At 37.0% G+C, this 60,948-nt stretch overlaps 1 protein-coding gene and 1 long non-coding RNA gene across 2 annotated transcripts; both read left to right on the top strand.

Moving 5' to 3' along the window:
* The first annotated feature begins 1,011 nt into the window (after positions 1–1,011).
* Positions 1,012–15,061, top strand: top3b (DNA topoisomerase III beta). Its single transcript, XM_055020550.1, has 17 exons — positions 1,012–1,295; positions 2,937–3,068; positions 3,606–3,787; positions 3,960–4,156; positions 4,464–4,620; positions 4,930–5,043; positions 5,277–5,367; positions 6,297–6,451; positions 6,608–6,713; positions 7,520–7,666; positions 9,167–9,340; positions 9,736–9,864; positions 10,386–10,535; positions 10,879–10,979; positions 12,689–12,890; positions 13,060–13,247; positions 14,699–15,061. The coding sequence occupies exons 1-17, from the start codon at positions 1,226–1,228 to the stop codon at positions 14,978–14,980; spliced, it is 2,577 nt and encodes an 858-aa protein (XP_054876525.1). The 5' UTR covers positions 1,012–1,225; the 3' UTR covers positions 14,981–15,061.
* Positions 15,062–19,171: 4,110 nt separating this feature from the next.
* Positions 19,172–21,591, top strand: LOC129351562 (uncharacterized). Its single transcript, XR_008604749.1, has 3 exons — positions 19,172–19,491; positions 19,779–19,869; positions 20,033–21,591. It is a non-coding gene; the product is annotated as an uncharacterized LOC129351562 (long non-coding RNA).
* The last annotated feature ends 39,357 nt before the right edge of the window (positions 21,592–60,948 follow it).

The following is a 60,948-nucleotide window of genomic DNA, read 5'->3' as shown; positions in this document are numbered from 1 at the left end:
CAACCTAGTACATGTGTACACACACACACACCCACACACACACACACACACACACACACACACACACACACACACACACACACACACATATGGATATATATATATATATATATATATATATATATAATATATATATATATATATATATATATATATATATATATATAAATATATATATATATATATAAATATATATATATATATATATATATATATACTACCTATTAGCCTGGACTATATATATATATATATATATATATATATATATATATATATATATATATATATATATATATATATATATATATATATATCTCCATATTGTGTGTGTGTGTGTGTGTGTGTGGGGGGGGGGGGGGGGGGGGTGTGTGTACACATATACTCTGACTCTGGCTCTATGAAGAGGCAGAGTCAGATGTGACCATTTTAGTCTGTGATTTCACTCCCGTTCAAACCTGTTCTTTTTTTCAGATTTTCAAACAATAACACAGACACAGACAATCTCAGTGGTCCTCAACTTTATTGGTGAACTAAATCGACTGCTCTATATAGTTTTTTATTTTGATTGTTTTATATATACTGCTCAAAAAAATGAAGGGAACACTCAAACAACACAATATAACCCCAAGTAAATCAAACTTCTGTGAAATCAAACTGAAATCAAATTTGCTTGTGCAAATGGAATAGACAACAGGTGGAAATTATTTTCATATTTATTTCATTCATTCAGATCTACAATGTGTTATTTGAGTGTTCCCTTTATTTTTTTGAGCAGTGTATATTTATACATATATATATGTGTGTGTGTGTGTGCGTGTGCGCCTCTGTGTGTGTGGGTGTGTGTGTGTGGGGGGGGGGGGGTGTATAAATTTGCACAATACACACCATTAAGGTGCGTATTATTAATTTCGCAGTGTATCATTGATGAGCACACTCCAGTCCTGTAGGTGGCGGTAAATATACCTTAAGTTGATTGCCATCCGCCAATAAAACACAAAGAAGGAAGTAAACGCAAATAAACAAGCTTTTCCTTTAGCAAGTGACTGCTGTGCTGTATGACTATATTTTATGAAAGGTTTAAACGATTTCTAGTCTGCGCGGTGTCCTTTCTTTACTACCTCTGGCTAAGTAGTTTTGCCGAATGCCTATTTCTTCCAAAGTGTTAGTCATTTAACGGCCTTAGCGGAATTTTGTTAGAGGACTGGCTCTTTTCTCACTATTCAGAATGAGAACCGTTCTGATGGTGGCAGAGAAACCTTCTTTGGCCCAGTCGATAGCCAAAATTCTCTCCAAAGGTACGTCAGAATTATTTCCTTATGTTTACACATTCATGTTTATTATTTTACAATATTAATAAAAAGTTCATATAGTGAAAAAATAATTACTCAGGCTGATTGTTTTCAATCCTTTATTTTTGTTATTTATGATGATTTTCTGTTTACAGTTGACGAAAATATAACATTAAGATGAAAATATTACATTGTTAAACATATTTTTTTAAAACAAAAATGTGCATTTAATGAAAAAGATGTTTAATACCTGCTTGATGGTTTTCATTTTCATCCGAACCTGTGTTTTAACCCGAGAAGCCTAATCGGAATGCATAACCAGCGTCATGCAGAACAGTGTTTAACAAAAAATTACTTTTAACATGATTTGCTATATGCTTACATGCTAAACTGAACTGAAGAAAGTATTAATTGTAACTAAACTAACTTCAAACTTGTGTGGCCTGGAGGTTCATTTCTGCAAGTTTAGAATATAGTTCTACTCAATAATTTCTAAAAATATAAATATTTTAATGGAAATATTTAGAATTAGCTTGGGTGCCATTTTCAGAAATATATAAATAAAAACTTAGCGGCAGTAATTTAGCTTATTTAGCCGTCCACGAGAAGACAAATTTGGATTTACATTTTCACCATACTATTTCATTTGTAAATATCACAATTTCAACTTTAATAGTTAGCGAGTTAAATTATTAGTTTACCATCTAAGTATTTAGTTTGCAAGCTAAAGAGCTAGCTCCAGGCTAAGCTACCTAAAAATTTATAATTGTTTAACTTGAAATTGTGACGTTTATCAATGAATGAAAACATGGCGAAAATATCTGAAAAATGAACCATAAGGTTTTTCTCTTATGACAGGCTAAATAGCTCAAACTATTCATGTTAATTTTTGATTGTATAGCTGTTACAAACGGCACCCTATAGTGTTATTCAATAAGTTCACAATTTCTAAATAGACTGTCATCAAATAGCTTGGCTTGTGATTGTGACAAAGCCCATTTAAAAAAAAAAGTCAGAGGGAAATCAGGTCCATCCCTCCCTTTCTTGTACATTGTACTAAGAGACAAAGATGTGTGTGTGTGTGTGTGTGTGTGTGTGTGTGTGTGTGCGTGCGTGCGTGTGTGTGTGTGTGTGCGCGTGTGCGCGCGTGGGTGTGGGTGCGTGTGCGTGCGTGCGTGCGTGTGGTCAGTGTAATTTCCCTGCAATGGTAGCGTTCTATGCCTGTTATAAAGAACATTTACACACTTCTTTTATTTAGTTTCAACATTCAGTCAGTCAGCATCCCATATCTTGGCATGGTACACAGTCCATTTCAGGAGACCCCTCAGGTTTTCTGTTGGATTTAGTTTGGGACTCTCTGTGATGCTGAAAAATGAAATCTCTGCTCAGTTTTTCTGCAGTCAGGTTGGGTACAAATCAACCAGTATCGAGAACCTTTTATAATTCCTTCTGTCTAAAGTGTTGCAATACATTGTTTTGGAGTTTACTTCATGAGAAGCTGACCAGTCAGAACAGCACGGAGCTACTCAGCAGTTGTGCCAACCCTGTGTGGCAGATGGCAATTATTAAAAAACAAATGTCAACTGGATGAATCTACTGCCTGAATAATTAGTCTACTTCTGCTGTTGTGTTGTTCTTCCCTTTAAGGAAGTTGTACCAGTCGGAAAGGGCTCAATGGAGCATGCTCAGTGCATGAATACAATGGCAGTTTTCAAAGCCAGACTGTCCGCTTTAAGATGACCTCTGTGTGTGGCCATGTGATGAGTCTGGACTTCATTGGTGAGTGTTCTCATATTTGATCCTGCTCTTTCTTCATCTTAGTCTTGATACTATTTTGTTGCTTTAAACAATTTCTAGTCTGCGCGGTGTCCTTTCTTTACTGCCTCTGGCTAAATAGTTTCGCCGAGTGCCGAGTAACATAAATGTCATCTTCTTTAAAAAAAAAAAAAAAAAAAAAAGAAGATGCCATTGATACTACTGTTAAAATATTATTGCAATTATGTATCTCAATGTTATGCCACTTGAGTTTAATTCTCCTTGTGAATTTCTTTGTGAATTTTCTAATTCTTCTTTCTTCTCCTTTTCATTCATTTGTTATATTTGTTATGTGAAATATTTATATTCATAGGGAAATAAAATAAAACAAAATATAATGTTTGCAAGATTTTAAGTTCTTTATTTTTTAGGTTAAACCCCAACTTCTTATGGTCCCTAAAATGGTTGTACAATTTCTTTTTAAAATAAGTATTTTCTTTTTTTGCAGGAAAAAAGAAATTAGTGGAATCAGTATCTCAGTGCAATTTTTTCTCTTTCTAGGAAAATACAACAACTGGGACAAAGTAGATCCTGCAGAGCTGTTCAGCAAAGCCCCAACAGAAAAGAAGGAGGCCAATCCTAAACTCAGCATGGTGAAGTTTCTCCAGGTTGAAGCCAAAAGCTGTGACTATGTGGTTTTATGGCTGGACTGTGATAAAGAAGGCGAAAACATCTGTTTTGAGGTAGCTCTGACCTCATGTATTCCAAGTCTCCACAGGAAATACATGTTTTAATTGAGGTTGAAAACAAATTCACTAATATATTTGACATAGAATGAGCTGACAAGTATGTACAAGAATGTTAATCAGGGTGTTGAACCTGTTGTCATTGTTAAAGGAAACCTTTCACCTGCAGGTTCTAGATGCCATCCAACCAGTGATGAATAAAGGCATTGTCAGAGATCAGAGTGTGTTCCGGGCCAAATTCAGTTCCATAACTGATACAGACATCTGGAATGCCATGAACCGCCTCGGAGAACCCAACAGGAACGAAGCACTGTCGGTGGATGCTCGTCAGGAGTTGGACCTGCGAATCGGCTGCGCCTTCACACGGTATGCTTCCACCTCCAGCCTCACACAGCTGTCAGTTTGGCTGCTTTCAATTAACTTTTAAAGTTCTGATCATATTTAGAAATGATACAATTATTTTCTAATTATATGTGTACAACCAAACAGACATTTTGACATTTCAGATAGTATTTCAGTATCATGAATTTTCCAGGCATATAGTGCCTTAATGAGTTGTTCTAAGCAATTGTATCTTTTAATTATAAAATTATTTTCTAATCAGTACAGGTCCTGTCTGATCTCCATACTGAATTACAACCTGTTATTTGTATTTATTTATTTTTTTCTCCAGATTCCAGACAAAATACTTCCAGGGAAAATATGGGAATTTAGACTCTTCCCTGATCTCTTTTGGACCTTGTCAAACCCCAACACTTGGTTTCTGTGTGGAGCGCCATGATAAGATTCAGTCCTTCAAACCTGAAACATACTGGGTTCTCCAGGCAAAGGTACAGAGAATCCCTATTTGAGTTTAAGTTCTTGTCACGTAGATCAATCATTACTTCTTAATGTGGGTTCTACATATATAATGGTTTATGTTTGCCAGCAGCTGTCTTGTGTTTTTTTGTGAGTAAGGAACGGATCTGGTTAAAATATACCTGTAGACTGTGACACTTTTGTTTTCCAATACTTTTTTGCCTTCAGATCTCTTATTGCACACTGTTTGCAGTGGTGTAACTCTTTACATGGTGTAGCTCTGTGCCGAACTATTGCCTTATTCTGAGCCAAGAATACTGAACCTGCTGTTTGTCGGTCAGGTGTTCAAAGGGAAGGGCACGCCTCTGACTCTGGACTGGAACAGGGTCAGGGTCTTTGACAGAGAGGTGGGGCAGATGTTTGTCAATATGGCCAAGATTTCAAAAGAGGCCAAGGTAAGCATGACCTAAACATAACCATACTGAGGACATTGGTGTTTGGATCATTTCTGACAGTTATCAGGAGGTATCATTATATTTCAGCTTTGTGTGGAGTAACAATACATGTGATAGACAAAACTTTTTGAAGCTGATTAGCTGAAAATCATCTGATGTGACTATGAGGACTGAAGCGCCTGTTTGATGTTGACTGGTAGTACCATTAATATTTTTGTTGTTTCTGGATGCAGGTGGAGTCAGTGAGTAAAAAAGAAAAGGTCAAACAGAGGCCTCAGGCCTTGAATACTGTGGAGATGCTGAGAGTGGCCAGCTCTTCTTTAGGTAAGTGATGTTTTCCTTGATTCTTTGCCTTTTATTTTGCCAGCAAGCAGAATGATGCAATTGTCTGGCTCATATATTGATGTAAATGACTGGGAGCAGTAATCATACTCTCAGTCTTACTGGTGTTTAGAAACAGAAAGTTTCTGCAGAGCCACTAACTTTAAAACAGGATAAACATTGGAGGAGGATAGCAAACTGTCCTGTTGATGCGGTAACTTGATTGAATAAAAAATACAATTGAATGTCATTGGCATAAATGTGATGAGATGTCTGAAAAGGACTGAAAAGTGTGCTGGGGGAAATCCTGAATACTTAAGCACAACTATAGAGTTCAGAAGCCACTAATATTTTAGCACAGACCTTATAACATTTGTTTACAGAGAATGACAACGCATCGGTTTCAGCAGAGACAGATTAAAATATTTTAAATTAACATTTAAATGAAACATCTAAAGGAGCTGGATAGTTTACTATGTAAAAGTGCAAAGAACAATCTTCATAGTTTGATTGTTTGATTGTTACCATAATTACAATCTATGAATTTAATCTTTGTGTTTGGGCTTTGTTTGGTCACAAATACATCTCAACAAATAACTATAATCACTGATTGCTTTTAAGGTTGGCCAATTAAACTTATCGCCTCCTCCCAGAGTTCACAAAATCTATACTGAAACGCTGTTAGTCCCTGCATGGAGTTAGGAACATCATTCAGTACTTAGCAACAGCATTGCCATCTCAGCTGGATGTGAGATATAAGAGGCACAAGTAGGAACCAGGCTTTTTCATTTTGTAACTGAGTTTATAATAAGCACCACAGAACTGTGAAATTTGTTTCTCACTATGACATTAAAGTAACTTTAAAGGGGAGTTCTCAGTTTTGTGGACAAGCGGGTTTAGTTGGGAACAGATGTACTGATGGGATGTTGCAGGTATGGGTCCCCAGCATACCATGCAGATTGCAGAGCGCCTCTATACGCAGGGCTACATCAGCTACCCACGTACTGAGACCACCCTCTACCATGAGAACTTTGACCTGAAGGGAACCTTGAAGCAGCAGATCAACAACACCGTCTGGGCAGAAGAGGTAGGACCAAATGGGTGCTGAGAATACATAATTAGTTAGCCTAGTATATTCAAGGATGAGTGCACACATAATTACATTCATTGTGTTGTGTTTGGACATGGCCATCGGAATATATTTAGATGATTTTATTCAGAATTTAAAAATTATTTTCACCAGGTAAAAGCGCTTCTTTCAACCGGCATAAACCGGCCCAGGAAGGGAAATGATGCAGGAGACCATCCACCCATAACCCCCATGCGTTCTGCATCAGAGGGGGAACTGGGTGAGTCACTCACACCTCAGTTTAAAACACAAATGTAAAAGGTCTATTGACAGGAAATGAAAGACTCTGTAGGATGGCTGAAAGAAAAAGAAAGCCAAATAATAAAAAAATGAAAACAATTAATAAAAAATATTAATAAATGAAAAGGGGCATGGCCTGACATAGGAGTACTGAATAAGATTTGGGCCACTAAAAAAAAAAAAAGAGGAACGCAGACTTTTTTTCTCTAAACTCTGATTCTATTTAAATGTATGTCAAAATCCAAATTAATAACCAAAAGATTCCCAGGTCTCTTTCAGTTATGTTGTTCATGTATGAAAATAATCACATAACAGCTTCATCCGTGTTATAAGATTTGTAAATCTGCACTTTATTCACAAGAAAAGTCCATCCTACAGTTGTTTGGAAGAATTGAGTCTTGTTGTCTGTGCAAAAAAAATTCAAACATTTCTGATTTAGAGAAGAAAGTTTGCCCTAATCCTCTTCTCTAGACATGAAGCAGGAAAATGGAGAAATAAAATCAGATATTAAAAAGAAATATTCTAGATTAAACAATAAACCTTTCTTTTAATGTCAACTATTTATAAATTGGGTCTATAGTAATTTAATGACTATAAAAAACAAACTATTCATTTGATTGAAATATGGTTGAGTATTTAAAATAAAATGATAAAATTATGTTTTGCGTTTTCAATAAAATTGCATTATTTTAAGGAAAATGATACAAATACCAAAGTTTGGATATCACTAGCGTCTGTTCTCCGTCCTTTGAGTCTCAGAACTTCTTCCTCTCCTTTGTCCTGCAGGGAGTGATGGCTGGCGCCTGTATGAGTACATCACACGGCATTTCATTGCTACTGTCAGTCAGGACTGCCAGTACCTACAAACAACTATAGACTTTAAAATTGGCACCGAGGCCTTCTCATGTAGCGGGAAAACTCTCATCTCACCAGGTAAAACCAGACGTCTGCATTGCTCCAATATGGAGTTCAAAGCAATCATCTTTAAACACTTGGATTTTTATTCCCTTAAACAAACTCGTATCGTCTTTGTGGGAAGAAATCTGGTTCGAGCTAAAGTCTGATGTTTTTGCCTGTTATACATCGTAGCATAGCAAACCTCCGGTCTGCATGGAATTACTTGTCATCTTGTATTTTAATTTCCCCTTTCTTCTTCTTCATCAAAGATGAGAGAAAAACAGTGATGGTAAAATTTGTTGTCGAAAGTTTACCCGATGTTAGGCCTAAGTCAAAAATATTAAATCTGCTCCCTTGATTGTATTTGTACTGTGAATGTTGTATGCATTTTGTGTTTTAAATGCCAGAAAAAGCTTCTGACGGTGTCCGCCATGCAGCTGTAACTCACACACTCAGAAGCGACACTCTGTTTTTTAGCCTTCTGAGGACAGTGGCTCTTTTTCAACCGTATGGCTGTTAATCTACTCTATAATGCTGCTTCTACTTGTACTTCTACTACTGCTCTTCCAATAGAAGGGCAAAAGGACAGAACAGCATACTACTCAAAGAGAATTTTCAATACTCTTTCGGTAGTATGTTCTTGGTAGATAACATTCTAGTGCTAGCCTAGGTGTTACCATTAGTTTTAAAGTTAGTCTTAGTTTTTTAGCTAATTTTAGCTTTTATCTGTATTTTCACTCTGTATGGACGCTAGGACTGACTTATAATCCTAGCATTTTACTGTAAATCAAAATGCTAGGACTACCCTCTATGTTGTCATTAGGATTTTAGAAAGTTTTAGCCATTTAGCTAATTTTAGCTTATAAACTGCTGTGACCTTACAGTTTAGGTTTGTAAGCTACAATTTTTAGTACTTTGGGTGGGATTTTTGCATTGTTCAAAGGTTTTTACTCCCCTACAGCAGTTTTCTTATAGGCACTTTGCAGGATTATGCTTTGTTCTGCTCCTTCTGCCCATTTCTCATTTGACCAAGTCATCTGCAATTGACTTCAAATGCTTTTGCAATTTTCACCAAAAACATTCGGCATACAGCATTCACACTACATTTTCACAGGAAATGCATTTTTTCTTGTTTATTTAGGCTTGTTAAACTCTTTATGATGTCTGATCAAAGAACTGCACATTTTTCTGGATTGCTAAAGACAGTCTTTAGCAATGCTAATTGCTTTCTGTTTAGTAGTTAGAGAGTATGGTTAGTTATGAATTTCTAATCCATAAGTGACACTACCCTCATTTTGCAGTGCAGCGCCTAAACAATAGGAGTTGCATTGAAGAAAATGATTGCATTTGAGAAATAGGACCAGACGAATGTGATCATGAAGTTTCATTGCGTCAGAAACTCTGACGCAATTCACTTTTAGGAATACTGCTGTCTTTGTTTTCTGCAGTTACAAAATAACCTTGTTTCAATAACTTATCCAGTGAAGACATGCTGAAACAACTGATTTTCTTCCTCTGGTTGGAATGTGTCTATAGGATACACCACAGTGATGCCCTGGCAGGGCATTCCTCTGGAGGAAGTGATGCCCACCTGCGACTATGGAGACACTTTTACAGTGGAGGAAATCAAGCTGGTGGAGCGGCAGACAAGCCCTCCTCATTACCTGACCGAAGCAGAACTCATCACGCTCATGGAGAAACACGGCATTGGTAAAAGCTTTGCCTGCAAGACTCTCCCCTCTGACATAAAATCCTTTAAGTGTCGACAGTCAAACAACAGTTTGACTACAGTCAGTTTGACTACAGTATAATGTGAAGGACCCACTATGTGACAAACTACTTTTAGAGCCTTAAAAACTGAAGTGAAACAACATTATCATATTTAGTAACTTTTCAGACTTAATGATCAGCAATTGACCAGAAAAAGTTTGCCGCTAATTTTCAGGAAAATTTATTTGGTAGTATTTTTAGAATTCTCACAACTAGATTCCACAATATTTGCTCTATGTTAATTGTTACCCACTAAATAAATAAAAAAATATCCATAACGACATTTTTGAAACTGTAATGTAATAATAGTTTGATAAGTATCCTCAACCTTTCAGGTACTGATGCCAGCATCCCCGTCCACATTAACAACATCTGTCAAAGGAACTATGTGACAGTAGAGAATGGACGTAGACTAAAACCCACCAACCTGGGCATTGTCTTGGTACATGGCTACTACAAAATAGGTACATTTCTTTCATTCCTCTTACTCTCTCAGATGAAAAGGTTTGGTTTCGAAGTGATATGGCAACGGATGCAGATGTCCTGTCTTGGTCTGAAGGTTTATAAAATCAATTTTGTGATTTTAAGGCAGCCACTCTTTCTTTGAATATGCTTGATTTATTTAGCACAGTTTAATAAATTTATAAAAATAGATTTGGGTGAACCAAAATCTGTTTTTGAGTGACACGATTGACATAGTTTTTTTTTTTGTATTAAATATAAAAAGTAAAAAGTTTAGCTATTGAAAGACATAGAAAATATTTTTTATTGTACCTAAGATTTTATTTAGTTGTCATAATTTTTTTCTAATTAAAAATAAAGTGTCTATTTGCTTCAACAAACTGTGCTGGTGAAGCAAATTTGTATTATTTTTGAATCATGGTCAGGAGATACACAAAATCAGTGCTGGTGCCATTAACGATCTAGGCTACACTTTGACTGACACTGACATTAGAAAAAGCATATTTTGTCTGTGGTTGTGCAGATGCAGAGCTGGTTCTTCCTACCATCCGCAGTGCCGTGGAGAAGCAGCTGAACCTCATTGCTCAGGGGAAAGCTAACTACCAGCAGGTGCTGGAGCACACACTGGAGATCTTCAAGAGGAAGTTTCACTACTTTGTTGATTCCATCACCAGTAAGTTTACAGTGCTACCTGCAACTGTCTCCATATGCAGCAGTACCCGGACATTTGAGATCCAATGACAGCAATCACTGTGTTAGAGACACTGACATATTTTAAATCAGATTTAATGTGTCCTGTTTTAAGTCAGTTAAGAACACCCAAATAATTTCTATTTGCTAAATTACAGAATATTGAGTTTGAATTTATGTCCTCAATACAATTGAATTTTAGGTAGGGTTACGAATGTGATGGGCAGGGAGTATGGAAAGTGTTAGGCTGTAGAAAATGAATGGAAGTTGATGTAAAGTCTCCACAATATATAAAAACATAACTGTGTGTATGTGTGTGTCTGTAGGTATGGATGAACTGATGGAGGTCTCCTTCTCCCCCATCGCTGCCACTGGGAAGCCCCTCTCCCGCTGTGGCAAGTGCCATCGCTTCATGAAATACATCCAGGTGAGTGGATCAAGTCAAAGTGTCCATGTTCTATGTGTCTCTGTGTTGTCCTCCGATAGTCTGGGAACTGTCAAGTGTGTCCCCTCTCTTACCTAACTACTGCTGGAGATGGCTTGCCAGGAAAAACCGTTATGGCAGATGTATGAAAATGGTAAAGTATTGCAGACCTGGCAATAGTTTTCAGATGTAGGCAGGTTTAGTATGAAATGTGGCATTTTGGAAATGAGCATCAAGACGTTTGCTCCTCTTTGGCTAGTTTCTAGATTGATACTTTGATTCTCCAAACTGTAAATGTGATTCCATCCAGCACTCAGTTACGTATCATATCAATAAGTACTTAACATGAGGCCATTGTTTCACCCATCAGTGAAACAACACTTTGTGGAGTTGAGCGCCCCCTTCAGATTGAGAAAACATGAACACTTTAAACTTTTATCTGACCTCTTGTTTTTTGGTTATGTTGGTTGTTAAAGTAAGAGTAACAGTTGATCCTTTTTAGAAACCTCTGATATTCTCTAAATCTTTGTTGTTAGCACTTGTTGTTACTCATGTTTCTGATGTCATCAGGTGGTGTTTTTTTTCTGCTTTTACAAAAGCTATGTTTACATATTGAATTTTCTATGTAGTTTTATTTCTGTAACTAAAGTTGACAAATTATATTAGATTTATTTCAGCAAGTAACCTGTTTTAAATCATGAGATCTATTGTAAACCTGTTGCGCTCTGTTTCCCTCTTGAGGCCATTGTGCCTTCCACCTCTGTTTGTAGGATTGAATAGGGAATAATTTTAATTTTCTTTTAGCACTTTACAAATTTGGAATGTAAAAAAGTAGAACTGAGCCTGAAAGCCATTTGTGTCTCCACAAGATTCTCGGTGTGATGTAATTTTGAGATGTGCAATACATAAAGCGTTTATAGAAGCCATCAGCAATAAATCCAGACCTGCAGACCTTCACACAATAAGAAGACAGAACAAGGTTGTAATGCATGGTTGTAATGTATGGTACTGTGTTGGCACTGCACACTCTGTTAGCAGTATCTACATCTACAGGACATTTTGGAATGTTATTTTGTTGGTAGTTGTATTTCAAGTGGTGTGAGTTCTTCACATGCAAATACAACATTAAATCAATTGGATGGAATCTCAAGAAGCATGGGAAACATTAATATCCTCTTAATTTCACACAACAATGGAACAGTTCAAATGAGCTGCAGGTATTTTCTCCAGATGAGATCATAAAGCACAAATTGTGTTTTTGTTTATCTCCTGCCTGAAAGCCGTAGAGATATTCTATACAGCTGATGCTTTTTAATGCTCAGCATACTGATACTTAACCCCAAACTGAGAAACCACATGATGCTACTAGACATCAAAAGCTTCTGTAACAGTTCTGCAATAGAAACTTTGTATGAACACAGAATGTAAAATCAAAAATCAAGAGTTATTGATTTTCTGTACCTGGTCAGGGTTTAATTTGACATGAGATTTTAACATCAGTTGTAAATGACACCTGGTCAGGTGTAATTGGTATCAGTTACACCTGGCAACTGTTGACCAGGTTTTTTGTAACACTTCATAGTGTTATACTCCCTCAAGAGAACAGGACATTATGTCCATCATAGTATGGTGGCTGTGTGGAAGTGATGATACTAACCTGACTGTGTACTAAAGGTATGAGCAGAGTGACTGAGCTGTTCCTGTTCCTGCAGGCCAAGCCCAGCCGACTCCACTGCTCCCACTGTGACGAGACCTACAGCCTCCCACAGAATGGAGCCATCAAGCTATACAAGGAGCTCCGCTGCCCACTGGATGACTTTGAGCTGGTGCTGTGGACGTCTGGGGCTCGGGGCAAGAGCTACCCCCTCTGTCCCTACTGCTTCAGCCACCCCCCTTTCAGGGACATGAAGAAAGGTACTCCTGTTGACTCCCATTTTTCACTTTTCTGCTGTTTATTTCCAGAAATGCCATGATTTCTGGAAATCTATGGGACTTTCCATAGGCTACGCTGGGTGATAATAAGATCACTGGTTTTCTCCCCGCCAGTCCTGAGTGATGTGACCTTCATGTGTGTTTACACCAGGTATGGGCTGTAATGAATGTACCCATCCAACCTGTCAGCACTCCCTCAACTCTCTGGGCATCGGCCAATGTGTGGAGTGTGACAGTGGCATCTTGGTGCTAGATCCCACATCTGGACCAAAATGGAGAATGGCTTGCAACAAGTGCAATGTAGTGGTGCACTTCTTTGAGCATGCACATAAAATCCAGGTAAGAGAGCCTTGTCTTCTGACTCAGCCTCCATATTGAAATCATGTTTATAAATGCTAAATGTTCTGCTCATGTTGTTGACTACATTTATTGGCAGAGCAGCTGACGATGCATACAGATGGAAAATACATTCTGAAGTAGCATGACTTCATTCTGAACAATCCTGAAAAACATTCCAATTTTAATTTTCAGTTGAGAAACAAATCCCACTTTAAGACACATCCATTATTAACAAATACCTGTGGCCTAATTCTTTATATTTCTGTGGTACGCCTCATTTTGCCTACAGAAGAGCAGTCCTTGAAGACTTTTGCTAAGTTGAAGCACACAGAGTTCAGTTCATTAAAGGAAGACAGAATCTCTCTCTGATGTACCATTTCTGTGTAAATTTGGCTACGTCTTTGAGATCTTTACCTAGCAGTGACCTATTTCAAGTTATCTGTCACAATTCACAATATCTTTGATATAAAATGTCCTGGTAGGAGAAACAGGCCCACAGCATCACAAGTTGTCCACTATACTTAGTGAGTCTGGGATTCTCTGGCGTCAGATCTACTTGAAGTGTTTGCTGCTGAAACTCAAACTTCACATCCGATGAAAGCAGAGTCCAGGTTCAAATCTAGAAAACCCAACATGCTTCCTTCTGGAGCACAGAAAATTTTTTTCAGCATATTCCTTCCAAACATCTGCTTGGGTTTTAGATAGTGTCTGATGGCTATAATGGAGCTTAGGGTTGGGTGACCCCTAACTACTGTAATCTTTATGGATTTTATGTTTTTTAACCTCCTGCATAATTTGCCTCACTATATTATGGCAGCTATATAAACATGAGTCCTCTGTCAGGCTAGTCAGCCAGTCATTGATTATGTGATAATAAAAGTTCATAATTTTTTTTTTAATCTTTTTAAGAAAGATAAAATATAATTGATCTTTTTTGTCAATTAAAAAAATATACTATATAAATGAAGTACCAAGTTTTCAAAAAACTTTAGTTATATTTATTTGAATGAGACTATGAATAAGTTCTTAACGTGGAATTTTTTTCACAAAGTAAATATACTCGAATTACAGTTTTTCAAAATGATTCACTCAAAGATTATCCTGCTGGAACAAATTTTCCCCCAGTTTTAACATTTCTTCGTGAGACTTTTTTTTTAAGTATATTATTTGGTAGTAACATTGCAGCAGTTCAAAATTTATGGTTAACTTGTATTGTTGGAATTTGGCCTCAATTGCAACAAACATAATTGGATATCACTTTATGCAACATTGGGAAGAAGCAGATTTCTGATTTCTGCAGGTATAAACTGTTTAACGAGTAGTTATACCTGCAGATCAGACCTGTTTGGATAATGTTCTCAGCTACATGGTTGGATTAAACCAAACACTACTTCAGTCAGGCTGTGTGAGAGCTTTCCCTCAGGTTTCCTGGCCTCTCACTCTTCCCTCAGGTGGTGCAGGAGAGCTGTGATGCTTGTGACGCCTCACTTGTTGCTGTGGACTTCAACAAGACCCGCACTCCACTTCCTGACAACGAGACCCAACACACGGGCTGTGTTTTCTGTGATCCCATCTTCCAGGACGTGGTGGAGCTCAAACACGCCACTATGAGGCACTACATGCACCGAGGCGGGGGGGTGAGGCGAGGAGGCCGAGGACGGGGCAGGGGACGCCGTGGCAACCCTAAAAAACCCAAAGATAAAATGGCAGCTCTAGCAGCATACTTTGTGTAACAACCACAGAAAACCAAAGCACAAAGCCATATGAAGTCCTGCTTCTGGAGATAAAGATCCAATAAAATAAAGTTTACCATCCACGTTTGTTTGTCTTTGTGACGGTTGTTTGACTTCAACTAAATGTTGTCTAGAAAAATTTAAATTTTTTCAAGGTTTGCTCTTATTTAGCCGACAGGTGAAGTGATTTATTAAATTTTGAAGGTGTGTGGGTGGTCTCATCTTTGACTTGGCCCGGTGATGGACAGGTAAAGTGGAGACAAACTGCTTGAGAGAATGTGGATCTTATTTTCACACCAGTCTTCCTAAAGAACTGTTCACTAGCAGTGTGGACCTCTAGATGGACCCATCATGCCTCTCACATGGCTCAGGTGGTTAGTGGGTTTTTTTCTCCCATTTCTCCAATGCAAAGCTTATAGGACTTTCCCCCCCCCCCCACAAACCAGATTCATAGCACACCATACAGTTTGACGGGTTTAGGAAATAATAACAGAATCCAGCTGATACAACAATTTGTTTTTCATTCTTTATCGACTCAAAATTTATACATTTTGAACGTTTTGTATTCTATGAAAGGTTGCTGAGCATTTAAATCGTCTCTTTTCTGAAAATGGTCACTGCATGTAAGCGTTGTAGAATTTGACCAAACAAATCAAGACTTCAAGCACAGCCCCAGCTTTGATTCTATGGTCATGATATATTTCTGAATTTTCCTGAGATTTTTGAAGATGGGCTGAGATAAATTATTATCCAGAATATTTTCATTTCTTGTGCAGTTACGCTGTTAACAAAAATCCATTTTATTTTATTTTTATTAAAATTATCAACAGTAACACCGTTCGTACATACAATGTGTTCTTTGTTCAATAAATTTTTTCATGTAAAATAGCTATAGATCTTGGTTCTTGGCGTTCAGACACAGAGGGAAGAAAAAGTAGCCAATTTCCCAAAAATGTCCCTTCAATGGAAAAGATCTTTTAAGGTGAAGCTGCTGATGCACTACACCAATCTGACTTTGTGATAAAAGCAACTTGATTTTTTTCTCAAAATACATTTTACAAAGGGCCACAAATGCCTGTCACATAAACCCAAAACTCTCAAGCATGTTGGCGGAAGCATCATACTGAAGGGATGCCTTTTTGTGGTGGGGTCTTGGTGACTAGTTCCAGGGGAAAGGATAACCAAACTCCAGACTGCTAACGTGAACTATTCTGCTCATAGCAGGACACTGTCATAAACCTGTTGAAGACATTGACATAATGTCGTTTTGATTGTTACCCACACTTCTTTAATTGTTTTATTATTTCATAATTTTGTAGTGAAATAATATTTTTGTAATTTCTTAATACATTTCAGCCAATCAGAATTTATGCTGTGTTGAGTGTAATGAATAAGGACTGCATAAGACTAAACATTTGATCCAGTTATTGTAGCAGAAATGGGGAGAAGGAATTAAGTGATTCAGTGAGTGATCCAGGAATCGGCCATTACACAAAACTATTCGTTTCTTTAGAGCCAGTAAGTTCTCTACTAACTTTAGCATTCAGTTGTTGCTCCTATTTAGTTTTGAACCACAGTGATTCCACTTTCAGGCACCAAAGATGAATACTAAATAGAACTTATCCAAATTGTGTAACTGGAGTGGAGGCGAATTGTCAGAGGATTTTATTTTAAAAAAAATTTCAACTGAACAACTTGTGACTAAAGTACTTCCTGGATCCTGACTAGCAGAGTCTAGATATTTCTTGTCACCCAGAAATACTTGTCATGTTATCTCTGTCCTGCAGTGTCACATAATAAATAATAATAAAGCAATTTTTTTTATTTGTACCTCCTGGATGCTTCCTGACCTGCAGTTTGTTGGACATTGCAGGTCTTAATCTTGCTAACTTTAAACTGCAGATAGATAGATAGAAACTTCCCTTTGAGTTTTTCCCTCAGGGAAATTACAGATATTATTATATTCATGTTGTTCTGCATTTCCTCTCTCAGTGTGACCTTCGGTCCACAGGTCCATCATTAACAGAATGAATCAACTTCACATACAAACTTGATATGAGCCCATATCATGTTTGTGTGGTGCACTGCATGAATGTCTCAGATAAGCTCCACTATGTTGCTATGGTGACTCATTTTCCTCCCAGAGGCTGAATCCATTTGAATGATGCTTGGAGCTGCCTGAGGATCAGAGTATTTCATTCTATTGATCCTCTGCAGACAGCTGTATGGGTGTGTGTGCGTGGGTGCGTGTGCGGGTGAGTGTGTGTGTGAGAGGGGATTTCAGTGGTTTTATCGGGCTAGTGGTTGTGATGTATCTCATGGATGACAGTGGTTATAAGACTGAACTGCTTGTTACTCGTAATCTGTAAGTATGATAGAACCCATTGCAGCCTAAGTGAAAGTATATTTTAGTCCTCTACTCCTAAAATGCACCTCGTAAGCTCCATCCTTCCGCTGATAACAGGTTATGGAAGAATATTTATTTTGTTAAGGAGAAATTTGCACAGTTAACTGGACTGTGTATGAACCCAAAATAAGTTTCAGATTTTTCCTTCAAACACATGTAAAGGTGCCCATGGAGTTTTAAAAGATTTCCTTACATTCCCTGTGGAGGCCAGATCACTGGAGGAAGTTAGAGGTGTTCTTTTTTATACAACATGGGCAGTTGTCCTGGACGTTGTTAGAAATGCCACCAATTAATAAAAGAAAAGACAATTTTATCTCTTTTGACCAATCAGCTAATTTTTCTTCCTTTCAAATTTCCTAAGGCTTATAAGTCAGGCAAATGTTAGCAGCCATTATCATACACCCATATCCTCGGTGGGATGGCAGCAATCAACGGGTGATGAGCGGGGTACACCCTGGACAGGACGCCAGTCCATCTCAGGGCAACACAGATAGATCAAACAACCATGCACACACACACTCACACCTAAGGAAAATTTAGAGAAACCAATTAATCTAACAGTCATGTTTTTCTGAGAGAACCAACTGCAATCAAAATCAAGTGCAAATCTGTGAAATTCAAAGATTCAAAGGTTTCAAAGAAAATAAGAGCATTATGATTGTAATAAATATCAAATGGACTTTGAGCTTCAAAGTCTGAATGGCCTCTAAACACACTTTACTGTAAAAATCACATCCTTGGGCGTGATTTTTAGCGCAACCCACATTTGGAGGCCTTGAGTCCTCGACGTGGCCGTCGCAGGTTCGATTCCCAGACCAGACGATATTTGCCACATGTCTTCCCCCCTCTCCGTACCCCCTTCTTGTCAGCCTACTTTCATATAAGGGACACTAGAGCCTGCAAAAAACCCCTGGAGGGGACAAAAAAATCACATGCTTTCTCTCCACAACACTCATAGTGGCATACAGTATTTTTGACAGCTTTTGTCTGCAAATCAACTGCTGTTTTATTTACTATTTTTGTTTAACTGTTTTTTCTGATATATAATTTTTTTCTTGCTAATAAAATTAGTTCATTTTATAGTTCATATTGTTAAAACATTTATTAATTATAACAATAAGTCACACCCTACAAAAAAAATAATCTTGAGGATACAGTGAAGTAGCTTACTACGCTTGCTGAGAATTGTCAGAGGATTTTATTTCAAAAAGTTTCAGCTGAACAACTTGTGACTAAAGTATTTACTGGAACCTGAGTGTAGGTTGGGTCTAATTTTTTTAAAAGCACCTAACCAAGTAAAAGCACCTAACCAATAACTCAGGTATTAATATTGACAGTAGATATAAATGTTAATCAAAGAAGAAGAATGATTCTAACAAAATATGTCTGTCTTTCATCATTTGTTTGGTGATTTGTTATCAGTTTTACTTTCCAGATAATCATTTTTATTCATTAAACATCTGAAAAAAGTTGTTTTAAGCAAAGCTAGCTTTTCTATCAGTAAATTATTATTCATTGAATCTGCCCAGCAGACTGCAAATACTGACTATTTCAGTTTATTAACAATATGTTGCAAAGAATGTGGAATAAAAACAAAACATACACAGTTTTTAAAATCATTCAAACTGTGACAGAACTCCATCCTGATTAAAATCATTTGGATTTTTAAGTAGAATTCATCAGTTTGTAAACAAAACACATTTTGAGTAATTAATAATTTTATTTGAATTGTTATGTGGCTTAAAAGCTCTCTCCAACATCCTATCTTGAGATATTTCACACTGTAAAAAAGGAACCTCAGGGGTTATCACATTAACAAAAGAATATCATGTACTGTTAACTAAATAATTGCATGTTTGAGCCAAAAACATGATACAATCATGTTGCATAAACAAGATATTCCACAACTTCAACGTTTATAAAATTGAATCATGTTGAGCGAACATGATTCATTATAGTCAGACCGATCCTATGCTGAAGACCACGAGTGAGATCACGCGATATCACGCAAGTTCACGCAAGATTACGGGAAATCACGGGATATCACGCGAGAATACGCGAGACAATCGGTTTTTTCTCGCAAATGGAATAAAATGTATTCAAGGTGAGATAACGTGATTCAATTACGTCAGCTAGATCTTGGTGATATATTCATGTCTTTATTTAAACCTCTAACAGCTTCAGTTAGATGTTTAAATGAGATGTTAAACTCCATTTTAGTCATGGCATAATGAAGGGATACTAACAATTTTAAATATCTTTCAAATAGACTGCAAGCCACTGATCACTTTTGTTGTCACTTCCTTTGAATGTAGCTATGTTTTCAAGTGTGTGAACCTATACTGCTGGAGTTTTGAGATTGTTCTCATTGTTTTTGATCTGCATATTTAGGAAGACACTGCTGAGGTCAGACGAGAGTGCATCCTCAAATGTCTGTGTGTACCTAAATGAAGATCCAGAGAAGCTGGTGAGGGAGTACATGGTATGTTAAATTCTCTTTGTGTTTACAATAGAACTCCTAAGAGTTGTTAAAATACTTTCACCAACTAAGGTCCATGAGTGACTCAATCAATGTCAGTCTTAATTTATTTATTTAATTACATGTGAATTGTCTCTCCCCCAATACCCTTCCCTAACTCCCTTAGGACGTTGATGAATGCGCAGAAATGGCCAAAGCCGAGGCTGTCCTCGGAATCGTCATTTGAGCAGAGGGTGCAGAGGCTGCCGATGCACATCTGGATGTTGGGATTGTCCTGGAGGAGGTGGAAGTTATGAACAGCTTGGGCAGTGTATCTTCTGCAATAGTGATGCTGCTGGGACTAATCTATGCACTAAACTTGAGCTACCCTCAAGTTTAGTGCGTTCAGCACTCAACTTGCTCAGTAACTCAAGCATACCTTTGAAGTAATACAGAAAATAATAATGAAATTGGATGGAAAGAACTTATCAAAGAAAGCACAAGTTCTCAATATGAAACTCGCTGCTAAGTTGAGCAAAGTTTCACATGGAAAATGAGTGTTTAAAGTCTGCAGTAGAAAATATTTATATTGTTACAGTTCTCTAAGTTGAGCAACTATACTGACATGTTTTATGTTGTAAAGAATTGGCTGGGAAATGAAACTGTAACCTTTTTGTAGTTGTTTTTTATTTCAATGTCCAACTCAGCTGTGTTTTGTGCTGTGTAAAAAAAACGATGTATAACAATTCTGAAAATACAATTGTGTTGTACCTTTTCTAATTGTTGAGTGTTCTTCCTACACTTTCACCTAGTGCTATCTTAAAATGCTTGATTAACGCTTGAAAATATGTCTTTGAATTAACGTCATGAAATAATGGAAAGGATTTCCACACGATTAACTAGCTGTCTTTTAGCATGAAGCATATTTGTTGAGCTAACTTACTTTTAGTGAGTTGGACCTACTGAATCAGGTAGTGTGAAGGCACTACTGTAAAATAAGGTGGTTTCAACTAGATTTATATTCATCTTAATGAAGTTACATCAATGATTTGGTCCTAAACATTGCAGATTAGTTGGGCGGGCTGTATTGCATTACACTGGGTCACACTATAGTAACTGAGTTAAAGGAACCTTTAAAACATACGTTGAGCCAACACATTTCATTTGAATTTGAATAACCTTAATGAATGGAGTTGAGCCAACTCATTTGATTTACAATCATCCATTGCATTACCATAATTCTGGTTAAGCCAACTATTTGGTTTAAATTAGAACAACCTTAATGAATTATGTTTTGCTAACTCATTTAATTTATATAAGAATAACCACAATATAATACGTTGAGCCAACATGTTTGATTTAGAATCACCCATTGAATCACCATTGTGACAAGTTGAGCCAACACATTTGCTTTACATTGGAATAATCTTAATAAATTAGGTTGACCTAACACATTTGCTTTAAATAGGAGTAACACAAGTACATGGTGCTGAAATAAAGCAAAGTAATCAGGTGGAAATCCTTTCCATAATTTTTTTATGTTCATCCAATGACTTATTTTTTTCAGTGTAAGTTGAGCAACTATACTGACATGTTTTATGTTGTAAAGAATTGGCTGGGAAATGAAACTGTAACCTTTTTGTAGTTGTTTTTTTATTTCAATGTCCAACTCAGCTGTGTTTTGTGCTGTGTAAAAAAACGATGTATAACAATTCTGAAAATACAATTGTGTTGTACCTTTTCTAATTGTTGAGTGTTCTTCCTACACTTTCACCTAGTGCTATCTTAAAATGCTTGATTAACGCTTGAAAATATGTCTTTGAATTAACGTCATAAAATAATGGAAAGGATTTCCACACGATTAACTAGCTGTCTTTTAGCATGAAGCATATTTGTTGAGCTAACTTGCTTTTAGTGAGTTGGACCTACTGAATCAGGTAGTGTGAAGGTACCACTGTAAAATAAGGTGGTTTCAACTAGATTTACATTCATCTTAATGAAGTTACATCAATGATTTGGTCCTAAACATTGCAGATTAGTTGGGCGGGCTGTATTGCACTACACTGGGTCATGCTATAGTAACTGAGTTAAAGGAACCTTTAAAACATATGTTGAGCCAACACATTTCATTTGAATTTGAATAACCTTAATGAATGGAGTTGAGCCAACTCATTTGATTTACAATCATCCATTGCCTTACCATAATTCTGGTTAAGCCAACATATTTGGTTTAAATTAGAACAACCTTAATGAATTATGTTTTGCTAACTCATTTAATTTATATAAGAATAACCACAATATATTACGTTGAGCCAACATGTTTGATTTAGAATCACCCATTGAATCACCATTGTAACAAGTGGAGCCCAACACATTTGCTTTACATTGGAATAATCTTAATAAATTAGGTTGACCTAACACATTTGCTTTAAATAGGAGTAACACAAGTACATGGTGCTGAAATAAAGCAAAGTAATCAGGTGGAAATCCTTTCCATAATTTTTTTATGTTCATCCAATGACTTATTTTTTTCAGTGTTGATAAGGTGAACCTGTGAGTAGGAGACCAGGTCTATTGGCCGAGCTTAAAAACAATCAATAATTATTGGTTATTTGCTGTGATGTATTTGTGAACAAACTCAATTTAAACACAAAGATTACACCACATTGTAGCCATGGTAACACAACAATCAAACTAACAAGGTGATTCTTTAAACTTTTCAAAGTAAACTCCCTAATTAAATCCTAAATGTATTTTTTTTCTAAGCTGAATCCAGTAAATAAAATTTTATAACATTGTCATTCTCTATAAATGATGTCACAGGGGCCCCCTGGATGTCTGGAGGCCCCGGAATGGCCCCTACCAGCAACAGTCTTATAATTCTATGGCGCAGAGGTGCTAACATCAAACTATCATATGGCATTAACCCCTTTGAGCTTTTTGATCTATAAATCAGTCTGCAGCCAAGTTCTAGAGGTTAAATAGATATTATAGGGCTTAATTAGTAAAATGGCAGCAATTTTTTTTTTTCATAACTTCATGACCAGGGACCTGCTCTCTTCTGGTCTGTTTAACATCTATAGTCTCAGATCAACTCAGCCCTCCGGGACTGTTAGCAGACACAGCAACATCATTCCTGTTGGGGAAAATATACTACATTTGCTTTACATTGTCCCCGCATGATGCAAATGATACAGTATGATCCAATTGGATTCTTGATTAATATGGGTGGCTGTTGTGTTGTTGTACAGTGTTTTTGTCAATGTGCCCCTTTTTAAAATTTGAGCCCCTGCCCCTCCAAAGGCCACTGCACAGCCTTGCTGAAGGTAAACACCCACTGTCAGTCAGGAAGAGGATGAGACGTCCTCCAACTCAGAGGCTTCATGAAGAACCACAGTGATGGTACAGTGACAGACAGTTCACCAACATCTGACAACACATTGAAATATATTATGAATGTGTGGCGCCAACATGCGACAATTCTGACATTACAAGTTTTTGCAACACCTTGGCAAAAATGAGAGCATATTCGGCACTGTATTACAGTTATAGTAGTTAAAAAAATCATCGTTGGCTCACCCTGCAATGTCTGGGCCACCTGCTGTGATCCCGCACATTTGCAGCATTCCTCCCACTGCACATTTTCTTCAAATTTCGGAAAAATCACAGTCTATAAAAAAATTGCTCCGCTCGTTCTTCTCATTTTGTCCCGGAAAAACAACAACTCGCGTTAGGCGAATAGTAACGAAGCACAGCACATGGCACCCCCCTCTCCGCCAGAAGGCGGCACTCTGCTGCATTTTCCGGGTCTGTGGAAACGCTTTCACTCTGAAGTAGAGCGGAACCCACCCCGGCCTGAGGAGAAGGGCTGCTGAAGTAGACCACAGGTTTCCTCCCTCTTTTTGAGCAAACACATACTTCCTACCATGCAGTTTTCACAGAAATGCAACAGAAACATGTTTCAGAACAGTGATATTAAAAGTTTGGACTAGAAACCTGCTTGACAGGAGAAAAAATTAATAAGTTTACAATCTCAATAAAAAAGTTGTGGATGAACAAAATAAAATTATGTTTTTATGAAAATCAGTTTTCTATGACACAGTGTTGTATTATATTGGGTAATTATATATCTTATGTTATATTAGTTATAAGATATCTTTTGCAAAACATTTTGTTAGTTAATGATGTAATCAGTTTTAATCACAGATTAACTTAATCAGTTTAATAAAAACTTTCAAAATCTTCACATACCTCAAACAGAAGGAGTATCTTATAGCATTAAATTTACAAAAATGACAAAAATTTCTGCTTTAGTTTTCTATCACCCACCTGAGCCTTTTTAAGTGAGTGATGGTGTATTTCAGCAGTAGAGATTGAATTAACCACCTACAGTAAAACCGGCAGGTCTTTTTCAAAAGCCTTCATTTAACACCTATCCCTTCATATTCTTGATCCTGTGCTTACATTTTGGTGCAAACAATCTGGGTTACAACTAAGTGTTATTATAGATGTCAGAGTGGAACACAAACAAATAATTGTATTTTCTCATGACTCTGAGTTTAATCTAACAGGCTTCACCTCCCTTAAGAAAATGTTTCATTTTGGTAGATCTTTATTAAACAAGACTGGGACTGCTTCTAGAAGGTTTCTTTCTTCAGAATGAAGCAACAGTACAGAAGAGAAGAGCAACATTATTTCTACCCCATCATAAATTAAATATTTTTTGACACTGTTATAACTTTTGTGTTTGTAGCCGTAGACAATGATTCTCACCTTAAAAGAAGAAAATAGGAGGCTGATATTTTTGTCTAATTCAGAGAAAGATAGACAAATGTCGTCCTCGCCACTAGCATGTTGGATAAAAATGGTGTCCCACATATCTTACAAAGCTAGAGCAGTATGAATGAATACAAATGTTTAGAACAAGTGCCATTCTAGGATTCTTTTACAGTGCAGAAGCTAGACTGATACCAAGTCATAGCCACATAGCTGTATATTACTTTACAACACAATAGTAAAAAATTCAAATTGCCCATAAATAACATTGAAATAATCCATGAATGCGTAAGCTTTTTTCTGGGTACCCCTGCTTCCTACTACAATCCAAAAACATAACTGATGGTATATGCGCGTGTAGGTGAGTGTGTGTGTGTGTGTGGGTGGGGGTGTGTGTGTGTGGGGGTGTAAACCACTTTTGGGTCTGTTTGGCGAAAATGTCTGGCTGAACCACATATACCTGTATGGGTGTGTGTGGGGGGGGTGGGGCAGGGGGGGGGTGTGTGTGTGTGTGTGTGTGTGTGTGTGTGTGTGGGTGGGTGTGTGTGTGTGTGTGTGTGTGTGTGTGTGTGTGTGTGTGTCGGTGGTGGGTGTGTGGGTGTGTGTGTGCATGTCTGTTTGTCCTGTGTGTCTCTGTGTTGCCCAGTGATGGACTGCCAACCTGTCCAGGTGTCCCCTGTCTCATGTGCAATGATCGCAGGAGACAGATACCAACCCACCAGCTTAAACAAAGGACATTTTAGATAACTAAATCTATCCACCACTTTGGACAAAGGCAAAACTGGGCATGCACAATGAAATCACACAAACTTCAGTATATCCAGAAAAGCTCTGGCTTGGAGTTGAACTCAGGATCTCCTCGGAGTAGTACAAAAACTTTGCCAAAAGTAGTAAACAAACCACCCAGGTTAGGCAAACCTAAAACCTTAAACCTAGATATAGGTTCATGGACCCCAGCAAACTTTGAATCTTTGCAACATTTTTTTAAATTTTCTTTTAGATTAATTTATGCTCAGCTATTAACAGCAAAGTCAACCAACTCTTGAGGAATTTGCCGAACATGCAAGTTGGCTTCTCGTAGGTGGTTACAGACAGTCTGAGGTGTGATGCGTCTTTTGTACAGACCAATAGTCTCATCAGCAGTGTGTGTTGCTGGTCCACATGTGGCAATCTTGTGCTAGAGTAATCACGCGAGGCCAATAAGGATGAGGTCGATTTGCAGTTATGTCAATCTGTTGGAGACTAACTCTTCAACAGCCTGTCCATTATTGCACACCTCAATGTCCAATAATGGACATCCAAAAACATAACTGATGTTTACATGTTATGTTGTTTACATGTTATGTTGTTGATTGTTTAATGTTGGATGAAGAAATATGTTTAATTTTGTGGGGTTGAGCGTAGTTTAACCCCCTCCCATGAATGTCCAATAATGGACATTGAGCTGTGCAGCGACTGCTCTTGTGGACATCCCTGCATTCAACATGCTAATGGCACACTCCCACATAACTTGCAACATCTGAGGCATTGTGACTTGTGAAATGTGACATTTTGGGTAGCCTTTTATTGTCCCCAGTCCAAGGATTGTCCTGCTGTTGCTCATTTTGTCTGATTCCCCCACTGGACATGTCTCACCCATGCACTGAGTAAAAAAAAAGAAAAAAACTCGCTGAGTAATGTTCACTGACTCAAGTTGGAGTAAAAATTATACATAAATCAAGAGAAATATTACTTTTGTACAATAAAATGTCAGCAGTTGTTAACTCCACATGGCAACAATATTTTTTTCAGTATAGTTTGCTCAAGCAACAGATCCACCTGTGACTGAAGTCGGCGGTTCATTGGGATGAACCGCCGACTAATGTGTTTTAATCTGGCTTTCATCTGAAAAGAAAACAATTGAATGACATTGATAGAAGAGAGATTTCCATTACTTTCAGTAATTTCATTAACTTAGTTAAATTCATTATCTAGCTTAATTAACTTATGTTGATCTCTTTTACCAGCACCTTACCTTAGTTAGTAATACTATTGTCATCTTCAAACCTGTGATACTGTGATAACTTGAACGTATGAATGAACGTATGAATGAATGAACGAATGAATGAATGAATGAATGAATGAATGAATGAATGAATGAATGAAGCTTCCATAGCTTTGCTTGTCCCTGCATTGCATCAAAAGCGAGCAGCTAAAACATTGTATTGGTGCTTCCCTCTGCTGTATGTTGCAAAATGTGCACTCACAGGTCTCCTCTCAGAGCTAAATATATGCTGACCTATTAGTGTCAGCTTCTGATATGCTGACACTAGCAGACATCAACATATCAGACCATATATAGGATTCAATTTTAAAATATCACGGAACCAACTAATTGGAGAGAAAACCGTCAACACTTTAGACTTAGGCCTGAAGGGTCTGTTATTACTAAAACTTACATGCAAAGTTATACTAAAACAAAAACTAATCAAAATTATGTCTATAGGTAAATTCAAGAATATTGAGAAACTTGGAAAATGTTTAAATTTTTGAATGTATTTTCTTAAAATCTGTTAGTTTGAAGTATTAAGGTTACCATACATTTAAACAATAGGGGAAGTCCAGTCGATGCTGTCATTTTCTAAGTTACATATAGGCACATTTACAACACCTGGCCAAACAATTGTAATAACCATGGCTGTCTATATGATGGGGCAAGAAGGGGCAATGCCCCCTCAAACAAATGTCTTGCCTCCTCAAATAAAACCTCTAACAAATAACCAGAGGTTCCGCTGAACACCCCTCAAACTCTTCTACCGCTACTAGCTAGGTAATTTGCTAGAAGCTTTTTTTTAATTGTTTAATTGCAAAATAAACATCAAACCTAAAAACCTAAAACTATGACAGACTAAGTGTTCTGTTCTTTGTGTAGTAAATGTTTGCATGTTTAGTGTTGAATCCTGATACTTGAATGTTATCTTTGCTCTGTCAAGTAGTGGGTTTGTTGTCACTTCGTTGTTTTGGCAACAGATATGTGTGTAGCATAAAGCAGACACAAAGCCAGAAAAACTAAGAATGCAATGCAATTGTTTTTGTCTGTTTTTCTAGATTATTTATTCTTTTTATTTTTCTGTATAGCTGCTATAGTTTCTGAAAGTTCAGTAAATGACCAAAACTGGACTAAATGCCTGGTTCATTTATAGAACGTTGGAATATTCACAACAGTCATATTAAAATGTATTTTATAAACTGTCTCTTACAGCGGCCATTATGGAATATAAATTAATTGTCCAATATCAGAAATACGTTTAAGTCCTCCCTTGTATCCTGCCAGTACATTAAGAAGCCAAACTAATTAGATTTAGAGGTAGAATACATATTTTACTAAGGTATCAGCAATTTTCTCAGCTTTAATTTAAGCCATATCCTATAGAAATTCTAATAGAACTAAAGGTGCAACAAAAATTTCTGTGACAGATTTATGCACAAAGGATGGAAAAATGTGAAAAACCCAGATTTAAATGACTGTGCACCACTTCAGCCAAGGCTTGGTAGCTAACCAAAGCGTACATTCGGTAATCTTTAAGATCTTTCAACCCTGCCTGCTGCTGCACTTAAACACGGCTAAAGTCCTCTGCTATGCAAGATGCTAAGAGAAAGTAGAAAAGTAGGAGTGGTGGGGAAAACTTTTGAGATGTTCAGTTACTAACCAAAAACAAACTTCTGCTTTTGGCATAGAGTTTGAAAAAAATATTAAGATGTTTTTTTTTTTTTAAACACAACTTCCAATTTGAGATACTGTTTTTAGGTTAAAATTGGTTTGAGATACATAACTACACAATGACCATCCAAGTAGATACATGTTATGTTGATTGTTTAATGTTGGATGAAGAAATATGTTTAATTTTGTGGGGTTGAGCATAGTTTAACCCCCTCCCATGAAGAAAACACAAATCAGCTGCACACCATAAAACCCTCCACAATGTAAAATGTAATAAGTTCGCTTTACTTAAAAAAAGTTAGGAAACCGATTGCCTCAAAATCTCCAAATAAAGTAGCTAATTCATTTTAAGGTGTTATAGCTATAAATAACTATGTTTAGACCACTCAGATAATGGCAGTAAACCTGAGTGCCGTCAACTCAAAATCATTAGTTGGGTTAACCGTAAAATGTTTATTCAGACAACTCATGTAATGGCAGTAAACTTGAGTATAGGTAACTCAAAATCATTAGTAAGGTTGACTATAAAATGTCAATTATGACTACTTCAATGTGTGAGTTATGTCAGTTAAGCAGTACTTACACGTTAAAGCTGTAAGCATAACATCACATTACTTGCAAAATATCAGGAAACCGATTGCCTTGATATGTTCAAGTAAGAAGAACCAAAAGTGTTAAGTTATTGAAATGAAGAGCCAACAGACAACAGTTTGAATGGAAAAAAATGTTTAATAATTAAACAAGTTTCTCAAGTGTGGCTACAGACACACTAACCTGGAAACAAAATTTTCCAAAAACTTTTTTTCTAGGGCAGCTTTCAATCTAATATTGAATCCTTCAAATGGCCCTCAGTCTTCAAAACGAATCAAAACAATTCAAAAAGAATCAAACAAGAAATAATCACTTTTCCAATAAGGGTAAAGGTATCAACGTTGATCCATAATGTCACATCACATTCACTCATTGCATCAGAAGATTTTGAGTGATTGTATTTTTGGTTTTAGGGATTTATGTCCAAGTGAGAGAAGCACCCTTTGGATGAAGTCAAAGGTGTACTTCAGTTGTTGAGGGTACTCCAAATTCAGAGCATAAATAAGTCCAAAGAGCAAGCACATGGCATGTGGAAAATTTCCAAGGTCATTCATGACAAGACTTCCTTCCAAATTGATGGATGAAGACTCAAGGTGCAGGGAGTCAGGGGAGGCCAGCCTGTCCTCAGGAATGATGGTCAGGATCTCAATGGGGGTGTGAGACACGTCTGGGTCTTCGCAATCCTAACAACAATAGAAGCAACACCACAATTATATAACAACTTAACACTTTACAGCTGTCCCACCTATGGCAGTCCACTCATCATCAGCCTTCTATGATAGTACACCGAGCGCATTTCCCAAGAGTGTCAGTGATAAATAAGTGTTGATGATGTTGGAAGGGAAAGTTCATAACATTTTTACATGTTGCACTTCATCAGCTAAATGAAATTCATTGTACTGTTTTTGTTCTTGATGATATTTGGATTTCACATGGTGTGACACTAGAGGACTGCAACTGAAACCTTTCGAAAGACAGCAGAGAACCATTAAAAGTGTTTTGATTGGGGATATTTCATCAGAAGTGCAGTAGCACTGATTCAGGTTGAGAGAAAGAACAGTAACTAAAACTAAAGCTATCAAAGTCACATAAGGAGCAGAATTAAGTGGGACATACTGCGGTATGGAATTATAAAAATCTAATAAAGATGACCTACAAAGCATATCTTGAAGAAGTCTGTTCTCATCTCCAAGGATCACAGGAAGGCCACGGAGCACTGCCGTTATTATACCGAGAAATGCATGCCTGCCGAGAATTGCATCCCCTGTCGCGGGAGCGCGCATCGCTCTAAACTCTCGCATATTGATGAGTAAACGGGCTGAAATCCGACCGAAGAGGAAACTTTTAAAGATATTCGTAACATTATAACGTTTATTAATCATGTAAGCCCTAAAATTGTGGGTTTTATTTCGCAAATTAATTGAAATAAACACAGATTTTTTCACGTTTATTGAGCCATATTTGTCAAACGTTCTTTAGTGTCTGATGAACAAGTTCTCCGCAGCTGCTTTGAAATTCCAAGATTTTTCTTTTAACACCATAAGAGCTTAAAGCATTACAAAACCGAGGCCCAATTACGTAGAACATTTTATATCACGCTTAGCTGTCTAGTGTATTGATGTAGGGGAGATGCATTTTAATTTCTGAGCCTGCTAATATTTGCATCCCCTCTCTATTGTCCTGTTCATATGAAACTTATAGTGGTAACTCAGGGAACAAGTGTCATTATGTAGAAAAAAATTAATTTCCAAGTTAGCAGGGGATGCAATTTTTGGTAATATGGATTTTTAGCTTGCCAAAAATTGCATCCCCCAAGTTTTCATCAAATATTTTTGAAATGATATTAAACTAATACCAGTAGTTCATAGAACTATTCTGGTCATGTAGAAAAGGTTATTTCACTCTTTACTCTTTATTTCTCCAAGTTAGCAGGGGATGCAATTTTTGGCAATATGGATTTCTAGCATGCCAAAATTTGCATCCCCCCTGTTTTCATCAAATATGATCCAATTGAGGTGAAACACATACCAGCAGTTCTTACAACTACTCTGGTCATGTAGGACAAGTTATTTCACTCTTAACTCTTTATTTCTCAGAGTTAGCAGGGGCTGGAACTTTTGGCAATATGGATTTCTAGCTTGCCAAAATTTGCATCCCCCCTGTTTTCATCAAATATTTTCGAAATGATATTAAATTAATTCCAGTAGTTCATAGAACAATTCTGGTCATGTTGAAAAGGTTATTTCACTCTTAACTCTTTATTTCTCCAAGTTAGCAGGGGATGCAATTTTTGGTAATATGGATTTTTAGCTTGCCAAAAATTGCATCCCCCAAGTTTTCATCAAATATTTTTGAAATGATATTAAACTAATACCAGTAGTTCAAAGAACTATTCTGGTCATGTAGAAAAACATATTTCACTCTTAACTCTTTATTTCTCAGAGTCAGCAGTTGATGCAATTTTTGGCAATATGGATTTTGCTCCTGCCAAAATTTGCATCACCTCTATTTTTTATCAAATATGATCCAATTGAGGTGAAACTCATACCAGTAGTTCATAGAACTACTCTGGTTATGTAGAAAAGTTATTTCACTCTTAACTCTTTATTTCTCAGAGTTAGCAGGGGCTGGAACTTTTGGCAAACAGTAAGAAATATTCAATAAGAACCCATCCATGCACTCACACTAGATTTCGGCTCCAGAATTGAAAATGAACGTCTTACCAAGGTTATTGTATCTTTTCTTGGCTTTACCTATAGAAATCCCAGACAGACAGTTTAAAACCAGATGTAATCAGTTTCGGATTACATCTGGATTCATATGGAATGCTAAGAAACCCAGAATAAAATTTGTAACTTTACAATTAACAAAGGAAAAGGGAGATATGGCATTACCTGAATTCAGAGAATAGTATTATGCTGCCCAAATAGCTCCCATAATAAATATAAGTGACAAAAATTATTAAGCGAAATGGAAAAATGTTGAACAAAATGTCTATGGAAGAGAATTGTGCAGTATCATTGGAGATATTGAGACCACCAAGAATACACTTGAGAAAGGTATTGCTGTTACTATTTTTTCACTGGGCAAATTGTTATATATAACCAGAAATGCAAATTAGAGGAACAACTATGCTTGATCCAGTTACCAGCCTACAACAAATATTTTATTCAAGACCTACAATTTAAACAATGGCAAGAAAGAGGTTTATGCGTAGTCCTTAAAAATGGGCACTTCAGAAGTTTCCAGGAACTACAGCAAGACTTTGCTCTAAGAACTCAAGATCACTTTAGATATCTACAATTAAGGGACTTCTATAACAAAGAGATAAAACACAAAATAGACCAAAATGAAAATGGAATTGTCAAAATGCTGATCGATACCTATAAGGGTAAAAAAACAGAACAGTGTCCTTACTCTATAAATATCTGTTAGAAAATAGAGGCACTAATACATTGGATATTAAACAAAATGGGAAAGGGAATTGGAAATTCTGTTGATGGAAGACGACTGGTTGAATATCTGGAAGACCCAAATTATGACATCCTCTTCCAAAATTTGGGGAGAACATTGTTGGAAGAATATAATCTGATTTTTATAACACCCAAAATTACCAATAAATTCAAATCTACTGTTCAACCGTGTCGGAGAGATTGTGGAGTATTTAATGTTAACCATGCGCATATTTTCTGGCTTTGCCCTAGAATTACAGTTCTGGAACGAAATACACAAAAAGATTGTAATAATATTAGTTACACAATACCTAAGACTGGTCTGGTTTTATATCTTGGCCTTTTGGACGATGTTATACTTAATACTGACGGCTATTTGTTTAAAATTCTGTTGGTGGCTGTCAGAAAGGTAATAACTAGGAAGTGGTGCCAATCTGAACCTCCCACCACAAAGGAATGGATACAGACTGTGAACTTTTCATTTGAGATGGAGATTCTAACACATAGACTGAGGACACAAGAAGAGCAACGTCAGGATGAATGGGAAAAATGGACAAACGTCACATCAACACTACAGGACTAATTTTGGGTATGAACGGTCCCCTTGTGTTTTGTGTTACTAAAATAAAAGTCTTCCTCCAGTTTGTAATATTTGTTTTGATTGTTCTGTATTTTTTGTCTCTTATAATTTCTAAGTACTGTTTGACTTTTCTTTTTGATTGTACTCTGAAAATTTCAATAACAATAAAGTTATAAAAAAAAGAACCCATACGTCCGTCCGTCCGTCCGTCCGTCCGTCCGTCCATCCATCCATCCATCCATCCATCCATCCAAAGTGGGGTCGGGAGCCTTTAAAACCACAAAATAAAATCGGTATATTTTTCTATGTAAACCCTGGTGCTTTAAATATTTCATTTAAGTTGTAATACCCCGCAGATATTCATTTCTATCTACCCGTTGGTTCTCAGGACATGACAAAACTAAAAAAGGTTTTAAAATAAAGCAACTTAACAAGTCATAATTTAAATAGACCATATTGGGAGCCATTTCAATCAATTATTGTTTGTGAGAAATTTTAGTAAGAGGAGTTACTCTTTGGAGCTTTTTTAAATTTAGTACCTTAAATATTTGTAAAGATGTAGCAGAAATTAGATCAGTGAGACTGAATAAAACTCTTTGAAGCAACACTTGAATTTTAGTTTTATTTCTCAATAAGTTGGTTACTGAGAAAAACACGTTTGATGTGCATTACCAGTCATTTCTGGTCCTGCAGCTTGAATGTGATTTAAAAACTTTCAAGACCACATTTTACGTTGCACATTACGTTACGTTACACATTCACTGTAACTTTGCCGACCTCCACTCCTAAAATCGGTCTTAAGAAATTTTTCTGTTTATGGAAAATTGAGATGGGATTTCCACCTTAAAAATTAAATTCACCCTAAAAACAATAATGGCTAATTGAAAAAGAAATGAGGTAGCGAAGCCGGGCGGATGGACAGAGTTTCTGTCTCTGCTGCTGCCTCATGTCACATGCGGCTGCAACTTAATCAGCCATCCGTTACTACCATATATGGGCATAGCGCTTCCTGCGGCCCCACTTCAGCACCGCCGCTTTGTGGTCGGGCACGATTCTCGTGAAGGAGCTCACATGAACGCGCGTGCCTAACATGGCATCTAAAGCACGTCATGGCAGTCAGTCAGGTTTCTGCTCAAAAGTGAAAAGAAAGGAGAGGAGACTGGAGCAAGATATGCCTCAGCTTTCCAGTCCGTCCAAGTTCAGTTCTCTCTGGTATCTTCTGGTCTTTTATGTTGTTTTTTGTTTGTTTGTTTGTTTTTTTGTTTGTTTAATGTCACAGTAGTGTTTAACTCCTTGATAATAAAATGTTCTGCATCTGCTGCTCATTGGAGTTGGGGGTGGGTGGAGGCACTGAAATCAAACCCAGCAGCTTTTGTTAACAAGAACAAGAAAAAGCAAGTTTTCATTCGTACTTTGTTAGCTCTTTCTCTGCTTCATATCAAGGTGCACTTTTAAAAAATCCATAATTACAATAAACAATTTTATAGATAAACAGATTGTTTATTATCGCATCTACAGAAAGAAAGAAGCTGATTCCACAGACACTCTATCCGACGCTAAACCTGCAGCATGCACTTCAGCCCACTGCTGTGGAGGCGGGTCTTTCCCGCCGGACAATGCCATTATTTCAGCTCCCTTAGTCAGGAATGTCAGATTTCACAGGCCACTGCCCTCTTCCGAGCGTCCAACACTGCACCTCCAAAGAGGCTCGCCGCCTTTAACCTTTTCCCACCCCATTCTCTGCACACACAACTGCTCCGTCTCACCCAATCAGCGCAGCATATGGATCACCTTTCTCCTCCTCTTATAGAACTTTTCCCGTCAACAGCAATGACTTTTCCAGTCAGGCTTGATTTCCTGCTCGGTGGAAATCTTTGGCTCCTGTAAGTAGGCTAATTTCTTTGCTGAACTGCTGGTGTTGTGAATGATCTCCACTGCACCTCAGCAGATCACATATGTTTAAACTGGAGCTGTTTCTATTTCCCCTACAGTTGATAATACAGCTGCAGCGGAGATAGCTGTTGCTGCCTTATGTTTATATATTCGTTCCTTGCAACACAAGAAGAGCAAGCAGCTCCTCAAAGGCGGGTAATGACAAAATTGTGAATGGAAAGGAGAATTTGTGTTCATTGTTAAAATTTAACTATACAATGACAGCCCCTTTCATATTCGACCAATCATGGAGGTGATGGGATAAATTTTCTACCAATGAAAGCAGACAGAAGAGGTAAATTGAACCAATGACATACTAGTATTCAAATAAGGAATTTGTCTCTGCAAGAGCTGAATGTCAACTAGTCAAAGATGGAGTCCAAAGCTGGGAGTCCGAAACAGCGTTTTCCCCCCAGGAGTCGCTGCGGCGGACTGTTAGGACGGCTGTGCGAGAAGAAGGCGGTGAGGGCGTGCTGCAACTGTCCGCTGAGCCCACCAACAGTGCTCCACTGAGCCTGTGCTGGGTGAGCCGGAGACTACAGACCGGCCCTGTCAGCGCCAGGTATCGTTCCGCTGGCCGCTGTGGAGGGAGGAGATGGCATGCAGCTCGCGCACAGCGTGGGAGCTGTTGGGTCTGACTGACCACGGCGGAAATTTCAGGAGCAGTTGCTGCTCTCAACTGTGGAGCTGCTATTGTGTGCGCGCGCATTAATTTGAGTGAGATTGAAGTAAAAGCGTGCGAGAGAGAGCATGTTGACAAAGCTAGTGATTGACAGGTAGGTAATAGTCTTCCTCTCTTTCTTTCTTTCTTTCTTTCTTTCTTTCTTTCTTTCTTTCTTTCTTTCTTTCTTTCTTTCTTTCTTTCTTTCTTTCTTTCTTTCTTTCTTTCTTTCTTTCTTTCTTTTTTCTTTCTTTCTTTCTTTGTCAAACCTAACTTAGTCTTAAGGTCCACCGCTTTTCCAGATATTAAAGTAGGATCCAGGGGTACACAAAAGACCTCTCACCCCTAGAAAGATGTTTCTTAAATAGTCAATAGATAGCTTTAATAAGGTAGTTATTAAAGCTTTCATAATTTAATAATTACATAATTCTCTGTTTAGAGTTTGCTCCTTACAGGAGACGGTTTTATAAAACATGTCAACATTTGGCTTCTATAATTTCATAGAAGTCCACGATTCTGAGCTGCTATTTGCTGTTGCAGAGTGGAATAACGAGGGTGTGGAATGTTAGCATGTTTATGTGGAAAAGAGGGTCTTAGAAGAAATGCTCAGTTCAACTGTGCTTCGTTGTGGATGTGGCCCGGAGCCACATGCCCTTGTGTTTGTTTGAGTTGCGGATGGAAGTGTAGGAATGTGAGCTCTGAGCGTGGCTGCAGCGTGTCGGGCTCGATCTGTTGGGACAGGAAAGCACGAAGAAGCGGCAGCAGCTTCGATGAAGCAGCCGTGTAATCTTGCTGTCCTGTCGGGGCAGAAATTCCATATCTCCGAGTTTCCATGTAGCGTTTGTAGCCTAGCCTGTTGTGCTTTGGACGACATGGAGTCTGGTCGCTGCCTGTGGTCAGAACTTGTTTTTTTGTTGTTTTTTTTTGCTGTCGCTGCATGGCTTGATTATGAGGGTCCTGGCAGTAAAATAGTTCTGCAGCTGATTGGAAACGGCTACTGACATTGGAAATAACAAAGTCCCCCACTCACTGCCTTCCGCCCCCTCTTCTCTGCGCCTACTCCCCACACCACGGTTTCCTAAAAGGGTTTCACGTTGCCACTTTGGCTAAAGGGACAGGAATAGTAGGTATTAAATGAAAGTCTCTGGTATTGTATCTCGGAATGTGCTCTTTGCCCTATATATGTTTCCTCCTCGTTTCCTCCCAGCAGAGCTCAGCTACTGCTGCAGTCTATAGGAAGAGCTTCGCCTGTTTCCATGCCTGTTTCCCTGCAGTTTAACGCTGACTGGAACAAATCCATAGATACATGGTCTTCTAATATTCTTTTGTGTAGAAATGATACCATGCAGAGCGTAACAGCACCCTCCCCATTTGCATAGATTTTATGCTCTTTTTGAGGCCTGTGCATTTAACACTAGGAGCACACAGTAGGCTTTTTAAGCCTGTTTTGGTTGTTTCACGGCTGCTTGTCTGTTGCAACATGTTAATCATGATAGCTGCGAGGAGGCTTGCTGCAGCCCCCATCACTGTCTACAACATGTTGATGGAGGTGAGGTGTTGCATGCTGGTGTTCCTGTGAGAGTTTGATGCGCTGAATAGAGACCATGTAGTTCAAAGCCCTTTTTCTGTTGTACTACTGTGAAATCACATGAGCAGTGCAATATTAAAAGGGCATTGGCTCACACACACTGCCATCTTGGCCCTTCCTGCTGTAAACTTCAAATTATTGTTTACACAGAAATAAACGGTGCTGAATTGCTACTGAGTTGGAATGATTGGACAATTTTTGGACACTTTATTTTGTGGTTGACTGTTGTGTATTCACAGATCAAGGTATGTGTGTGTGGCACTGCTACTCCTCTTGTTTTTTTGTGAGTCTGTGTGCCCCAGCATGCAGAGGTCAGCTGCTTTGACAATGTTGCACTACTGTATCATGCGCTAAAGCAGTGCAATAGTATTGTCATAGCATTTGGCCTTTGTCCTGCACTACAGCAGCCGGACCACACAGATTGTTGAAAATGAAAACAAACTGATAAGAAGAAGGTTTTCTGGTTTTTACAGTGTAGCTCCATCTATTAAACTGGAGCCATTTTATTGGGCTATTTTCAGAGGGAGAGGATAAATAAATTCTGAATATTTGTTTTATGTTCTCCTAATTTTAATTTCTTTGACACAAACATAGTTTAGTTTTTACAGTGAAATGAAGTTGAACTGTGAATTTACTGTTAGTTGTAAGGTTATTAAGAAAACCTACATTTGGAATTAAAATTTTATTTTTTATATTTACAACACAATAATGTATTTAATACAACGACAGTGGCATGGAGACACATTCCTTATTTTGGACATTTTATTTAGACTCTCTGGGGCACTCATAGGTTGTTCAGACAGGAAGAGTATGTGGCTTTTCTATTCAGCCGTGTTCCATTATCAGGCTGTATTTTACCCCAGGAGATATAGGCCTCCTGGACCACGCCTCCTAAAAAAAGAACATTTTGTTCACAGAACTACACAGGTTTGCATTGCAGACCACGTGTCACATTAAGTAACAAGCTCTGAGGTCAACTTACTCAACTTCTTGCACATTTTTTAAGGCGGTGTAATGTGTTGCTACATGCTGGCCCACAGTGAGAAATCAGTTCTAAGCTGGGTCGGATTTAATTTGGATTTTCTGATCAGATTTTTTAAAGGTTTTACTCTTTGGATTGAATCAGAAGTAAATGACTGAATTATGAAATCTCATTTTAGACATAAGCTTAACTTCAGTGCCTATTTTGTTTGTGAAATTTGTTTATTTATTTCTAACACAATAAATGTGTAATTGTTGTAAAAATAGGAGATAATTTTAAGGTGGCCAATCTGAATTCTGCTACTTTGTATTTAAACATACAATTCAAAGAGCAAGAATACCATGGCCTTTGACAACTCAAATGTTTGTATTTTCATTTAATCACAAAGCAAAAAAACTAACCAGATCTTTTAAAGAAAATACATAGCATAATTAATAGTTTTTGCTATGACTGCAAACTTTCAGCTGTGATTTTATATTTAATTTCAAACACAATTTATAGAGTAAAGAGAGCATGTGCATGTGTTTTGTGTAGAAGAACATGTGAGTCTATAGAGGAATACTACAGTCCATTATAATTCTGTGTGTGTATGTATATGTGTGCGTACACTCCTGCAGACCTCCCCCGAATTCCTTCACCCCGTCTTTCAGTCAACTTTTCAAAGCATAATTTGAATGTGAAGGCTTCAAGAAGTCACCACGTGGGTGGGAAAAAATGGGGTAAGTTTCCTATTTGGGACAGGTCGTAGGGGGGATGGGGCTCCTTGTGAGGAATGTGGAGGGCAGGGCTGCTCTGAGAGAGGAAAGGGAGGGTGCTGGGAGGTTAGGGCTCATCGTACCGCGTTGCATTACTTGCTTGTGTTTGTGCGTGCACTGGAGGCTACACTGCCAGATTTAGCCACACTGTTTTACAAGTGGATGTGGAATTTTCGGTTTGTTGTGTATTGGATGGAAAAAATGTTGGAACAAGTGGCAGAGGATCTTCCTTTCTTGATGCTGTGTTAGATGCTGATTTTAGCACACTCATAATCAAATACATAAAAGTGTATTGAAATATTTAAATCTTTGCTGAAAAAAAGATTGTAAACTGTGAAAGTCTCTGAGTCAAGGTGCATCCTCTTACATTTCATATCCATTTTAAGAAAGCACTATCATTCATAAATCCTTTCAGATGTCGAAGACAAACCTAAAAAATGTTGAAAGTATGACCCCAGCAATACAAAAAGCAGTTGGACGCGTTAAATGTTTGACATTAATTACAACAAGATTTAATGGATGCTTCAATAGTAATTGGCCCACCTCTGTACATGTAATCTGCAGAAGATTGCCATGCGTTGTTCCACTAGACTAGAGTGTGTGGAGAGTGAGCAGGAGAGTTGGGTCGCATAGCATGTGTTAGCTCGCCTGATGCTGTGTGGGCAGGTAGATAACAGAGCAGACAGGTCAGTTTGATGTGCAGTCTGCAGGGGCCAGGGTCTAATATGTCTGCTTTCACTATGTCTCCATAGTGATTGGCTGTGATTGCAATATCATCCTCAGCTGCAGAGGTAGGTGTGAAGAGTGCTGATCACCTGCAATCTAATATAAAATATAAAACAGACACAATGATGCAGATATGAACTATGTTTTATTTAAAGATGTATCCTTTGTTACAAATGATCAAAAGTTCACTAAGCGAATACCGTTATTGCATTTTAGACAATAAAATATTTATAAAAAGATAATTAAATTTGTCATTTGCATTTCCTTTCTCATATTGTATATAATAATTTTAAGTAGTTAAATCAAAAATTTGCAGAATTTTCTTTTTAGCTGATGTTTTTAATTTTAATTAATAGAATAAATTAGTAAAAACAATAATATAATTGTTAGCTACAGATCTGTGTGTGTGCGGGTGTGTGCGGGTGTGTGTGTGTGTGTGTGTGTGTGTAGGTGTGTGTGTATTTATGTATGCATGTAAAAAGTAAAATAAATGCAAAAACTGAAATAAGTGCAAATTAAAGGGGGGATATAGATAAAACAGAAGAATCAAACAAACACTCCCCACGTCTGGAGGCCTTAGTTCTCAACGCGGATGTCGCGGGTTCGACTCCTGGTCCCGGCGACCTTTGTCGCATGTCTTCCCCTCGCTCTCCTTCCTGTCTGCCTACTGTCAAAAATACAAGCCACTAGCGCTGCAAAAACTCTTTGGAGAAAAAAAAAAAACAAAACCTTCTTTGTCTGTATGTTCTACCCAGAACACCTCTATTGGCAGTTTTAGGCTCATCTCGTTTAAATTATGTAATAATAATAATAAAATTATCTCCAATAAGCATCTTTTGTGATCAAATTATTAATCATTTAGTCCAAAAACTAAGCAGCAGATCAGTCCTGGGCTGCATTGATGTTATGTAAAGCAGAATGACTGAATTTTTCACATGTTGATGTTAGAAATCTTTTCTTAGCTGCAGATGCTTCCTTTACTAAAAATGATCAAGCGTTCACTAAAGGAATGTTGTTATTGCATCTTTGGAAAATATTTATTTATTTATTTATTTTAAATAATTAACTCTTTGTTTAATTTGCATCTACTTTTGAATAAAATAAGCTGAAGTGAAAAATGAAAATCAGCAGAATTTCGATTTTGATTGATCAATTGTTAGAATACTTAGTAGAATATTTGATTATTAAAATAATTTTTAGTTTCAGCCCTAATCCAGGTAAATTTTCTTTATGTTTTGGAGTTTGTTGTAATATGCTGGGACTCTCACTTGGAAAAGCACTTGTCCTCTGTAACTTGGGTAGGCATTTCCTTGTCCCATTCAGCTTTAATCTGTGTAGTTGAGGAAAGAATCTTTGGTCTGAGCATAAGGAGAATTAAGCTCAGTATTTTGTCTGTTGATAAAAAAAGAAATTCTTACAATCTGTTGAAACTTTGACAGAAATGAAATTATTTATTTTTCCTCCCAATACATCACTTTCTTAATTAAGAATTAGATGCATGATAAATGTATAATTTTATTAAGTTGTATGTCTGTCAAGTTTTCTTGCACTATTCAGAGCTGTCTTTGGAAACTGAGCTAAAAAATAGCTAAAAAAAATCTCTTAATCAACTACAGAATGTGTTAAATTTTACTCCTTTGGAAGATATGTAGGAAATCACAACTAAAACATTAAGATCACTTTTTTAGCAAGCAATAGAAATACACATTCTAACTGGAATTAATTTTTTTTTAAATGAAAACAAAGAATTGCTCTTCATATTTTGGCCACATGCTTCTAAAAAAATAAAAATACACCACCAGCTTTTGCTGAGCATTATTACTTCATTAGTCAAAACTCATACCTCTAATACAAACATGTTTGTGTTACAGAATGTTACTAAGAACATCACAGTGATGATGATCAAATATACAATAATATGGTGGGACATTGAACAAATTAATATATTTCAATAAAAGCCTTTATTTTTTTTCTAAGAAAGCTGATTGTTGTCACAGTTTTGTCAAAATTTGGGGTACATTTCTGGCAGTTTTATTTAACAATGTACACTTCATTAAGACTTCTCTGACAGAACTGCTTGTGCTTATTTATCTCATGAACTTTTGAACCCAGCTGACATTAGAAACATTTCAGGGAACAGAATAGATCTTACATAGATAGCACTTATGCTATGAAATGATTTTGCTGCACTAAAATAATTTGTTTTAATTTATTACAGAAATTAGCTTGTGTGCTAGTGGTGAAGCAGCATAGGGTAGTTCAGCTGTGGACAACTGGCAGCAGATAATTGAGACACTGCAGAATTGTAATTCTCTGATTTAGAGTTCTGACTGGAAAGTTGAATGTTTCTCACAAACCCGCTATTGTGGTTGCAACATGTTTTAAATAGTGATGGGTTCTTATAGTAACAGTAAAAAGCTACTTATTTGCTATATTGCAATTGGCTTGTTAAGCCAGGACTCTGCATGGTAAACTGGGAGAGACATCATTCCAAATTTTGTCTTCCAACTATCCAGCTAAATGGAACCGGTGAGAAAGAAGATCTTGATCTTTAGACAATAATGTTCCAAACTCCTCATGTTTGCTTTTTATGCCCTTCTTCCTCTTCCTCCTGTTCAAGTCCAGGATGAAGGTTTTTATTCCTAGGTACAGGTGCATCTCATCCACATCACCTTGCAGACAAGACCCTATCAGTATTGCCTCTGCTTTCAATAGCTCTAATAGAGTAGTGCAATATTGCTTATAGGGTCTTGACTGTGAGGGATACTCTTCCTCCTGTGGACCTAAACTTCTCATTTCATTCAGCACACTCAGCTGTAACGTGTAGTGTGCTACATGCTGTCTCGTAACTTTAAGCATCAACACTTGATGCCTGTCAAGTCAGGCATCAACTACTATTGCAAATGAAGTTGACTGAAGCCTTTCCAGTCTGTTTGGGAGGTGAACTAACTTTATCCTGACCCTGAACTGCATCTCATCTGGAAACCACCAGTCTCTCAGAGGGAGCCTGTAATCCAGTGAGGCATATTTCTGTCATGTAATGAAAAATGTCAAAATTTTCTAAAATACTTTAATTAGAAATAAGGTACAACCTACTAAAATATGATTTGATGCAGCTTTGGTTGTACTAGGAAGTCAGGTTTTTATTTGTTTACTTCTCTTATTTTTAAGTTTGAACTTGGGGAGAATATAGTTATTCTGCTTTATTTAATTCTCTTTAAGTCTTTCAGTGGGAAGAAACATATCTTCAATTTAAATTAAGTTCAAATTCAAAAACACTTTATTAATCCACAGGGAAATTAAATGTTGTAACTCATCAATTTATTGAAAATTGTGATGGCTGTTAGCAGGAAATATCTCCTGCAGCAGTCTGTACTGCACTGAATCTGAAGAATCTTCTGACTGGAAATGTTCTGCCTTTCCAAGACAGTCTCATGAAGAGGATGGTCAGGGTTGTCCATAATTTTGTTGATCCTATGAAGAATCCTTCTTTGCTTAATAATCTCCAGAGGTTCCACAGTCATTCCCAGAACAGAACCAGCCTTCTTCATCAGGCTGTTCCTGTCCCTGGCTTTGATGCTGCTGACCCAAGAGATGACGCTCTCAACAACAGACTTATAGAAGATTTGCAGCATCTTGCTGCAAACCTTGAAACCCCAAGAAGAACAGTCTTCTCTGTCCCTTCTTTTAGACGCTTCACTGTTGCGTCTCCAGGCCAGTCTGTTGTCCAGGCGAACACAGAGGTATTTATATTCCTCAGCCTCCTCCACTTCTCCTCCAATGAGTGAAATAGGGTTTGACTTGAGATTTTTTAGCCTGATACTCTAGATACTAAAGATTAATTATCTTTTGTATGGCGTAATTACTATATAGAAAAAATTTATGGGAAAATACTAATATAGGACTTACAAGTCCTATTTTAGGACTTGTATAAGTTATAGGACTTATTCAAGTCCTATATTTGGACTTGTATAGGAGCTATATAGGACTCCTATAAAAGTCCTATACAGTGACTTGTATAAGAGCTATATAGAACTCCTATACAAGTCCTATACTTGTATAGGACTCCTTTATAGGACTCCTATGCAAGTCCTATATTAATAATAGTGTAATTTACCAACCGAAACTGGAGACTCGACAGGATGGTGACCATTAGAGTGGGTGTGAGTCGGTTTTATCCAGGTTTCAAAAAATTGTGCTTTCCAAACCACAAATATTAATTGTCCCTCTGCCTTAGATGCCAGAGAAAGTTTTGCAGTGACTGTAGTGTTGCTCCACTTGTTTCATTGTCCTTCTATTTGTATCCCTTGTTCACAGATGATTCAAGTATAATTACCGACTGAAAGTTGGTAATTAGGAAAATTCTGGTTTAAAAACTAAAGACCCTCCAACAATTCCATTTTTTAAGGAAATGCTTTCTGAAAGTATTGTTGGCATGCTAAGCAGGTGTGGTCAACAGTGGAGTGCATGTTTGTATGAGCAGATACCATAGCTAATTAGCTAGCTAATATCAACTTATTAGACTCCTAGAGTTAAACTTTGGAGAGCAGAGCAACTAAATGGGATGATATGTTGTGTAATAAGCTGACTTTCTTAAAAACGTCTAAGCAAGTCAATATTTTTATTCTACTTTTTTTTCTCCAGCTTTGTCCCACTATTACATCTGCTAAACATAAAATAATAGCAATAAAAGTTTTAAAACTCACCACTACGCCACTACGATTTTTTAATCCAGATTTGTTCCTAATTTCAGTAGCTCAAAGACATGGATTGGTAAATTAAAAAGATTTAACGGAAGATGAAATATGTGTGTGACTCAAAATAGTAATACGCAAAAATTATTATAGCAGTAATAATTCACACAAATTATTTTAGAAGCATTAGAATTAATTGTGTTATGTCTACACCTAAAAAATATTAGAATGCTTTCCACTTGTAGACATAACACTTCTAAAGGTTTAATGCAGTTTACATTCAATGAAGAACATTCCACAAAATATCAAGTTTGACATTGATTCTCTAATTTTGTTCCTCGGTTTTCTTCATGAGAAAATCATTGTTATGGTCCTGAGCAGTTTTCTGATATAAAATAATGGCCATAAAAAAAAAAAACTGACTTGGGAGCAGGATCAGGGATGTATCTGTATCATTGTCATTATTTCAATCTGGAGAGACTCACACAGAGAAGAGAATAGCAGTTAGAGATTAATGATACAGAATCTTTGGCGCTCGGCCCCGGCTGAAGACTGTGAGTTGCGGATCACCGTGGGCAGGACATCAGCTCGGCCGAGCTCGGACAGTCTTCCCCGGGGCCGAAACCGGTGGTGGAGCTGGGTGCAGAAGGATCCTGGAAACATCCATCAGAACGGAGGTGGAGAAGAGGGGAGGAGGTGGGTTGTGCACAGTGACGAGCGGTTTGACCCTCTGGTAGCTTGGCTTTTGAAGACGGTCCTGGATGATGATAGGCTCGAAGCTGAGAGTTGCTCCAGCCCTGATTGGTTGAGGTAGGATGTGGCGATTGCGAGATGAATGTCAGCTGGATCTCCCAGGTTGAATTTTCGCCTAAGCTCCATTTTATGTCAGTTACAATCATCAGCTGAATGTATCCTGCTGCTTTTGACAATATAAGCAACAGAGACTGAAGAAAGAGTTCCAGAGGCCTAACCTTATCCTATGTGTTTCACCAGATTACCCTGATGAGCCAGCTGGGATCAAACAGGATCAATTTACACATGGAAACCTCTAGCTGTGGGCTCACTGGGCCCATAATTCCACTTTACAGAGCTTCTGCTCTGTTCTAACTACCAGCGCTTGTTGGTTATTCAATAATCAATTAATGTAATAAAAATAGCTTCAAGTCTTATAAAACTTCTTTCTTTGCTCAACTTGAACGTAAGTTAACATGAGTTGTTCACATAGAGCTTAAAAAAGGCCTTGTTAGAATTCCCTGACTCAAATGCTTCCACAGAACAAACCTAAACCCTAAATGATCTGAAACCCAGCAGAAACATCAGTGCTATATTGAGGCTGTGTGATCCTGCATGCTTCACCGCATCACCCCACAGAGCGACAGAACACTCACTGCCTGACACTCTTTCCCTGTTGCACTACTGTGGGAGCTGTAGCAAGCAGTGCAATAATGAAAGGGCATCAATCAGTGGGACCGTCCAGTGGGGCCTCCTTCCTGCCCAGCACCAGATACTGAGCCTGACTTCCAACGTGTCAGTGCACCCTGCTGCTCGCCACCTTTCGAAAAAGTATTCTGTCATCAGGACTGTTATTTCAATAAAGCTTACCTTAAAGTTGTATCTGTATCATTGTCTTGTGTTCTGAGTTGTCTTCTGGTGTGGTGTGCATGGTTGCAAACTCTCGAACCATGTTTGCCAGAGTTAATTTTTTGAACATTTCCTTTTTTGAAGTAGCAGTTTGGATTTGACCTAAAAAGCAACAGGTGAGCATTTCAGCTGTTTATTTTCTCCAGGTATTCACCTTTACATCTGGGAAATGTTAGAAGACCTCAGGTTCTGTATGAAACCTCACACTTTTAAAGTGAACAGATGTTCAAGTTCTTGTAACTTACAGGTGTTTGTTGTTTCAGAGCTCACCACTAAAACATTTAAAGAACATGGAATGTTACAGACTAAAACCTTACTTAGATTTTGCAGACTCTGTTGTTGTTTGGTTGCAGCATCAGGTCAAGTCTACACACTAATTTCCTTCAACTGTGTTTTTCTGCAACAAATATTGCTATCTTTTGGTGCTGTCATCACATTCCCAGATGTAATTACCAGAGAAAAGATTTTGAAATTTTAATCTGCACAGACGTTTGTCTCTCCCTACACATGTTTATCTAAGTTCTACAGATGAATCCAAATGACTCAAAATTGACCAAAAGAGGAGCTTTCCACATTCCAGTAGATCATCTGAAACTTATCTACTGAAATGGTGTATTAAAGCTTTTCAGACACTTAATTAGTGAAAGATGATGAGATAATTGACAAAACTGTTGCAAACTAAGAAGCTTTAGACCAGTGGTCCAGCTGTGTGTTTGGAACATCATTAGATGCTCCAAACAGAAATGCTCATAAAAAACTGAAAGCGACTTGCATTCACATCAATCAGCTGTGTTGGGGGGGAACTGAGGGGGGAACGGAGAGGGGAACTGTTCAGACAGAGAACAAGTAAACTTTTCTCATTGGAGCCTCTCTCTCTTTGTGTTTAGCAGTTCAGTATTAGAAAAGAAGAAAGGATGTCAAGATTCAATACAACCAGCTGCTTTTCTAAATAGACAACCTGATTTAGATTCTGTCTGACCAACTGAATTTAAATATTAATTTAAATTGTTCCTGCTGTTTCCTTCCAGACCATGCATCTTATGACAGAATACTGTGTTGAGTATGTTTAAAAGTTAGAATAGTAGACAAGCAGAAGACAGAAAACGATGTGTCATGTCTGGAAACTTCTACAGAAAGTGGTGAGTAAAAGAATGACAGTCCAGGAAAGTGCTTAAAGTGGTGCAGCCCAAAACTTTGTGTTCTGCCTGAAGTTACAATCCTACCACTAATAAAGAACCCTGGCAGTACATGGACTTGGCAGAATTTTTAATTTACTTAATTTCTTTTGTTGTTGTTTTTTTGTCAAAACATATATCTTGTAAATGAGATGTTAGAGCTCAGTGGGGAAATCTGGACAAGTGAAGGTTAAATTTAAAGAAGATCTAAGAAAATACCACAAAGAAAACCCCAAATCTTTGCAGAATATTCAGATGACCTGCATGAAAAAATATAATTAATGAACATTTTAAATGAAGTCTAGCTGCTTGTAAGGAAAATAGAGAGATATGACTGATTCTTACCAGACTTCTGTGTTCATCATGTGGGAAATATTTCCATAAAGAAGTATGCACTAATAAATATTTACATACTACATGACTTTGTGTTTTTGTGCTTTTATAATGTAAGGCACTTTGAAATGCCTGGTTGTTGAATTGTGATATACAAATAAAATTTGATTTGATTTGATCCTCTTGTGAAAGAGTAAAGAGACACATGTAGAACTTCCTTCCCAGGATTTACCATGTAACCAAGAGAAAAGGAAAGATGATCCCAGAAAACATCAGTGTGCTTATTCTGTAAATACTGCTTCCTGTAACAACTAATTAGTAAAAGGTTCTAGATATTGAAATGTGACATTCATTTATTAATCTGCTCTTCATTTGACAGGAAGCTACAATAATATTCCATATTACCAAAAATCTTTTGGTAATATGGAAAATGGAGAAAATCAAGGCTTTGCAAGCAGTGAAGAAATCAAGTAACAATTAAAAAAATATATACTTGTTTTTAAACATGTCATCAGGAACGTCATCTCACTCAGTCACGTAAATGCAGAATTACACAAACAAATGTACAAAATTATGAACAATAAATAGGGAGAAATTACAACTAGAATCAGTCAAATAGCTGAAATATTTAATTTTGATAATGGCGTTAATTTTGTTGTGCTGTCTGATCTTTAAACAAAACTAAACAAGTAAACAAGTAAAAAAAAAAAAAAAAACATATATCAGAATGTTAATCTTTATATTTGTCCATTTATTTAAAGCCCATCAAACCCCTCAGAAAACAGCTCAAATTGAATATACCAAAGTTGTATTTGATTGAATAATATGAAGCAAAATCTAATCTGTTCTTCATTTAACAGCAGTTGGACAGGTACGGACTGCCGATTATTTTTAATCAGCTCTCCTGTGTTCCTGCAGTCCCTCCTAGCTGCAGGAACTGCAGAAACGCCACACTTTCACAGAGCTGGTGGGTGGTCTTATTTACATTTCCTCTGCATTGCCTTCTGGGACACATGAGAGGAGTTGTTGAGAACCTCCTACTGCATCCCAGTCAGGAATTATTTTTTTCAAACCAGATTGTGCAGTTTAAGCAATATTTAACTGCAGGAACAAAATTAAATAATAAAATATTAATTGTTAAAGAGCAACATGTTGCCTTAGGTTTGCAGCGTTCACCCCTATCTTTTGAAAGTAATGATACAGGAAGAATGAAATCTGTTCCGGTTTTAAAATCGCACAGAGGTAAAGTCATTGTTACTGAATTACTCTGAGAGGGCTCAATGTTTATTTTTAACACCTGGTAATTTGTAAATCTGATGTGAAATGTGAGTTTTTACATTTATCCTCTCAGAGCTTGAGTTCCTGGAGGAAACAGCAGCGCAGCACACTGGCCTGATCCAGAACAAAGAACATAGAACCGCCCTGCAGGTCTCCCTTTATCCAGCATTAGAACTCCTTCTGATGCTGTCTGGATTTAAAGCTTCACTATCTGCTCATCTGAAGTTCTCGGATTGGCAAACTTGGCTACAGGGGATCATAATGATGGGTTTATATTAGGCGTTCAGTGACGCTACAATTAACTGTCCCTCTCTTCCAAAGGAGCGCATTTTATTATAACAGATTGGCGCCACCTTCTGGACAAAATTAGACCAGCGCTTCTTTTTGGTAAAGTCTGCTCTGTCCTTTCTCGTAGACGGCTTCCAATACAGTTTGTTGTTCATTTGAACACAGTCACCACAATCAGAACTCATCATGCTAAACAGATCCTCCGCACAAAACCATCCTCCAACGTTTGTTTATCATGTCAGAGTTTTAACAAGAAAGAAAAACAAGGAGTACAACCTGTGAAATTGTTGCTTTATAAGTCAGCACAGTTGGAAGTGTACATTTTATCTTTAGGGTTTGATGTAACACCATGCTAATAAGCTACATTATTGTTGGTGAATAGTATCACTCTGAACACAAATCCTAATAATCGATCAGTACTGGATCTGCTCTTCTCTTCTTCTGCAGCCTTTGGATTAACAGCAACAACTGATGTTTGACCGTTCCGTAGGACCAAAATTTCCCTGTAAGGAAAAAAAATAAAATCAAAGTTTTGTTTCTTTTACGTTGTTGTTTTTGCACGCAAATGTTAGAGTACTTAATAAATTAAAATAAAAGTTGTTCATTTACATTATATTCGTGTAGATACAAAAGGATAGTTATACTTACAATTCAAAGGGGGAAAGTTTTTAGCCATTTTAACAAGATCCAAATTTTTGAAAGTTTTGACAAACCTTCAAGTCTCTCAAGCTCGTGGAAGAGTCGTTTCAGTGAAGTTAGCATTTGACTTCTTTCACTGAGATCAACACTGGAATTATTCAAAACACTAAAATATACTGCTTCTCAGTACTTCTAAGCTGTTTCAAAGATTATAAAGCTGAACTTTCATGAATTTGCAGAAAATTACACAGTGGTGCATTTTTGACTTATTTCACGGAGAGAAAGCTTTTTTCGTCTTAGTCTTATTTTTGACTTCTTTCACTAAGATAAACACTGGAATTGTTCAAAACACTAAAATATACTGCTTCTCAGTACTTCTAATTCAAAGGGGGAAAGTTTTTAGCCATTTTAACAAGATCCAAATTTTTGAAAGTTTTGACAAACCTTCAAGTCTCTTAAGCTCGTGGAAGAGTCGTTTCAGTGAAGTTAGCATTTGCGGAGGGAAACTTGCTGTTGCTGTTCTGCAGAATGTTGCTGATGTCAGAAAAATCTGCTGTCATGTCATGAGCTGGAACAAAAAAATCAACAAATGTGTTTGCAAAAAAAGTTGCCTCGTATTTTCACTTAAAACTTATAAAATTGTTTCATGACTTTTGATATGCCTGATGTAACGTTGAACAATAAATAATTGGATAAATAGTTTGAAAAATGCAATCATTGCTGAAAATAACATCCTCTTTCACCTCTCTGCAACGCTTTGAGTCACCAAGCTTTATTCTTTTTTAAACCCTTGCTATTTTATCAGTTTGATTTCAGAAAGGAACCGATGACATTTTTTATAACAAAAACTTAAAATGTACTGATTTTACATCTTTAAGATGACTAAAACAACTCACTGTACACATTGAGTTCAGTCAAAAGTAAAACATTCAGGATTCTCAAAGGTACAGCCATACCGAGGCAGAGCATCTCTGCAACCTGAACAAAAGCCTTAACCTTAGCAAAATTGAATATAATACAAACTAGATTTCTCTGTAACTTTGTTCTTGCCTGTGTTATTAGATACAGATTGTCCAACAGGTTCCATATTGACGTAAATTTCCTCCATTGCTTCAAACTCTGTGTTGGCTTTTAACATTGACTATAAAATCCACTGCAGTAGTGGAACTAAGTGAAAAACTATGGGAAAGAGGTGAGATAACTGGTGTTCAACATAAAAAAGTATTTTAGAGATAGCTACAAAATAAAGAAATTCATGACAGCAGATTCAGTGTTATTTTCTTAAATATCTAACAACATAAAATTCTTGAAAGTTTCAATAGTTTCCTAAGTTCATATTTGGTTCTGTATCATTGAATATTTATTTATCCTTTTTCTTTGTTTTCCTTCAGCTCGGTTAATCCTACTCATAATTAACACATTACGCTTTTCTTTGGGTGACAAAAAATTGCTTTATCTCAGTGACATAAGTCGAAAATGCACAAATGTGTAATTTTCAAAAAAATTGTGAAATTTCAGCTTTATAATCTTTGAAACAACATAAAAATACTGAGAAGCAGTATATTTTTGCGGTTTGAACAATTCCAGTGTTTCTTGAACATCCATCCATTTTCTGAGCACCCATCTCCCTAACGGGGTCGGGAGGTACTGGTGCCCATCTCCAGCTGAGTTCCGGGCGAGAGGCGGAGTACCAGTCTGTCGCAGGTTCTTGAACATAAAACTATGTAAGACGAAAAAACCTTTATCTCAGTGAAATAAGTAAAAAAATACACCAATGTGTAATTTCCGGTAAAATCTTGACAGTTCAGCTTTATAATCTTTGAAACAGCATAAAAGTACCGTTCACTGAGATCAACACTGGAATTGTTCAAAACACTAAAATATACTGCTTCTCAATACTTCTAAGCTGTTTCAAAGATTATGAAGGTTAACTTTCATGAATGTGCAGAAAATTACACAGTGGTGCATTTTTGACTTATTTCACTGAGATCAACACTGGAATTGTTCAAAACACTAAAATATACTGCTTCTCAGTACTTCTAAGCTGTTTCAAAGATTATGAAGCTTAACTTTCATAAATTTGCAGAAATTACACAGTGGTGCATTTTTGACTTATTTCACTGAGAGAAAGCTTTTTTCGTCTTAGTCTTATTTTTGACTTCTTTCACTGAGATCAACACTGGAATTGTTCAAAACACTAAAATATACTGCTTCTCAGTACTTCTAAGCTGTTTCAAAGATTATGAAGCTGAACCTTCATGAATTTGCAGAAAATTACACAGTGGTGCATTTTTGACTTATTTCACTGAGAGAAAGCTTTTTTCGTCTTAGTCTTATTTTTGACTTCTTTCACTGAGATCAACACTGGAATTGTTCAAACACTAAAATATACTGCTTCTCAGTACTTCTAAGCTGTTTCAAAGATTATGAAGCTTAACTTTCATGAATTTGCAGAAAATTACACAGTGGTGCATTTTTGACTTATTTCACTGAGAGAAAGCTTTTTTCGTCTTAGTCTTATTTTTGACTTCTTTCACTGAGATCAACACTGGAATTGTTCAAAACACTAAAATATACTGCTTCTCAGTACTTCTAAGCTGTTTCAAAGATTATGAAGCTGAACCTTCATGAATTTGCAGAAAATTACACAGTGGTGCATTTTTGACTTATTTCACTGAGAGAAAGCTTTTTTCGTCTTAGTCTTATTTTTGACTTCTTTCACTGAGATCAACACTGGAATTGTTCAAAACTAAGATATACTGCTTCTCAGTACTTCTAAGCTGTTTCAAAGATTATGAAGCTTAACTTTCATGAATTTGCAGAAAATTACACAGTGGTGCATTTTTGACTTATTTCACTGAGAGAAAGCTTTTTTCGTCTTAGTCTTATTTTTGACTTCTTTCACTGAGATCAACACTGGAATTGTTCAAAACACTAAAATATACTGCTTCTCAGTACTTCTAAGCTGTTTCAAAGATTATAAAGCTGAACTTTCATGAATTTGCAGAAAATTACACAGTGGTGCATTTTTGACTTATTTCACTGAGAGAAAGCTTTTTTCGTCTTAGTCTTATTTTTGACTTCTTTCACTGAGATCAACACTGGAATTGTTCAAAACACTAAAATATACTGCTTCTCAATACTTCTAAGCTGTTTCAAAGATTATGAAGGTTAACTTTCATGAATTTGCAGAAAATTACACAGTGGTGCATTTTTGACTTATTTCACTGAGATCAACACTGGAATTGTTCAAAACACTAAAATATACTGCTTCTCAGTACTTCTAAGCTGTTTCAAAGATTATGAAGCTTAACTTTCATGAATTTGCAGAAAATTACACAGTGGTGCATTTTTGACTTATTTCACTGAGAGAAAGCTTTTTCGTCTTAGTCTTATTTTTGACTTCTTTCACTGAGATCAACACTGGAATTGTTCAAAACACTAAAATATACTGCTTCTCAATACTTCTAAGCTGTTTCAAAGATTATGAAACTGAACTTTCATGAATTTGCAGAAAATTACACAGTGGTGCATTTTTGACTTATTTCACTGAGAGAAAGCTTTTTTCGTCTTAGTCTTATTTTGACTTCTTTCACTGAGATCAACACTGGAATTGTTCAAAACACTAAAATATATTGCTTCTCAGTACTTCTAAGCTGTTTCAAAGATTATAAAGCTTAACTTTCATGAATTTGCAGAAAATTACACAGTGGTGCATTTTTGACTTATTTCACTGAGAGAAAGCTTTTTTCGTCTTAGTCTTATTTTTGACTTCTTTCACTGAGATCAACACTGGAATTGTTCAAAAAACTAAAATATACTGCTTCTCAGTACTTCTAAGCTGTTTCAAAGATTATAAAGCTGAACTTTCATGAATTTGCAGAAAATTACACAGTGGTGCATTTTTGACTTATTTCACTGAGAGAAAGCTTTTTTCGTCTTAGTGTTATTTTTGACTTCTTTCACTGAGATCAACACTGGAATTGTTCAAAACACTAAAATACAGTTAGGGCCAGAAATATTTGGACAGTGACACAGGTTTTGTTATTTTAGCTGTTGACAAAAATATGTTCAGAAATACAATTTATATATAATATGGGCTGAAAGTGCACACTCCCAGCTGCAATATTAGAGTTTCCACATCCAAATCGGAGAAAGGATTTAGGAATCATAGCTCTGTAATGCAGAGCCTCCTTATTTTCAAGGGACCAAAAGTAATTGGACAATGGACTCCAAAGGCTGCAAGTAACTCAAAAGGCCTTTCCCTCCTTAACCTGTAATCAAGTAAGTAGTTAAAAGGTCTGGGCTTGTTTCCAGGTGTGTGGTTTTGCATTTGGAAGCTGTTGCTGTGACCAGACAACATGCGGTCAAAGGAGCTCTCAATTGAGGTGAAGCAGAACATCCTGAGGCTGAAAAAAAAGAAAAAATCCATCACAGAGATAGCAGACATGCTTGGAGTAGCAAAATCAACAGTCTGGTACATTCTGAGGAAAAAGGAATTGACTGGTGAGCTTGGGAACTCAAAAAGGCCGGGCGTCCAGGGAAGACAACAGTGGTGGATGATCGCCGCATACTTTCTTTGGTGAAGAAGACCCGTTCACAACAAACTGAGTCCAGAACACTGTCAGAGAAGTAGATGTATCTGTCTCTAAGTCAACAGTAAGAGAAGACTCCATGAAAGCAAATACAAAGGTTCACATCTAGATGCAAACCATTCATCAATTCCAAAATAGACAGGCCAGAGTTAAATTTGCCCAAAACACCTCAAGAAGCCAGCCCAGTTCTGGAAAAGTATTCTATGGACAGATGAGACAAAGATCAACCTGTACCAGAATGATGGGAGAAAAAAGTTTGGAGAAGAAAGGGAACGGCACATGATCCAACACATCCTCTGTAAAACATGGTGGAGGCAACGTGATGGCATGGGCATGCATGGCTTTCAATGGCACTGGGTGACTTGTGTTTATTGATGACATAACAGCAGACAAGAGTAGCCGGATGAATTCTGAAGTGTACCGGGATATACTGTCAGCCCAGATTCAGCCAAATGCTGCAAAGTTGATCGGACGGCGCTTCACAGTACAGATGTATAATGACCCCAAGCATACAGCCAAAGCTACCCAGGAGTTCATGAGAGCAAAAAGGTGGAATATTCTGCAATGGCCAAGTTAATCACCAGATCTTAACCCAATTGAGCATGCATTTCACTTGCTCAAATCCAGACTTCAGACGGAAAGACCCACTAACAGCAAGACCTGAAGGCTGCGGCTGTAAAGGCCTGGCAAAGCATTAGAAGGAGGAAACCCAGCGTTTGGTGATGTCCATGGGTTCCAGACTTAAGGCAGTGATTGCCTCCAAGGATTCACAACAAATATTGAGAAAAAACTTTTTTGTTTGGGTTATGTTTATATGTCCAATTACTTTTGAGCTCCTAAAATGTGAGTGTTTGTAAACAAATTTGTACAATTCCTACATTTTCTATCAGATATTTTTGTTCAACCCTTTAAATTAAACGTTACAATCTGCACTTGAATTCTGTTGTAGCGGTTTCATTTCAAATCCAATGCGTGGCATGCAGAGCCCAACTCACAAATATTGTGTTACTGTCCAAATATTTCTGGCCCTAACTGTATACTGCTTCTCAGTACTTCTATGCTGTTTCAAAGATTATGAAGCTAAACTTTCATGAATTTGCAGAAAATTACACAGTGGTGCTTTTTTGACTTATTTCACTGAGAGAAAGCTTTTTTCGTCTTAGTCTTATTTTTTACTTCTTTCACTGAGATCAACACTGGAATTGTACAAAAACACTAAATATACTGCTTCCAGTATTTTCTAAGCTGTTTCAAAGATTAGAAGCTGAACTTTCATGAATTTGCAGAAAATTACACAGTGGTGCATTTCTGACTTATTTCACTGAGAGAAAGCTTTTTTCGTCTTAGTCTTATTTTTGACTTCTTTCACTGAGATCAACACTGATTGTTCAAACACTAAAATATACTGCTTCTCAGTACTTCTATGCTGTTTCAAAGATTATGAAGCTAAACTTTCATGAATTTGCAGAAAATTACACAGTGGTGCATTTTTGACTTATTCACTGAGAGAAAGCTTTTTTCGTCTTAGTCTTATTTTTGACTTCTTTCACTGAGATCAACACTGGAATTGTTCAAAAACACTAAAATATACTGCTTCTCAGTACTTCTAAGCTGTTTCAAAGATTGTGAAGCTTAACTTTCATGAATTTGCAGAAAATTACACAGTGGTGCATTTTTGACTTATTCACTGAGAGAAAGCTTTTTCGTCTTAGTGTTATTTTTGACTTCTTTCACTGAGATCAACACTGGAATTGTTCAAAACACTAAAATACAGTTAGGGCCAGAAATATTTGGACAGTGACACAGGTTTGTTATTTTAGCTGTTGACAAAAATATGTTCAGAAATACAATTTATATATAATATGGGCTGAAAGTGCACACTCCCAGCTGCAATATTAGAGTTTCCACATCCAAATCGGAGAAAGGATTTAGGAATCATAGCTCTGTAATGCAGAGCCTCCTTATTTTCAAGGACCAAAAGTAATTGGACAATGGACTCAAAGGCTGCAAGTAACTCAAAAGGCCTTTCCCTCCTTAACCTGTAATCAAGTAAGTAGTTAAAAGGTCTGGGCTTGTTTCCAGGTGTGTGGTTTTGCATTTGGAAGCTGTTGCTGTGACCAGACAACATGCGGTCAAAGGAGCTCTCAATTGAGGTGAAGCAGAACATCCTGAGGCTGAAAAAAAAGAAAAAATCCATCACAGAGATAGCAGACATGCTTGGAGTAGCAAAATCAACAGTCTGGTACATTCTGAGGAAAAAGGAATTGACTGGTGAGCTTGGGAACTCAAAAAGGCCTGGGCGTCCACGGAAGACAACAGTGGTGGATGATCGCCGCATACTTTCTTTGGTGAAGAAGAACCCGTTCACAACATCAACTGAGGTCCAGAACACTGTCAGAGAAGTAGATGTATCTGTCTCTAAGTCAACAGTAAAGAGAAGACTCCATGAAAGCAAATACAAAGGGTTCACATCTAGATGCAAACCATTCATCAATTCCAAAAATAGACAGGCCAGAGTTAAATTTGCCCAAAAACACCTCAAGAAGCCAGCCCAGTTCTGGAAAAGTATTCTATGGACAGATGAGACAAAGATCAACCTGTACCAGAATGATGGGAAGAAAAAAGTTTGGAGAAGAAAGGGAACGGCACATGATCCAACCACATCCTCTGTAAAACATGGTGGAGGCAACGTGATGGCATGGGCATGCATGGCTTTCAATGGCACTGGGTGACTTGTGTTTATTGATGACATAACAGCAGACAAGAGTAGCCGGATGAATTCTGAAGTGTACCGGGATATACTGTCAGCCCAGATTCAGCCAAATGCTGCAAAGTTGATCGGACGGCGCTTCACAGTACAGATGTATAATGACCCCAAGCATACAGCCAAAGCTACCCAGGAGTTCATGAGAGCAAAAAGGTGGAATATTCTGCAATGGCCAAGTTAATCACCAGATCTTAACCCAATTGAGCATGCATTTCACTTGCTCAAATCCAGACTTCAGACGGAAAGACCCACTAACAAGCAAGACCTGAGGCTGCGGCTGTAAAGGCCTGGCAAAGCATTAAGAAGGAGGAAACCCAGCGTTTGGTGATGTCCATGGGTTCCAGACTTAAGGCAGTGATTGCCTCCAAAGGATTCACAACAAAATATTGAGAAAAAACTTTTTTGTTTGGGTTATGTTTATATGTCCAATTACTTTTGAGCTCCTAAAATGTGGAGTGTTTGTAAACAAATGTGTACAATTCCTACATTTTCTATCAGATATTTTTGTTCAACCCTTTAAATTAAACGTTACAATCTGCACTTGAATTCTGTTGTAGCGGTTTCATTTCAAATCCAATGCGGTGGCATGCAGAGCCCAACTCACAAATATTGTGTTACTGTCCAAATATTTCTGGCCCTAACTGTATACTGCTTCTCAGTACTTCTATGCTGTTTCAAAGATTATGAAGCTAAACTTTCATGAATTTGCAGAAAATTACACAGTGGTGCTTTTTGACTTATTTCACTGAGAGAAAGCTTTTTTCGTCTTAGTCTTATTTTTTACTTCTTTCACTGAGATCAACACTGGAATTGTACAAAACACTAAAATATACTGCTTCTCAGTATTTCTAAGCTGTTTCAAAGATTATGAAGCTGAACTTTCATGAATTTGCAGAAAATTACACAGTGGTGCATTTCTGACTTATTTCACTGAGAGAAAGCTTTTTTCGTCTTAGTCTTATTTTTGACTTCTTTCACTGAGATCAACACTGGAATTGTTCAAAACACTAAAATATACTGCTTCTCAGTACTTCTATGCTGTTTCAAAGATTATGAAGCTAAACTTTCATGAATTTGCAGAAAATTACACAGTGGTGCATTTTTGACTTATTTCACTGAGAGAAAGCTTTTTTCGTCTTAGTCTTATTTTTGACTTCTTTCACTGAGATCAACACTGGAATTGTTCAAACACTAAAATATACTGCTTCTCAGTACTTCTATGCTGTTTCAAAGATTATGAAGCTAACTTTCATGAATTTGCAGAAAATTACACAGTGGTGCATTTTTGACTTATTTCACTGAGAGAAAGCTTTTTTCGTCTTAGTCTTATTTTTGACTTCTTTCACTGAGATCAACACTGGAATTGTTCAAAACACTAAAATATACTGCTTCTCAGTATTTCTAAGCTGTTTCAAAGATTATGAAGCTGAACTTTCATGAATTTGCAGAAAATTACACAGTGGTGCATTTCTGACTTATTTCACTGAGAGAAAGCTTTTTTCGTCTTAGTCTTATTTTTGACTTCTTTCACTGAGATCAACACTGGAATTGTTCAAAACACTAAAATATACTGCTTCTCAGTATTTCTAAGCTGTTTCAAAGATTATGAAGCTGAACTTTCATGAATTTGCAGAAAATTACACAGTGGTGCATTTTTGACTTATTTCACTGAGATAAAGCTTTTTTTCGTCTTAGTCTTATTTTTGACTTCTTTCACTGAGATCAACACTGGAATTGTTCAAAACACTAAAATATACTGCTTCTCAGTACTTCTATGCTGTTTCAAGATTATGAAGCTAAACTTTCATGAATTTGCAGAAAATTACACAGTGGTGCATTTTGACTTATTTCACTGAGAGAAAGCTTTTTTCGTCTTAGTCTTATTTTTGACTTCTTTCACTGAGATCAACACTGGAATTGTTCAAACACTAAAATATACTGCTTCTCAGTACTTCTATGCTGTTTCAAAGATTATGAAGCTAAACTTTCATGAATTTGCAGAAAATTACACAGTGGTGCATTTTTGACTTATTTCACTGAGAGAAGCTTTTTTTGTCTTAGTGTTATTTTTGACTTCTTTCACTGAGATCAACACTGGAATTGTTCAAAACACTAAAATATACTGCTTCTCAGTACTTCTATGCTGTTTCAAAGATTATGAAGCTAACTTTCATGAATTTGCAGAAAATTACACAGTGGTGCATTTTTGACTTATTTCACTGAGAGAAAGCTTTTTTCGTCTTAGTCTTATTTTTGACTTCTTTCACTGAGATCAACAGTGGAATTGTTCAAAACACTAAAATATACTGCTTCTCAGTACTTCTATGCTGTTTCAAAGATTATGAAGCTAAACTTTCATGAATTTGCAGAAAATTACACAGTGGTGCTTTTTTGACTTATTTCACTGAGAGAAAGCTTTTTTGTCTTAGTGTTATTTTTGACTTCTTTCACTGAGATCAACACTGGAATTGTTCAAAACACTAAAATATACTGCTTCTCAGTATTTCTAAGCTGTTTCAAAGATTATGAAGCTGAACTTTCATGAATTTGCAGAAAATTACACAGTGGTGCATTTTTGACTTATTTCACTGAGAGAAAGCTTTTTTCGTCTTAGTCTTATTTTTTGACTTCTTTCACTGATCAACACTGGAATTGTTCAAAAACACTAAAATATACTGCTTCTCAGTACTTCTATGCTGTTTCAAAGATTATGAAGCTAAACTTTCATGAATTTGCAGAAAATTACACAGTGGTGCATTTTTGACTTATTTCACTGAGAGAAAGCTTTTTTTCGTCTTAGTCTTATTTTTGACTTCTTTCACTGAGATCAACACTGGAATTGTTCAAAACACTAAGATATACTGCTTCTCAGTACTTCTAAGCTGTTTCAAAGATTGTGAAGCTTAACTTTCATGAATTTGCAGAAAATTACACAGTGGTGCATTTTTGACTTATTTCACTGAGAGAAAGCTTTTTTCGTCTTAGTCTTATTTTTGACTTCTTTCACTGAGATCAACACTGGAATTGTTCAAAACACTAAAATATACTGCTTCTCAGTATTCTATGCTGTTTCAAGATTATGAAGCTGAACTTTCATGAATTTGCAGAAAATTACACATTGGTGCATTTTTGACTTATTTCACTGAGAGAAAGCTTTTTTCGTCTTAGTCTTATTTTTGACTTCTTTCACTGAGATCAACACTGGAATTGTTCAAAACACTAAAATATACTGCTTCTCAGTACTTCTAAGCTGTTTCAAAGATTATAAAGCTGAACTTTCATGAATTTGCAGAAAATTACACAGTGGTGCATTTTTGACTTATTTCACTGAGAGAAAGCTTTTTTTTTGTCTTAGTGTTATTTTTGACTTCTTTCACTGAGATCAACACTGGAATTGTTCAAAACACTAAAATATACTGCTTCTCAGTACTTCTATGCTGTTTCAAAGATTATGAAGCTAAACTTTCATGAATTTGCAGAAAATTACACAGTGGTGCATTTTTGACTTATTTCACTGAGAGAAAGCTTTTTTGTCTTAGTGTTATTTTTGACTTCTTTCACTGAGATCAACACTGGAATTGTTCAAAACACTAAAATATACTGCTTCTCAGTACTTCTAGGCTGTTTCAAAGATTATGAAGCTAAACTTTCATGAATTTGCAGAAAATTACACAGTGGTGCATTTTTGACTTATTTCACTGAGAGAAAGCTTTTTTCGTCTTAGTCTTATTTTTGACTTCTTTCACTGAGATCAACACTGGAATTGTTCAAAACACTAAAATATACTGCTTCTCAGTACTTCTATGCTGTTTCAAGATTATGAAGCTAAACTTTCATGAATTTGCAGAAAATTACACAGTGGTGCATTTTTTGACTTATTTCACTGAGAGAAAGCTTTTTTCGTCTTAGTCTTATTTTTGACTTCTTTCACTGAGATCAACACTGGAATT

Source organism: Poeciliopsis prolifica, unplaced genomic scaffold, assembly GCF_027474105.1.
Source record: "Poeciliopsis prolifica strain line A6 unplaced genomic scaffold, Auburn_PproV2 SCAFFOLD068, whole genome shotgun sequence".
In the NCBI taxonomy this organism is placed as follows: domain Eukaryota; kingdom Metazoa; phylum Chordata; class Actinopteri; order Cyprinodontiformes; family Poeciliidae; genus Poeciliopsis; species Poeciliopsis prolifica.
The sequence above is the reverse complement of the archived record's forward strand: the minus strand, read 5'-3'. Positions and strand labels throughout refer to the sequence as shown.

Excerpts from the sequence above, each read along its gene's own strand:
- top3b (XM_055020550.1), top strand. The coding sequence starts at position 1,226 with ATGAGAACCGTTCTGATGGTGGCAGAGAAACCTTCTTTGGCCCAGTCG. Across the intron at positions 3,069-3,605 it reads GATGAGTCTGGACTTCATTG|GAAAATACAACAACTGGGAC; the intron begins GTGAGTGTTCTC and ends TTCTCTTTCTAG. Across the intron at positions 12,891-13,059 it reads TTTCAGGGACATGAAGAAAG|GTATGGGCTGTAATGAATGT; the intron begins GTACTCCTGTTG and ends TGTTTACACCAG.